The sequence below is a fragment of the Indicator indicator genome, chromosome 29 (assembly GCF_027791375.1).
Source record: "Indicator indicator isolate 239-I01 chromosome 29, UM_Iind_1.1, whole genome shotgun sequence".
NCBI lineage: Eukaryota > Metazoa > Chordata > Aves > Piciformes > Indicatoridae > Indicator > Indicator indicator.
The window spans coordinates 7,261,017-7,329,468 of record NC_072038.1 but is presented as its reverse complement, the minus strand read 5'-3'; the positions used below and the strand labels follow the sequence as shown (position 1 = coordinate 7,329,468).

Sequence of the window (68,452 nt, the reverse complement as noted above, 5' to 3'; positions counted from 1 at the left end):
TCCCCCGCCCGCAGCCGCGGCGGCTCCCCGTGCCCGCCCGCGGGGCATAAGCGGGCACGCGTGGGTGCACGACCGGTGCTGGCTCTCGCGCTCCCCGCCGATTCGCTTCTCGCTGGTGTCCACGGGGTGAAGGGACGCCTCCAAAACGTGGGAGCCCGGCTAGGGTGATCTTCCCCCCATGGGAGAGCGGCCGCGGAGTAAATCCGCACCGTGGCATCTGGGAACGGGAAGGCGCTTTGCCACTCCAGGGGTGTGGGTAGCAAGCGTGATCTGAGCGGAAACTGCCATCCCCGCCGCCCACGGTACGAAGGACACCGGTGCCTCTCGTCAAGGTCCTGCCCGACCTGCTTCCGCCGACCTCCGCGGGAGGAGGACGTGGCCTGGCACCACCGAGGTGCGGCATCGCACCGCGGTGCTCCCCCCGGTCTGTGTGCCTCGTATCGAGGTCACCCGTGTCCATTCATCGCCGTGGCTCCCCCCGCCCTCTGCCCACGCGTGTTTCTACGTCAGCAGAGAGGAGCGGGGTGGGGGGGGAAGGTTCACGCCGTTCCTGCAGTCCCGATGGCACATATCAGCCCCTTTCCTGCCGCGGGTGGGACGGACCCTCTCTGCTGCCTCGTGACCCACATTGCGGGGACAGGGCAAGAACTGGCGATCTCGCCTCGTTTTGGGAGCTCCGCAGGCTCCCGCGGTGCCGTCGGTGCCCACAGAAAACAGCGCTGCGTCCCTTCCTTCCCGCTGCATGCAACGGGGTGCCCCCCCCTCCGAGAATCCTTTGCTGCGGGAACGGTCACGGTGGGGGCTGACAGGGCCGGGGGAAGGAGGGCCCTGGTGTTGGGGGATGCACCTTCTGTGTGTGTAAGTCCGTTCGGATGTCACCCGTGAGGGTGGTGGTGGGGTGCCAGCCCCGAGGAGGGGGTCGGAGGGAGGGCGGGGCCGTTCCGCTGGTGAGAGCCGGTTGCTGAGATACCGAAGGGCCAATCAGCGTTCACCAGCTCACCCCCGGCTCTGGCGTCGCTTCCTTATATGGTGAGCGCCGTCTGCGCGGTGCCGCGCGCATCGCCATATACGGGCATGAACCTAAATACAGCGGTTACCGTGTGCGGGCGGGGCCCGGGCCGGGGCGGGGCCGGGTGGGGCGGGAGGGGAACGGGACGGGAACGGGGGAGATGGGAGTCGGGGGGAAAGGGTCCCTCAGATATTGCCCCCATCCTGCCCGGGTGAAGCCGCCGCCGGTCGTGAGATGGAATGTCAATGGACAGCGCTTCATCTCTAATTGCTTTTGTTAAAAGCGCAGTCGCGGGGCCGTGCGACGGTGGGTGGGGCCGGGTGGGGTTGGGCACGGCCGGTAACAGGTTAAGGCTGGATGGCTCCAAGTGCACCCAATGTCATCTGTCGCATAACAGATGACATCACCCCCACCCTGCTCCGGACAGGGTATCATGGTCCATTCATCCCCGGCAGGGCAGTCGGGTGGTCTCTGCCCACTCGTGACGCTTCCGTGGACGTTGAAACCGGAGAAGCGAGGGAGTAGATTCGTCCTTCTGCCGTCCTTGCGGGCCTAGCAGCGTGGCACCGGTTGGGCAGCAGCAAGGGCCGGTTAGACGCCGGGCAGGGGGGAGAGGAATATCCTGGAATATTCAGGTTTTCTTGTCCGACGCAGCGTTTGGGTCTGTTCCTCCTTCTGCTCCCTCTGCAAACAACTCGTATTTATGTTCCTACAAATAATCAGCAAATTCAGAAAGCCCGGAAACAAAAGGTCTTTTGTGCAGAGTGCTCGCAGCCTGGAGCGGGGCGATAAAGCGGTTACCCCCCCACACACCCTCTCCCCCGCCTCGTCCCAGGGAGAGGCACTTTCCTCACACGGGGGTTTCGGTGCTACCCGCGGAGCTGCGCGGCTGCTGGACGTCGGCCCCGGGGCCAGAAGCTACGAACGGTTCTTTGTGCATATCGACACAACTGGAAACGAGAGTGGGGGGGTGCAGGGCTCCACATGGGGACTCGTCAGGGTGGAAATTCCGCCGCTCAGCCTCGTCAGAGTAGGGCGGGTGCTCGGGTCACATCACCCCTTTCGGGGCCTTGATGGGGAAGGTGCACTAGTGGCTGCGGGGACACTCATGGGGCGGCTCCCACGCGCAAAGCCGACGCGGGAGACTCTCCGACGGTTCGGGGGTGTATGATCTGGGAGAGGACGGAGGCTGTTTTCCCTCGTGGGAACCACAGACAGTCCCGCATTACCCCGGGGCCCCCAAAGGGCTGCTGAAGTCTGCGGTGTTGAGGTGACTCCCCGGGGCGGGAGGCGGCGGCGCCCCCCGGGGGTGGCGGGAGCCTCGCTGACTCCGTTGCGGCAGCCGCCGCCATTTCCAGTAGGACGGTGCCACCTATGGAAAGCACCTGGAATTCATCGGGCAGCGGGGCCGCGCCAGGGAGCGGTCGCCTTTCCATGCAGCACCCTGGGGACGAACCCGGGTCGTGGCCGCCGCTGCTCCCACTCCTCCCCACGCTCGCCCCCGGGGTTCGGGCCGGGCCGGGATGGAGAGTGGCAGATAGGACTTGGCCGCCGTGGTCAGCAGGGCTGCTGCTGTCCTTCAGCACCGCCTCCCCGGGCCCAAGCTGCCCCGGGGAAGATGCTTGGCTCGGTCCCGGTGCTGCACCGCGCTGCGGCGGTTCACTTGCCAGCTGGGACAGAGACTTAGTAACTAAGGAATAAGGACCAACGGGCAGGAGAGAAACGGTTCTGCCCGTGAGCCGCTGCCCTGGCCCGAGCTGGGTCTGGCCAGCGCAACCCGGGGCGGCGGGGGATCCCCCCGCTGCGGAGGCTCTGCAGAGCGTGTCCCGCAGGGGAGAGATCGCTGCCATGGCATATCCATCCTGAGGCCCGGAAAAGTGAAAGCAGCGCCGGGCACCTGGACGGGGGGATCTCGAAAGAAGGAAGACGAGGGGAAGGCTCCGGTATAGACGGAGGATCCGCACCGCTGCCGGGGGGAAGCGCGGGTCGCCCCGCACCTGCGCAGACCTGTGTGCAGCGGCGGTCCCAAGAGGAGCTGCCTGCCCCGCTGAAGCCCTCCCGGTCCTGCCTGTCCCAGCTGCCAGCCTGGCACACCCTGCCCGCACCTTGCCAGCACCCTCCTTCTCGGTCTGTCCCCTCCCCGCTCCTCCGGGATATGGTCGCCCGGTAAGCCCTGCCCGGGGCTGAATTCTATGTCAAACACGTTGACATAAAAACTTCCTCACAGGGGAATCCCTGGAAGTGGGAAGAAGCGGCCCTGCTGTGACACCATTTCTCGGGCACCTCCGAGATCTTCCGTCAGCGGACCGGCCACCCTCGCGTCCCGGACAGCTGCCCCCCTGGCGGCAGCGCGGGATGTCGGAGGTCAGGGCTAATGGCACTGTGGTGCCCCAAGGGAAAGAAATAGGGAGAGCAGGCGCCCCGGTCTTGCCGGAAACAAGTCCACGTGTGACTGCAGAACTGGGTATGGCCCCGTCTCTGGGACTGCCCTTGGTTCCGGAGACTCTGGTCCTCCCTGTCCCGCGTGGTGTGCAGATGCTTCAGTCCTGGGCCAGCCGCTGCCTCCTCGCTTTGTCCCCAGCTGCTCGAAAACGAAAAGGCGGAGTTGTCGGGGGGCGGGCTGCTCCCCGCCCTAAAAAGGGCAAGAGGTCGGGAGCCGCAGGGTCCTCGGACACGTGCCCGCCCCACGGGTACGGCCCGGCATCGGTGCCGGGGGGCGTGAATTTGCCCTGAGGCTCACACCGGCTTCGTTCAGCCACGGGTGGAGGGAATCGTTTTCTACCTCAGTTCATGAATCGGAGTGGGCCGGAAGAAGCCAGGAGCCGAACCAGGCGGGGAGAATAATCGGGAATCCGAAGACAGTCACAAAGGTGCGGGGTGTATGTCCACGCACGCAGGGAGCTCGCGTGGAATGGGGCTGCTGTTTGTGCTGTGCCCTGCCCAGCGGTAGCCACGGCCATCTGGGCTGCGGGATGCCATTCCCGGGACACGAGGTCCATCCCGCCCGTGGGATCAATTCGGGGACCAGCAGGCACTGAGATTCTGTGGAGGGGGCGAGTCTCTCGGCCCCTACTTCCCTCCGCGGTCGCAGCATTGGGGTCACTGTCAGGTCGCCCAGAAGAAGGGGACACGTGGGAACTCGACCGTGGTGTAACTGGGTCTCCCACCGGCACCGGCATCCTCAACAGCCCAGAGAACCGGACAGGACCAAGAGCTGGACCAGATTCTAATGGTCCTGGGTGCTGGTGTCCGTGGGGCGGAGCAGCTTCTGAACCACGGTCAACGGAGCGCAGGGGAAAATCCGGGGAAGAGCCTGGCTGCGGCGCTGGGATCGATCGTAGCGGCGGTTGGGTTGCAGCCATCTATCCCCCCGCCCTGCCGCCGTCCCCGGCTCAACTGCGTTCGGACACGCGTGCTAGCCCCACAGCCTCCACGCGCGGCCCCCGGAGGGGCAGTAGCCCCCCGGTTTCGTTGCAAAGCTCGCAGCCGTGGAAACGCCCCTCAAAGAGAGAAACGAGGGGGGAGGTGGGCAGTCTGCCCCACGGGGGCCCCGACAAGCTCATCGCACGAGTGCGGGCCCGGGGAGAAGAGATCCGGTGGCTGAGGTGGAGGATTCGGTGTCAAACGGAGTAGAAACGGGGTTTGCCACGCCGTCACACGCCCTCGCCGGGCCGGAACCGTTCCCGAGTACTTGCCGAGTCCTGGGACCCCCAGGGCAGGGCTGGGCCCGGACGGGGCCGGCGGAGGCGGAGGGCGCGTGGGGGCGAGCGGCAGCCCCCCAGCCGAGTGTCCGTGGGGAGCCCCAGCGGTTTCTGCCGTTGACCTCGGAACCGTAGAGGGCAGCCTGTGCCCGGGGTTCGCTCCTCCTGCCTGTGGCCCTCCCGGCCGGTCGAGTGGGACCCCCCCGCAGCGTCCTTAGCCCCCGGCCCGGTGGTCCCCGGTCCCCCTCCGGCAGCGGGAGGAACTGCCCTGGGAGAGCATGAGACGGTCCCGCCCGCCGCTGCCTCGTCCCGCGGCGCCGGGTCGACTCTGTCCCTTTTCTCCTTCCGGGCCAAGCCCCCCACGAGTGGCCGTAGCCCCGGTTCTGGTTCGCTCACGGCCCGGGGACTTCGTCTGGACCCCCACGCAGCGGCGGTCGCTTTCCGCTGCTTTCTCCACGCCGTTCTCGTTTGCGTCTCTCTTTCTCCTTGCCCGCCCCCCCCACACCACCCTGACAGACACCCCGGCACTGTGCGGGTCCTGCGTGGGTCCAGGCGGCGGATGGGGCGCTTCCCTCCGGTGATATCCGCGCAGGAGCCAGCAGAGCCGGGGCCTCTCTCCTTTCCTTCCCCACGCGTGGCCGTGGGGTTCCACGGAGCTTCGCGCAGGAGACAAGGTAGAGGCGGTTGCTCAGCCGGGACCTCCGCGGTCTTTCAGGGCTCCCCGGTGTGGGGAGGTTCGGTTCAGAACAGCGCTTCCCGCCTGCACCGGGATACCAGCAGCGAAGGCGCAGGGCAAACGCCCGTTACCGCGGGCTGCAAACGGCCCCATGGCCACAGGCGTGGGGCTCAATCGGGAGTCCCAAGCAGGGGACGAGGCAGCGGTGCCGGTATCGTCGGGCTCGGCAGGAAGATCCGCATCCCCGCCTCCCCATTCCCCGAACACCTCCGGGCCAGTATTTTCATCCGCTGCCTCCGTGTGTGCTACAAGGCATCTTCCCGGGAGCGGGATTCACGACAATTCACGATCGGTGCCCGCGACCCGCTTTAATTAACAATGATTAATTCGTTATTAACGAAAATCTCCCCGGGACTCTGCTGGCCGGGGACCGGGAGGGCGCGGGGGATGCGCTCCCCCCGCTCGGCCCCTCCGCACCTGCCCTGCGCCGTGCAAAACCCACGGAGTGCAGAGTTAGAGTCATGAGGCTGAGAGCCCACGGGAGCCGTGGAAATGTACCACCTCCTCTCATAAGTGCGGTTTCACCTTCGTCAGAGACGGCGGGAGGAGGACTTTGTCCACGGAGACCCGACCCACAGGGAGCCAGGACTTCCACCCGTGTCCCCACCCCACTGCAGGACAATTCGTGATTTGGTGACAGCCGTTGGAGGAGGGTTCCGTGGCGGCAGGCAAGAGCCCACGGGGGACAACGATCCCCAGGACGAGGTCAGTGCTGGTGCCATCCGGTCCCCACTCCAGGTCCCGGGGTCCGTGTCTCACCCCAGGCAGCGTCCTGGGCTGGGAGGAGGAAAGAATCCCCACGGAGGAGACGGTCTTGCAGCCGTCCCTGTCTCGGGTGAACCAGCGCCCCTATGTCAGCAAACCAGAGCCAGACCGGAGTTCCGGGGCAAAGCAGTTACAGTTTCATTTACCAGAGAGGAGCCACATACACATCTTCCGTATTAGATCCACCGTGGGCTCTCCCACGCGTGATCGCGACATCGGCCGAGGCCCTGAACCCCGATTCAAAGCAGCCACATGATCTCCTTTACCGGAGAGCAGCCACAGCTGTATCTTCGGGGTTAGATCCACCGTGGGCTCTCCCACGGGTGATCACGACGGCCATCGAGACATGCTCCTTCATAGCAGCGGAGCGAGTAGGGGGACATGAGGCAGAACCGGGAAAAGGACTGCCCCACTGCCGCCATCGCCTTCCTCAGACACGGGGACGGGGCGAAGGGTGATGCCTCCTGGGAGCTTCTTTGTGCTCCCCCCAAATTGGTACCCCTGGGGAAGGAGGTGTGTGGCTTGGAGGGGCGTGTCTGGGCGTGTCCAAGGGGCGTGTGGCCCCCTCCCACCGTGTCCCGCCCCGTCGCTCATTGAGGACGCGACGCACGTCGGGGCTGGGCGGGCCGGTGGCGTGAGCCAATGCGGCTCGGGCGGAATATTCCAACAACGGGGGGGGGGTGTTAAAAAAAAAGGAGGAGGAACGGAGAGGGGGGGGGTGCCGCGGCGCTGACGTCAGCGGGCGGAGTATTATGGTCTGGGCTGCGCTGGCGGCTGCCTCTGTGCTGCGTAAACATGGAGCTCTCGGCCGTCGGGGAGCGAGTCTTCGCGGCCGAGGCCCTGCTCAAGCGCCGCATCCGCAAAGTAAGTGCCCCCCACCCTTATCACCACCTCCACGAACCTCCATCGCCCCCCGCCAACGCCGCGACTCTTCCTCCCCCCACAACCCTTTACACCGGGCCCCGCCGCTGCCAGCCCCGGCCCGGTTGCGGCTGGGCGGCTCTTTCTCCCCGCCGCATGCCCGGGCGCTCGGGCGTGCTCCGCTGCTGCCCGCTCACCCCTCTACACCCCGGCCTTTTTAATTTTTTTTTTTTTTTGCAGTCGTTATTACAGCATTTTTGATGCATCCCCCTCTCCTCGCCTGTTTGCACCCCCCGTGTTTTCTTGCACGCGTGGAATTGCGGGTCATACCTTTTGTTGCAGGCGTTTATCGCGGTTTTCCCTCCATGCATATTTATATTTTATTTCTTCTCCCCCTCCCACCTCTTTGCATCTGCAGGGGCGGATGGAATATCTGGTCAAATGGAAGGGCTGGTCTCAGAAGTAAGTCGGCCTTTGGGCCATAGTCTGCTGGGGGGGAACTGGAGGGGAGCTGGAGGGAGCTGGCTGTCTGCAAACCTGCACTCCCATTGTAGCAGAAAGGAAACTTAGGGCCCTTCCTTTATGCTCCATATTTTTAAATTTTATTTAATATTTTCCCATTCTGGCTTCTCACACTCTTCCCTCTCTCTGTGCCTCTCCCCCCTTCAGGTACAGCACTTGGGAACCCGAGGAGAACATCCTAGATGCCCGGCTGCTCGCAGCGTTTGAGGAGAGGTACAAGGCCTTTGCTAGCTGTAGCTGTTGCGCTTATAAATATGTGGCTGTCTTGTAGCTATGCTGAATTGAAGCTTTGGTTCTTTTAACACCTCTAGGGAGCGAGAAATGGAGCTATATGGGCCTAAAAAACGAGGTCCCAAGCCCAAAACCTTCCTGCTAAAGGTAAGGTGGCTGGAGCCCTGCACGTGCCAGTGCCATAGTGGGGATTGGGCGTCCCTCTCCATCCTGCAAGGGTGCTCCTTGAAAAGGTGGCCCCTTGTCTTGTGAGTTGTAATTATGCAGCTGGATGGCAGGATAATAAAGTCACTGAGTGATTTATCTTCTTTGCAGGCCCAGGCAAAAGCAAAAGCCAAAACCTATGAATTCCGCAGTGACTCTTCCCGGGGAATCCGGGTGCCGTATCCTGGCAGATCCCCCCAGGAGCTGGGCTCCACGTCCCGGGCTAGGGAAGGACTGAGAAACATAGCTCTGCCTCCCCAGAGCAGCTCCAGCACCAGCACCCCCAAAGCAGATGGCATCCGGGACCGGGTGATTCGTGTGGAGGAGAAACCTGGGGAGACCCCCAAAAAGAGAGGCCCAAAGCCCCGGAAGGAGCTTTACAAGGACCTGGCGGAGACTCTGGATGCCTCCAAGAGGAAACTAGGGGATGCAGGGGACAAGATGGGAGACTACCTGAAGGCCAGGAAGATGGAGGAGGCAGCAGCAGGGGCAGCCAAGTTTGGCTCGGGACACAGTGTCATCCAGCTGGCCCGGCGACAGGACCCTGACCTCCCCAGCACCCTGCCTGGTCCCAACCGAGCCGAGGTGGGTGCCAAACTGGGAGCCGCTGAGACCTACCCTCCACGGCTGGCCAAACACCGCGCAGACTTTCTGGACCCCAAGGGGCAGGGGGGGCTGGACCCTGGTGGGCCCAAGCTCCTGCATAGCGCAGTGAGCCCAGGCAGTGTGGGCAGCCTGTACCGTGATGGTGTCGGGGGTCAGGCAGGACGACCCTCCCTCATCGCCAGGATCCCTGTCTCCAGGATCCTGGGGGACCCCGAGGAGGAATCCTGGAGCCCCTCTCTCAACAACCTGGAGAAGGTGGTGGTAACTGATGTGACCTCTAACTTTTTGACCGTCACCATTAAGGAGAGCAGCACGGACCAAGGATTCTTTAAAGAGAAGCGATGAGTTTGTTGGAGGTGGTGCTGGGGTTTTCTTCACTCAGATCCAGACAAAAGCTTGGTTAGAGCTTGGTGGGCCTTTTATTTTATTTTTTAATTTCTTTTTTTTTTTTTTTCCTGTTTTATATATTTTTATTTTCCTGGTTTTGGAGAGGATTTAGAAACTGTCCTAAATTCATTAATTCATTCATTTTAATTTTAATTTTTTTTTTCATGTCTTTACATTTCGTTGGAAAGATTATCTCTAGAGTTATATTTTCTATTAGATGTAAATATGTTATTTAAGGAAAAAAATGCTTATATATATCTATATATATATATTTCAACTCTGAGTTGTTTTATTTAAATGGAGACAACAGTGACTGCTCAGTTGCTCTTAGAAAGGACAATAAAACTGAGAACTAACAGAGTTCATGCATCTGTTGCAGGAGCCGGTGTACATAATGATGTTCATAGCTAATTACATTCTGGGTTTGGGTTTTTTTCTTGTTTGTTTGTTTTTTTTAACTATTATTTTTCGTATGATGCTATGGATGGTGGAGGGGGAAAGTGTTACCCCCCACCCCCGCTCAGAGGGCAAAGCGCCCTGATTTCTTGATTGTGATTATAAGGTGTTGCTTGTACAATCAAGTGTGCTGTATCCAGAACTGTTGCCCTTGACAGCTGAACTAAGCACTTGAATTTACAGTGTTGTTGGGGAGGGGGAGTTTCCAGTCTTAAGAGGAAAAAAAAAAATAATGTTGCTACAGAGTCGAGGAGGGGGAAAAGCAGAAATCCATCAAAAGGCTAACAGTGTTCTAGAGGAGTATTAACTTGAATTAATCTTTTCTTGCAAAGGAAGAGGAGGTTTGTGTGGGTAAGGTTCCTGAAGAGGGGTGATACTGAAATGCACTTTAATAGAGTTGTCGTAGCAGTTGTGGGAGATGGGACTGAGCTGAGAATATGTTTTCATTTTGTCTGGTCTCTTGATTCTGTTCCCCCACCCACTAAAAAAAAAAAAATTAACAAACCCCCCTCTGTTTACATTCCTGAAATGCCAGAGAGGTTTGGGAGGGTAGCATGTCACTGCCCATATTTAGATGCTTTATACTGCTATAGAAAATGGATTATCATTATTTTAATTTCCCCCCTCCACCCCCCCCCCCCAAATACAGTTTGTTTCATGCTGTTGGAAGACTCCAGATAAAGTGTTTTGTAATACCTACATCTCTGACAAATCCCAGACCCACCTTTATGCATTCAGGGACAATAAATATTTCCCTTTTCTTATGCTAGTTAAACAATAGCCAAAAGGCGAAATATTCCTGTGTACGAGCAGCCCTGCTGACTCGGGTGGCTTTTTTGGTTGATGTCATGGTGTTCTTTCTCCTGGCTCTGGAGGACCCTGATGGTTTTCTCCCTGGGCTTGGGCAGGGCATGGTTGTGGGGTTTTGTGGCTCTGGACAAAGTGCAGCAGGAGCGAGCTGTGGAGTGCACATGGTGGGCTGCGGCCCCCTGCTCTGCTCACTCCTCCTCCCCCAACTTGGTTGAAGCCAGAGCTGGGTAGGGAGCAGGACCTTCCCCTATGTTGTGATTTTGGTTGAGGTAGAGCAGGTGTCCCCATCCTGATATGTTGGACTGAGCATCTCTCTGGGTTGGAAAGCACAAATCTGGCTAGGGCTGGGCCAGGTCATCCTCATGTTTCTGAGCTGAGCTCCCAAAGTCTCTTGGGTTTGGGGGGGCGGGGGGAGGTTATAGCGGGTGACAGCACTGGGGGCTTTGCTGGGCTGGAAAAAGGGATGGGGCAAAGAGCAGCCCTCCATCTGCAGCTGCACCTTGCTTGGTCCCATTCCCTGTGCTTGTTTTGGGACCTCTGTCAGATGGCCTGGCAGGATGGTGCTCTGTTGACTGTACAAAGGGAGCCATGTCTGTGAGGTCTGTTGTTACTTTTGTTGGGTTTGTTTTATTTTTTTTTTAAGGCATATTTTGTAAAATTGAGATTTTTAACTTGGTTTGTACAAAGAACCAATGTGCTGGTTTCAGTGCTGGTGCCAGGGGCAGCCAATAAGGTACATGTCTGTTGTCAGAGGAATGATGATGATGATGGGATGGAGCTGCCCATCTTCCTGAGGCTGGTGGACGCCTCCCTTTTGCAGAAGACTCCCTTTGGAGTCGTGCTCCTGCCAGGACACAGTTGGGATTTGGTGTGCTCTTCTCTGGCCCTGTGTATCTGTGTGTGTCCTGCCACATACCTATATGGAGCAAGACATACATGTGGGTGTATATGTGTGTATGTATATAGCAACGTATATACTGAGTGTGTGTGCGTGGGGGGTGTGTGTGTGAATTAATTTAAATCTAAGACTTGTACAAAACCAAGATTTGGCTAAATCTCAGTCTCAGAAGTGAAGCTTAACTACGTGTCTTCTGCCAGCCGTGAATGTCCATGAGACCTGCTTTTTATGTGAGTTTAAATATATACTTTGTAAATAGAAATGTCTCTGTCTTCCATTTGTGACCTTGGGGCAAGGGGGAAGGGGGAGCTGGAGCATCGTGGGGTGAGTGGTGGGGCCCCGCAAGGGTGGGCGGCCCCGCATCCCTCCCTTCACATTCCCATCGCCTCCGGGAGCCGCGGCTGTGCGGGACCAGTACCTGACGGGGCGGGACGAGTCTGGGCTGCCCACGGGGAGAGTCGGGACTCTACCCTGCGGGAGTCCTGCTGCGCCCAGACTGGCCGACGTGTGCAGTTCCGCTGCCGGAGCAGCCCCGGAGCTGACGCTTTGCCTCCTGAGTACCGGTCTCGGCTCTGGGGCCGCCGTTCCCTGTTTCCGACGGGGCGGGCAGCGCGGTGTGGGGGGGGGCGGGCCGGGGCGCGGCGGCTTTTGGATTAAAATCTCCCCCCGGGGCGTGCAGGCGGAGGACAGCGGGGGTTGGGGGGTGGTGGTGGTGTTTTTGGTGTGGTTTTGTTTTTTTTTTTTAAAGCCATGTCCTCATTAACCTCCTTTTTCTGCTCGGCCGGGTGAAAGGCGCGGACCCCGCATTATGGGAGCTGTCAGCGCCTGGGCGCGGAAAATGAGTGTCAAGGAGAAGCGGGAGAAAGGGCCGCACAATGGCGGCTTTCACCCCTGGCTCCGCGGGGAGGGGGAAACCTTTCACACGGGCCACGGCGGGGCCCCGCCGGGACGGGTGGGGTGGAGGGGGGTGGAGGGAGAGGGGGACACGGGAGGGCGAGCGACTGGCAGACATATACACATCACACGCAACCCCCCCGCCGCCAACTCCACTCCAAGTGCCGGGGCAGAGAGCTCAGCTACTTCCCGACGGCGAAGCCCCGCGCAGGGCGGCCGGGTGGGCTTCTGGGCTGGGAGCGTTTGAACCCCTCTCCCGCCGCGGAGCCCGATTGTACCTCGGTACGTGTCGGGGCCCAGGGTTCAGAGAGGGCTGCGTTTTGCCTGCACCCTCGGGGGCAGGTAGTTACCTGGCTCCGGTTCCCCTCAGCCTTCTCCATACCCATCGCGGGGGTCCTGCTGTAACCTCCGGGTAGGGACAGAATATCCTTTCGGGGTATGGTGGTTGGGGACGCGATTCACAAAGTATCGGCAGCCCCGAGGAGCGGGGGAACTAGGCAGTGCCCAGGAAGGCGTGTATGGGAGGAGGGGTCCCTCCTCCATTAGTGACCACACCAGGCTGAAAAGTTTAAAAAAAATATTTATTGATATGCTAAAAAAGAGCAGTGGAAAAGTCACACACAAAAAAAAAAAAAAAACCAAACCAAACCCACCCGACGTGACTGCTTCCTACTGTTTTCCTGCAAATAAATTAAAAGCAGCCCCGCGGCGGTTGGTCCACACTAGAACCCACCACACAAAACGTGAGTGAGGTGCCTGGAGGGTGGCTGGGGCCCCGCGGGGGTGGGGAGTGTAGCCCCCCAGCCCCATTGCTTGGCAGGCTGGCTGCCCATCCAGCTCCACAAAGCCCTTAACGCTTTCCCAGGGTAATAACATCTCCCAACTTTTGTTCTCTGAAAATAAAAGCAAACAAACAGCTGTAGTTTAAAGCAATTATAAGTGTCATACAGGAACGATTTGGCTCTCTCTTTAATTAAAACATACAAATCAGACCAGTGACAGGCACAAGTTACATGAACAATTGTTTGTTTTCAGCCACCCCAAGAACACAAAACCTTACCAGCTCTGAAGCCCTTCATACCCTGCTTGGAAACTCAACCCAAACCAAGCCCCCCTAAACTATCCCCATCACTTTGGGAATTCCAGTTGGTGATTTGCCTTTTTTTTTTCCCTTTCTTTTTTGGTACAAAATATATATATAAAAATAGACTAAGTTTCTAGGGAAGATGGCTGAATGGCCCAACCTCTTCCAGTCCAATGGAAAACAACAAGTATGCTTAACCAGATTATGCCTGGAGAAAATATCCATTCAATATACAAATACTGCAGGACTTTCCACATCGGAAACCCCTTAGAAAATGACAAGTGACAAACCTTTAATTGGCTGTTGGGCACATGGCTGAAAACTCCAACCTATAGCAGCAAACTCAAACTCAAAAAACAAAAAAAAAAAGAAAAAAAGGTAGCCCATGAATGCTAATGGTTCTGACTGGTAAACAGGGTCTGCACCGGCTTTCAACCCCTGTCCACAAAAAATTACAGTAAATCACTCACATAATGTGCCTTTGAGAGGCAAACTCCAACAGGAACCACTCACAGACACCTCAGTGCTGCTGGGAGAGCCCAGATCCTGAACCATGAAGTCAGGAAGGGGTTGGGGAAAGATACAAGGAGGAGGCAGAGGTCAAAAAAAAAAAAATCTAGATTATCATTTTCACCATCCTTAGACCTTTGGAATTGAACCAACTGGTGAGCAAAAGGCACGATAGCAAGTGGTGACAGCAGAGTCCTGCTGCTAGCATGAGGGGACATGCCTGAGAAGGGTGGGTGATGCAGGATAGTGCTCACCATTGAGTTCCCCTGGGTGCAAGCCCACATCAGGAGGCAGAAGCAAGCCCCTGCCTGGAGAAACAAGTGTGAAATTTGACAGGGGCTCTGGAAGGAGCAGCTGCCCTGGAGTTGGCGTGCAGCCAGCACAGCACCCATTAACACAACTAGTCTCCTGCATCCTCTGTGGACACTTGGTGCCCAGCCCCTTCTTGCAGCATCCTCAGATGCTTTTTTTCCTCTTGGAGACATGTCCAGTTGAGGTAAGACCATCCCTGCCCGGTTGGCATCCCCTCTGTGGGCATCCCTCACCTGCAGCAGGGTTCTGCATGACAGCTGAGTGTCCTGCCAGGGACCAGGGCACCTCAACCCCATCAGTGTGACAGCTGTCCTCAGGACCCTGTGACCATCCTGCTTTGCATAGGCACAAACCTGTGGTGGGACCGGTGTCACAGACAAGGCTGAGATAAGGACGGTCCGAAAGGCACATTGTCTTTCAGTTTGGATTTGCAAAGGCCAAGTAGCAAACATTTGGTGCGTGTGTGAGGAAGAGCATTACCCTGGTGCTCCCAAACTCCTTGATTCTTCCCCCAAGATGCTTGCATCCCCAGCACAAAAGCACATCCAGCAGAGACCATGCCTGGAGCATCTGTTTCTGCTAACAGGCCAATGTTTCCTTGGACTGTTCAAAGCAACAGTAGCTCATTTGGCAAAGCTAAAGACTAGAAGGTAAACAGCACAGACCGTGATATTTTGGCACAGTGGAGCTTAACAGAAACTCCTTTCTTGGGAACCTCCTCCATGGGTATTCCCTCCTCTCCTCTTGGCTCTTTGCCTGGCAGAACAATGCACAGTGCGTTGCTGAGGCAGGTGACCAGCGGCAGATTGGGGCTGCCCCAGCTCTCTGCAAAGCCTCTGCCCCAGGCTGCCTGACACCATGACAAGGTGACATTCAAGGCTGCCTGGCCACACTGGGGCAGAACTGGAGCTGGCTGAGAAGCCTGCACAGGTCCTGCTGCAAGGCAAGCTATACATCTTCACCTGCCCCAGCTCACGGGCACGTTGTTGGCTCATGCAGGATGCCACACTCAGCTCTGCAACATACCAAAGTCATGGCTGGGCATTAAATACAAAGCTAAGGGAGAGCATCTCTGGAGCACAGGCACCTGCTGCAGCTGAAGCTCAGGGAGCGACCATGCATTCTTTGAATAACCAGGAGCACACGCAGCCAGTATGAGCTCTTCATCCTCCCTGAGAAGTTTCCCAGCCAGCAACAGCAAACATGACTGCAGCAGACTGATAACTGGAGGGGGCAGAAGTACCTGCATGCCCAGTTTGGTCCATTTATCTCCACACCCCCGTGTGTGATGACACTATGAGTGCCCCTGCCTGTGGCAGTGAGATGCTTCTCTAGGTGCCAGGTCTGTCACCTGGCAGGGAGCTACTCCAGAAGCAGAGCCTGTTCACACACACGGAGCAGCCATGCTGATGGGACAGCCCAAACCATGCACTGAGGCTGGGCAGACTGCAGGCTTCATAGCTCCCCCGAGGAGTTCAGCATTAACAGAGCTAAAATGACCTCAAATGCTACTAAACTCTGCCTGAACTACTGCTGCTAATTTTGGCTTGTAAGAGAAATCTACAGCAGGGAAAGGGACCTCTGTAAAAAAGCCATTATGGGTTGCAATTACAAGCCAAAATGAACCCCCTGGCGAATGGCACAGGCTGGCAGGTTGAAAGCAAAGGGGCTCCCACACGCCCTCCAGCTCCTCCCAAGGTACTGCTGCCACTATCTAGCTGTGTCCCATCTCCCTCTCCTCTCCTGCCCCTTCCTGCTTCTTCAGACCACCCATGCAGGCGTTCTCAAGCAGCTTGAGCCCTTCAGCTGGAGAGAAACACGGATGGTCAGGAGAAGTCAAACCCAGTGAGCATTCAGGTCACTCTAGGTCTGGCTCTAGCTGGGTTCCCAGCAGGGAGGGCTCGATCAGCCTGCCTTGGTGCTGTGGTATAGCTGAACACAGCACTGACCCTACAAACACTGGGCAGCCCAAGTACCAACCTACCTGCTGCTGGAAGGGTTCATGTGCTCTGCAAGACTTAAAACAACATTGCCCAGCTTGGTCCCTGCAAGTGCCTGCAAACTGCTGAGCGGGTTGGGGAGATGCTGGTGATGCTGGGACAAGGCAGAGGAGCAGCGTTTGGGCTCCTGGGCTGCACAGCAATTTGGGCTTCAACTTTCCTCTCATAGTCATATCTTCTGCAAAGAAGCCAGTGGCTCCCAGAGCAGGACCCTCCCAGGGAAACAAGGAGGTACCCATTGCCAGCAGCCCCTTGCTCTGAAAGAGGCACCTTTGATGGCCATCTCATCAGTGGCATCCAGGATTGAGTCTTCCCTAGACTGGGTTTATTCCCCTCCCTCAAAAAAAAAAAAAAAAAAAGGATTTTCCATAATAAAAAATGTAAACAATATTTTGCTATCAGCTGGAAAGCACAAAGAAATGAGGGCTTCACCATCATTGGAAGTGACCTTGCCCAGGGGGGTGGCTGGGCTGGACATACCCTGAAAAACCCCCAATCAGCAACCATTCCCCAGCAGCCCCCCACCCAGGGCTGGGAGCACTGGCTGCCTCATTTGGATTGACTTGCAGCTCCCCACATCTCACAAACAGATTCTGGGGACCCCAAGGAAAGGATTGACTTTTCCTCTCCCAAATAGGAGCTTGGCCCTCCACTGCCTCTGCCTGCTGCCAGAGGGTCACAGAACTTGTCACCTGCTCTTTCAAGGTGTAAAGCAAAGAAATCTGCATACAGTGAAGCCTGGCTCAAAACTTGCCAGCCTGTCACCCCCAGCAGCACTGGTGTCCCTGCCTCTGGAGGGGGCAGTACCAGTTTTGGGGCACTGGACTCGGAGAGGACAGGGAGAAGCTGGGAGGGATCCATCGGCCCGCTGGAAGTTCTGAGCGGGTTTCACCGTGCCTTTCCCAAGCTGCTCTGGACACAAGTCCCAGCAGGTCTCACATGTTCACTTGAAGAAAGAAAAACCTGGTGGAGGAGCTGGGCAAAGCTGAGGGTGGGGCTGAAGGACCCTCTCCCTCCCCTTTATGCTCCTGGGCTCAGTATTGCCGTAGGTTGAAAAACCCAACGCTGGTGGGAGACTCCTTGACCGTCACTGTGATCAGGTTGGCAGTGACATCGGTGACAAAGACGTGCTCGATCAGGCTGCGGGTGGGTTTCCAGTCCTGGCTGGTCTGGATAGAGACAGACATGTTCTGACCCACGCCTGGGAACGACGCCGAATCCCGGTCCGAATCGGAGCTGGTCTCGTCACCTGTGCTCACTTCCGAGAGCGCAGACCGCTTGCGGTTCTCGGTGGCTGTGTGCCCCTCCTGTGTGCTGGCTGTGCCACTTTTGGCCAAGTCCCTGTCACCTGCTTGGTGTGCCTGCTTCTCGTTCTTGGCACCGTCCCCCCCTGAGCGCACACCGGCGCTGGCAGCATTCAACCTGGCAGCCGCTGTGCTGCCCTTTGTGCCCCCAGCCCCTGTGCTTGCTGCTGTGCCACTGCCAGAGCCTTTGGATAGGGCGCTGCAAAGGTGCCGAGGGAGGCTGCTCCCGCCAGCTGTGCTCACCCCGTTTTTGACACTCTGCAGGTTTAGAGCTTGGAGGTTCAGCTCCTGGCTGGAGGCCTGCTGGTTGCCAGACCCAGATGAGCTTGCTGGTGTCTTGTTGCCATTGTGCAGCATTTGGCCTCCTGCAGCAAATCCTGATTTTTGGTCCCCTCCAGCACCACTGTTAGGAGCCTTTGTGGTCTTGGGTCCCTGTGTGCTCAGCCCAAGCTCCCCAGATCCTTTCTGGTTCCTCATTTTTAAGTCCAGGCCTAAGCTGCTCTTGCTGGATGCCTGTGACTTAAGCGCCAGCCTGCCCAGGGGAGAGGTCTCTGCTGAGTTCTGGCTTTGGGACATCCTGTTCATGTAGTGCACAATAGAGCTCTGCCAGCTGATCTGGGCCCGGTTTGGGCTCGTGGAGCCACTCTTCATCATGTTGGACAGGTTTTCTGCAGGTGAACCCCCTGAGCTGAGCCCAGCCAAGGCGCCTGGTGAGTCCTTCAGCATGGCCATGCCTGAGCCCTGCGAGCTGTGCTGGGGCTGCATCTTCCCCATCAGCTTGGCACTGCCACCCACCTCCTTCCGGGATGTTTTCATCACCTTTGTCAGGTTCACCGTCCTTCGAGCTGCTTTCTGCTCCGGGGGAAGAGGTTTCCTCCCACGCTTCTTCCTGGAAGTGTCTTTCATTTCAGGCTTTGCCACCAGGATCTGAGCTTTCTTCTGCGGTACCGGGTGAGTCTCTCTGCTGCGAGGACCTCTCTTTGCTTCCAGGTCACTTTCATCCTCTTCATCCGAGGAGGAGGAAGAGGAAGATGTGGAGGAAGAGGAGCTACTTGACTTAGCTGTTTTTGTAGGCATCTCTGGTTCCTGGGAAGCAATGGAGAGGGACAGGGAAAAGAGTTAATACAAATTACCAAAGATCCACCATGGGCATTGCAAATCCTGCAGCGCTGCCTGGCAAGGTGCCTTAGACTTGGGCTCCTTCTCCACATTATCTGATCTCCTCATCCTTTGTCATGAAATGAGTTAGGGAGCGTGCAGCACAAAACTGAGCAGGCTTCAATATCCTATGCCATTGCCAGAGCAGCAATGAAGAGGTGTCCTCACAAGCATCCTCATCCACCCATCCATCACTGCAATCTTCAAAGCCCCTGATGCAGGGTCTGCAGACATTGTTGTGTCCTCACCACCCTCCCAAGGTCAAGCATTCACAACACCCTGTGCTGTGGACAGACATGCTGATGCCTTCCAAGGCCACAGTCCCTCCAGTGCCATCGTAACCTTGGAGTTCCACCACCACTGGGACTCACCACATGTTTCCTGGGCCTGCCCCTGGGCCTCTTGCCCCTCTTCCGATTCTGTACTTCTTTTTCGTGTTCCCTGAAAAAGCAATGATTAAAGACACTGTTTGCAGGGAAGAAAAAAACATCCAAAATTACTCTGATTCTCCCTCTCTTCTGTCATTAAAAACCCTCTTGCTTGGGATGCTGAAGGCTCAGCTCATCTGAGCAGCAGCTAGGAGGTGTCCTCAACCCTTACCACCACGTGAACTTACAGGCTCCAAGCACATCACTTGAACCCATGCTGCTACAAGTATATCACCCTCCAGTGCAGTTAAAAAGCCCCAGGAACTGTATGGAAACCTGTGCAGCACAACCTCCCCCATGTGGTACCTGGACCACTTACTCCATGAGACCAGCACAGGTCACTGGAACACTCAGGTTGTAAATGTGATGCAATGCGAGGAAAAGAACTCCAAAGTGGGGAAAGAGTTATAAAAATTGTGGCTGCAGATCAAGGACAGGAAAGAGTTATAAAAATTGTGGTTGTAGATCAAGGACAGGTATCTGGACATCAGGGTGCCCAGGTGGCTCAGCAGCAGGTACCTGCCCTCAATTACTGAAGGAGAGGTGAAAGGAAAGAGAAACTCTCTTGCACACAGCATGGGACTGACCTGCATGCATGGATGGAACCTATTTACCAAACTACTCACAGAACTAAAATCCTCTGCTGTGCAGGACCTTCCCAGTCCCTTTGTTCCAGTGGTGCCTGTCACAGGCTTTTCAGACAGGCACAGAGTTTGGTAATGTCCCTGCTGAGAGTGACTCCTTGCTTGTCTTGCACTGAGTAAACTGAGACTGGGTTCCCAACCCTGCTCTCCTTTCCCTGCCAGCATTACTGCTTGCTACAAAAGCATCCCCACCACAAGAAGCTTCCAGCAGTTGGACGTGCATGGCATTACCCATCCTGGACCAGTGACTCTTCCCATTCATGGAAAGATTTGCAGTTTTTCTGGTACAAAAGCAAGCAGAAGCATCCACCCCAACTCTGCCCTAGCTTAGACACTCACAACTGAGCTTCCCCTCTGCTCACAGCACCCAGCTGCTGTGTGGGGCAAAAGCCAACACACTCCTTGGAAACTCCACAGGTTTCTCCTTTGCTAGGTTTGTTTCACTTCTGCTGCACTTCTTGGTCTGGACATGGTGGCCCAGGCTGGCAGCCACGCGTAGCCCAAGGTGGAGATACTGGAAGTATTTCAGGTCACAACACTATTTTGCAGCTCTCTGATTGAAAAGGACAGTGTGGGGCTGTGGTACATAGGGTGGATGAAATGCCTTGCTGCTGTCTGCACTAAGCACAAGGCTCCATTGAGAAAATGGATCCAGAAGCAAGTTATAATTAAATCCTATCATAAACTTTAATGATTTGTATTAATATGGAGACAAAATACTTGGCAGTGCTGTGCTTACTGTAGCCAGCTGACTACTTTTTTTAACCTCCATAGAATCACAGAATAATCAAGGTTGGAAAAGATCTTTAAGATCATCAAGTCCAACTGTCAACCCAACACCAGTGTTGCCCATTAAACCATGTCCTGAAATGGTGTTTTTTTGAACACCTCCAGGGATGGTGGCTCCACAGGGCAGTCTCTTCCATGTGTGATTCCTGGTGTGCTGCAGAAAAGCTGGTCCCAGCTCAGCTCTGGGCAGTAGCCCTGCCCCTGACCAAGGACACCATTTTCTCCCACCCATTACTTCCTCACTCTCTCATAGCTAGGCTCTCCAGAAGCACATTTTGGTGCCCTCTAAGCTCACTGTTTTGGCAGTACCCAGGTGCCATCTGCCTTCCCAGGGCCTGCAGTTGCCCCACAAGTACAGCAAGGCTGTGACCGGGGAGTCTCAGGCCTTTGCTGGTCCCATTGTACAACCAGCACAAAACCAGATTGTGAGCGGGGCCATAAATTCTTTGTGTTTCCCCAGCCCAGGAGAGCCGTCCGAGGTGGACCTGAACGGCGATTCCAGGAGATGAACAAAAGGGCTGTGCCACAAAAGGCACCGCGAGCCTCAGCCTGTTGTTGCCACAACTCCCACCGCACGCGCAGCCAATTAGAACTTAATTGACTTTATCGTTCGCTTAGAAATATTTATCGTTTGCTCACTTCTTTTGGAAAGCCAGGAGGAGTCTTGGATCAAGGATGTTCTCCTCGGGCTCCCAGCTGTTGTGCCTGCAACAGAAGATATGGGCTGGGCGAGAGTGGGGGGCTGGTGCTCCCCGCCGCTCCCCTTAACGGCCAAGCACCGGGGGGAGTTCATCCGAGGACAAATGGGCCCTTCGCGCTGCCCGGGACCGAGACCAGAGGGCACCGCGGCATCCCTGCAACGGGGAACTGGGGGCTAGCTTCGCAACGGGGAACCTGAGGCCCCTGCGCAACAGGGATCGGTGGACTCCGGTCCCCGCAGGGTGGGCAGGAAAGGAGCCCGGGGAAGTAGATCGAGGAGGGAGCGACCACGCCGCCGCCGGGCGAACCGAGCTGAGCGCCGCGCATCCCGGGAGAGCTCCGGTTTCAACGGGCAGTCGCACAGGAGGCGGGTGCCTGGCCGTCTGGTAGGGGGTGTTCGAGAGGCTCCGGAGTAGGGCTACCCGGCCCGGTAGCAGGAGGGGACAAGGGGGTGGCGGTGTGGGGGGGAACGGAGCCCCACGCGGTGGCGGTGGAGGGCCGGGCCGCGGCCGCGCTTATTTGTAAACAAAAGGAGCAGCGCGACCCGAACAAAAGGGGCCGGCCGGGCGGCACCCCCACACCGGGCACCCCCGCACCGCTCCGCTCCTCAACGCGCAGCCCCACTCACTTGGAGGACCAGCCTCGCCACTTGACCAGGTACTCCAGCTTGCCCTACGGAGAGACGGAAAGAGACGGGTTAACGGTGGCCGGGGAGTTGCCGGGGGGTCTGTGGGGGCTGCCGGGGAAAAAGGGGTGTGTGGGGTCCCACCTTGCGCAGCCGCTTGCTGAGGATGCACTCTGCGGCGAAGACCTGCTCTCCCACGCTGCTCAGCTCCTCCATGGCCCCGGCCCCGCGCACACGCACACACAAGCGGAGCCCCCCGGGCGCGCTCCCGATGCCGGCCGCGCACCCGCCCCCCCCCCATCCTCCGCGCGCGTCCCCCTCCCCCCCGGCACAATACAGCGTGCGCGCTCCTGGTGGGGAGGGGGGTGGGTGAGGGTGGAGGGGGTGTGGGGGGGGGCTCCCCAAATTCCTCGCTGGCCAATGGGGAGCGGAGGGCGGGGAGTGGGGGGAGGCATTGTCTGTGCACGACCCCTCCTCTTCCTGCCCGCAGGGGGGGGGAGTGGCCGATACCCGGCCGGAGCGAGGACAATGGGGGACAATGGGGACGGGCCTGGCCCGGGGCTTTGTCCCCCTTGGTGTGTGTGTGTGAGCGCGGAGGTGTGGGCAGTGCGGCAGGGTTTTGGTAGGGAAGAGGGGGCTCGGTGGCATGAGGAGGGGCTCCCTAGCTCGGGGAGGGTGTTACTGGGTAATGATGCTGGGTAGTGTGGGGAAGGATGCTGGGCAGGGGGAGTTTGGGGGGAGCGGGGAGTGTGGGGGGGAGCGGGGAGCGGAAGGGGATCGACAGCACCGGGGTGGGGGAGCTCAGCGGCACAGGGAAGGGTCCCCTGCCTGGTCCTGCGTGCACTGACCTGGGCCTCGTGGTCCTCTGCCTGGACAGCCCAGGTCTCCCTTGGGGACAAAGCATGGAACTGGGGTGGGGAGGTCATCCATGCACCCCTGCCAGTCCCCCCTGGGCTGGGAGCAGATGCTGGCGGCACGTTATTTTTGCGTGTGAAAGAGTTGGCTGTAATGGAATAAATTGGAAAATGTCCTCAAGAGGGTGGCAGTTGCGTCAATAACCACCTCGCTGTGTCACAGCCAGGTATGGCCTGGCCCAGAATCCTCTCCCTGCTCTAATGAACGTGTGCGAGGGTAAGGGGCCACACCGCAGCACCGCACGCCGGTGGGGCGTGCAAGGCGGCGTGCGGAGCTGCTGCACGGCGCGGTGGGCGTGGAGCACTGAAATATGGTGCTCTACAGGCATGGAAGAAGATGAGTCAGCACCTCAGGGAGTTCACAACCGCCGGCCCGCAGCCTGCGATTAACCGTGCAGGAGCCAGCGGGGAATGAATTTCGGTAGCCACGGCACTCGGGTGTCTGCAACGTGCAGGGGCTGAGTGGGACCTGGACGGGCAATGGGGTGTCCTGGGCGTCGGGGCCTCACGCAGACCCCCGGCAGTGCCATCTCCGGTAAGCGATGCTGGGTTTAGAAAAAAGTCATTTTTTTTTGAGCTGCAGGCTGGTGCGTTGGGCTGGCCCTGCTGCAGGGGATAATGGTGGTGCTGGGGAGACCCGGCATGATGAAGGGAGAAAATAGTGGCTTCATTAACGGAGCGGGGCTGGCTCGGGGGCTGTAGGACGGTGGATGTGCCTGGGGTGCTGGGTCAATACCGAGTAATTGTCCTGGGTCGAGCGCTGTCACGTTTTATTGTTTCCTTTTTACAATCGCTGTGATTGTTCGTTGAGCAGAACTGCTGGAAGCATTTTCTAACTGAAGGTGACACAGAAACGCAGCCCAGCGTGGCACTTCTGCTTTCTTTAGAGTTCATTTACCTTTCCTTGGCTCTGCCCTTTGTGTGCAGCACGTCTTAAATTTTAGTGGGGGAAAAAAAAAGTGTGTGACTTTCTGTCCTGGCGCGCATGAGCTGTGTGTGCCCACAGCCGGCATTCCCAGCCTGAGTGACCGGCGTGCTGGGGCAAAGCAGCCTGTGGGGCTCACCCAGCCACCAGGATCTGCAAAACACCAACCATCCCCACTGGGAAATGGGTCCTGAGTCAGGTGATGCTGGGTGAGCTTGAGAGACGCTGGGAAATGGGCCCTTAGGTGATGCCAGGTGGGCTCTTCCCAGCTGCCCTTTGGTGCTGGTGTCTGGAGCTCCCTGTGAGGTCACAGGGATGGAAAGAGCTGTTCTGGTGCTTCTTGGTGTGGAAAAGAGGCGGCTGGTGTGGTGGAGGAGCTCTGCTTGCTGAACCTGAGAGAGGCTGGAGGTCAGACATGGGAGCAGCCCTTGGTGTTGGGGTATCTTTGGGGACTGTGGGCAGTATTTGGGAGGCTGGTGCCTGGTGTGGGGCTGTGCCAGCAGCATTGTCCCCAACCCTCCATGGTCAGCCTTAACCAGTTCGTTTCCAGCTGTGCAACCCCAGCCTGTGTCCCTTTGTGATTTCTGCCAGTTCTCCCCAGCTTGGAGCTGCAGGTTAGTTTGGGTAGTTTAGAAGCTATGTGCAATGGTGGGGGCACAGCACGTGTCTCCTTGGAGCTCAAAGCACACCAAGCCCTGGCTGTCATCTAGTTCCAGGCTGGTGCCTTGCTCAGGCAGGTCACAGTTTCACATTCGATGTCTTTAATGGAGCTGTGTGGTTAAATGAAAAATAGCACTTTTTCTCAGTAAAGAAAAAGGAAGAGAACAAATCACTCTAAGCATTAAAAAAGCCCGAACTTGTGGCTTTGAAGATTTGCAAAAACAGGAAGCAAATAAAAAAAACCCTGCATCTGTTTATATGTTTTTGTGAGCTTTTACGTTGCAGTTCTTGGGCTTGGCAATAGCAATATGATCTTGCTGAAATTGTAGCTACCTGCCTCTTCCTAGTGCCAGGGGTGCCAGCCCAGCATTGGCCAGCTTTCTCTTTGGCATTTCAGGATGTTTTAGTGATAAAAAAATAAAATAACTGTCTGTGGGAGCCTTACTCCACTGCCTTCTGCTGCTGACTCCAGCTCCCCTGGACCAGCGGCCTCATAGTGGGACCAAAGGCAAGGAGGGAGGAGGCTGCAAGGGGAAACATGGTGGGGGATTACAGATCCTGGGATGTCCCCTTTCTGCTGAGTTGGCCAGATGGGCACTTCCCTGAGCTTGGCTGGCCAGAGGTGCTGCAGAGGCTGCTGGCTCTGGTTAGAGGTCCCCAGGAGGTGCAGGAGGAGATACCAGCCCACTGCTGTCGAAATTGCATCTCCCCCTGAGAATGCCTTTAGGCTGAATTCAGTGTTCTTCATCCCTGACAGAGACTTCACCTTCCCAGAGAAACTTGGGAACAGGCAGCAAATAGCTTGGCTGCCACATTCCCCAGCTCCAGCCGAGCCAAGTGATAGTGGAGCCAATAAACTCAGAAGTTGCTGAGAAAACCTTTGGCATCTTAAAAATGAGACTCAGATTCCTGAACTAATGTGCTGGAACATAATTTCATAGCTCTTCCCAAGTATGCCAGACATCCCAGGAATGCTGTGTATCCCTAGTCATGTCAGTTGGGACTGTCATGCTGGGTGGAAGTTTGCTGTCAGAAGGTGTTCACTGAAGGATCAGACTTTCCTGATGAAATCCATGGTGCTTCTGGTGGGTCAGAGGGCTTGGAGCAGACATGGCAAGGGCTACAGGAACAAGCATGGCAAGGCCGGGCATCACCAATAGCCTGTTGGGTCAAGCTTTGTCCCAGCAGTGAGGGACATGACCACTCCCTGGGGGCTGACAGAGAAAAGACCCCTGACTGGGGAGCCACAGGCTGGGGGGCAGGACCATGACTGTTCCCACAGGATGTTTGGTCCCTGTCTTTGTGTCTGGATCCACCAGATGAAGGAGTGCTGGCAGGGATGCCTCCTCCACGCTGCCCTCCCTGGGCTCTCCCAGGTCAGAGTTAATAGTCACAGGGTTTTCTGAGGGGGTGCCAAGTGTAGTAACATTCAAAGAATGAAGCTGGGGAAAGCCCAGGAAGCAGCTGGGCCATGGTGGCCGTGTTCATTGTGGGCAAATGGTGATTGTTTTCCCAAGGTATCAGCCAACTGAAGCACAGAGATCTGCATATCGTTTGTGCAGCTGGGTGTGGAACTCCGCAGCTTGCAGGGATGGGGTGACCAGAGCAGGACGGGGTGACCACAGAGCATGTCGTATCTGGATGCCATGGCCATGTGCAGGAATTGTAGAGGCACGTGCCACCCCTGGACTGGGCATGTCAAGAAGCAGCAATTTTCCTGCAGGCTGTGTGTCTGCCATAAATAAATAGGTGTGTGGAGATGTTTGTTGTTATGTTACTGTCTGGGAGCAGTTGGGACCCCTGGGCAGCAGGCATCTTTCTAGGGCAGGAAAAAGAAAGGGAAGCAAATGGTGTGGAAATGCATAGCAAATTGGGATGCAATACAGAGCGGGGCTCTCCCTGCTGTGTGACCCCCAGCCCTGGGGAGGGGGGTGGTGGGGAATGAATTACTCAGGGACAGGAGGCTAGGAGGAGGGAGATGCAGTGCTTGGCGGAGCCCAGCGACTGCATCCACCAGCACAAAGCAGTGCTGGATTTGCCAGCAAGGCCAGAGAGGGCTTTATCTCTTGGGTAAATGGTGGCAGTGTTGCATGGTGGAAGCGTATGAAGCATGAGGTGCAGTGAGAAGGGCTGGGAAAGACTCAAAGGACATGCAAAGTTGGACAGTGTCTTCTGGATTCCAGCCTGAGACGAGTCTGGGCTGGAGACTAGTGCTGGGCTGGGGAGTAGGGGGTCAGAGCTGCTTTAGACTGTCACAGCTCTGTGTGTCTGTGGTGTTAAACCTCCTCACAGCCATAACCTGGGACTGGGAAGCACTCTGCATTCCAGGGCTGTGCTGTCCAAGGGGAGGAAAGGACTGGAAAACTGAAGTGTGTGATGTGAATCACCAGGGCATTACCTGGGGAAACCTGCATGTTCATGGAATCATAGAGTAGAACCATGGACTGGTTTGGGTTGGAAGGAACCTTTAAAGGTCATCTAGTCCAATCCCCCTGCACTGAGCTGGGACATCTTCAACTACATCAGGTTGCTCAAAACCCCAGATAACCTGACTTGGAATGTTTGCAGGGATGGGGCATCTCCCACTCCTCTGGGCAAACTGGGACAGTCTCACCACCCTCAGTGTGAAAAATTTCCTCTGTGTATCCAGCCTGGTGGAGCCAGAGCTGCAGGGGATGCTGCGTGTGGGGTGCACCCCGGGCTCGGCTGCTGCCAGAGGAAGGTCCCGATGGAGCTTCAACTGCGTGGTTACCGGGCAGCACCGACAAGGGAATACCACCCCGTGGGAGCCTCCGAGACCTTTCACACCGGGACCGGGCGGCAGTTCATTGCCCCGGGACCGGGCGAACGGCCGCTAACTGCGGGCAGCGAAATTTGCCCGGGCGGGGTTTTATCATCAGCTGTGCCCCGCTCCGCCGGTACCGGTCTCTCCCGGTCGTGCACCGGGCAGTGAGTGCGGCTCGGGAGCCACCGCCCGCCACCTGCCGGTACTGCACCGGGGCACCGGACCACCCGGCCGGACCACCCGCCGGTACTGCAGCGGGACCGGCGGGGCGGAGCCAGACGAAGAAAGCTGGAGCAGGAGCCAGGGCCGGTCCCAGCAGATTTTCGTAGAATCTTAGAATGATTTGGGTTGGGAGAGACCTTAAAAATCATCTAGTTCCAGTCCCCCGCCATGGGCAGGGACACCTCCTATTAGACCAGGATGCTCAAGGACCCATCCAGCCTGGGTTTGAATACTTCCACGCTTAGAGCCTGCCCAGCTTCTCTGGGCAACCTGTTCCCGGGCCTCAACGTTCTGGTGGTGGTAACGAATTTCTTCCTAATGTCTAATCTAAGTCAAGCTTCTTCCACAACCCTGTCACGACCTGCCTTTGTCAAAAGCTCCTCTCCAGCTCTCCTGTAGCCCTCTTCAAATCCTGAATTTTGGTGGAGGTGGGTGAGTGCCCAGGGGAGCAGCACCTGGGCTGAGGAGAGGGGAGGAGGGAGGGGTCCCAGGGAGAGGTTCTGTGGGGAGGATGGAGAGGCAGGGCTGAGTCTCTGGCCAAGAAGTGGGATCCTCCTGTTCTCAGAGACACCACATTCAGACGATGCTCTGTGCCTTAGATACAGTTGGACTAAAAAAGTTACTTTTCAATATTTTCTTTTTTCTTTCCCCTGCTCTGAGTGAAAGCAGCTGCTCCAGGGTACACAGAAAAGTGACCTGCAGTTTCAAGGGGCAGAAATTTTCCTTGCAGGGATGTGGCAGAATTCAGTCTCCAGCCAGAGCAGTACCTACCTCAGAGGAGAGTTTTCTGACAGGGCTTTGTCTTGCTGAAATGCTGCCTGATGAATCAGGAACTAAATCCCTGTTGACAGCTGAGGCAAGGAACCACTGCTGGGTGAGGATTCCCACCAGGAGGTTGGTCACCATAAACTCCACGATGCCTCCGTGAGTCTGCAAACTAGACCAGGACCAGCCCTGCCATCATCCTGCTTTGCTCCAGCTGCAGCCGATTGCTGGGCACCCCGAGGGCACTGGCATAGGCGTGCAGATCCTGGCACTCTTGGGTGATGAGCTCTGCAGGCCCTGGCTGCTGGGATCTCTGCGGCACCACCTTCACAGCCCAGCGGGCTGCTGCTGTCTATAAAAATGGGCAGGGTTGTGCTGACCTGTGCAGAAAGTCCCAAGGTCACCAACAGAATCTCTGGGAAAGTTCCTGTGCGCTCTTGCTGTGATTATTATTTTAAAGCCTGTTTGTATGTGGCTCCCCTTTTGGAGCCTCCCTGTTGCTCGCTGCCGGGCGGCGTTCACTGCATGCTGCCGGCCTGACCCCCACCCCCAGCACGGTTTCCAGCCAAACATTTTCTTCCTGTTTTCCCGGGCGGAGCGTGCGTCTCCTATTTCATCTCGTTGGGTGAAGCCGACGCGGGGAAGGCAGCGAGCGAGTCTCTATGGCAACAGATGTTTATCGAGCCCCTGAGAGGAGGCACAGGGTTGAGGAGAGCATCTGGAATGGGGTCTGGGGCAGCTGCCATGCTAATGTCGTGCTGGGAGGACTTGGAGCAGGGGTGTGCAATGGTGAGGGATGTCCTGCTCCCCATCCTTGAGTGGTAGCCTGGCTGAGGGGTCCTAAATTGCTTTCTGCAGAGAGAAGTTTGACTTCATATGAGGCCCTTTGCATCAGCCCCACTGCTGAGGGGGCACCAGACGGGTGACACAGGTTGGTACAGGCTCTGCATGACCCTGGGCCTGGGAACTGTGGGGCTGGGGGTTTTCTTTGAGCTGAGGATCCTGGCTGTGCTGCCACCACATCCTCTGTCTCCAAAAATATGTCATGGGTAAATACTCCCTCCCAGAGCTTCCAGGAGCTGAATCAGGGCTGCAGATGGGTTGAGGCTCATGAGTAGTGCAGCCATGGCCAGTCCTTGTTTTCATGTTTTGAGCTCAGGGGTATAGGTGTAATTTCTCATTTTTGTCCACAGCCACAAGGGACAGGAAGGCCAGCAGAGTGGTGCTGAGGACACCCAGGGAAGTGGCTGGAAGCACTGACTGACTTTGGGATCAGTCCTGGATTCTGACCCAGGATTCTAGGCTGGTGGTCAGAATAGAGCTGGTTGTCCCAACACTGTTGGTAGAACCAGTCTGGTCTTGAGGCCAACAGAATCAAACTGGGCCTCAGCATCTGTCTCAGTGTGTCAGGGCTGTCTACTTAGTCCCAGAGCCCATCACCATTCACTGGAGGCTCCTGGTGTACTCAGAGTAAATACCTTTATTTGCTTTAGATCCTCAACTTGCATTAACTGTCCCTGGTCCAAACTAAGTGGCTCTGCCTTGAGCAGATGGGGAAGTTGGGGTAATGTAGACATAAGGTGACCTTGTCAAGGTCAGACTGTACATCAGTGCCAGACTCCACAGTGGTGCATCCTGGAGCTTGGAAGAAGCATCTCCCCACTGGGACTCAGGATTGTGGATTAGGGGAGGTTTGGACAACTCTGCACAGTTCTCTGAAACAGGGACTGGTTGTCTTTATGAGTTAAGTCCTTCCTCATCTCACCACACATTTCTGGTAGATCTGCCTGGATCTTCAAGGCTGCCCAGTCAGGAGGGCACAGCACTGCTGTTGCTTCATGTATGTGGAGCCTATGGGTATGGGCTCAAAGGTGTGCTGTGCTGGGAGCGCCAGGAAACTCCATTGAAAATGACTTGTTCTGATGACTCTCTGGGCACTTACATATGGTGAAGGCAAGCAGCAACCTCACATCTTTTTATTTCTCTTGCAGCCACACACAGAGCCACAAGAAATGAAGGATTCACCTCTCCTTTGTGTTGCTCACACAGCTTCTCTCCTGCCCTGCCCTGGCGGCACGTAGTGGCTGGCGAGCAGAGAGATGGTTAGGAATGGCAGGAGGGAGGCTGGACAGATGGCCAGCCCTTCCTTGTAGCCCAGCACGTACCCTGCCTGGGTGGTGGCAGCACTGACCCAGGCAGTAAAAGTCCAGAATCCCTCTGCTCAAAGTGCAAAAGGTCTGCTGTGTCCTGTGGAGAGCATGGAGAGAACCCACAGAGACCTAAAACAAGCTCAGGAACTTAGAAGAGTCCAAGAATTTGGGACATGTTCTTGCCTGGAGAAGAGCATTTTCAGTTTTGCTGAGATATTGGAGTGTGTCTAGAGAAGGACAATGAAGCTGGTGAAGGGTCTAGAGCCCAAGTCTTGTGAGGAGCAGCTGAGGGAATTGTTCAGCCTGGAGAAAAGGAGGCTCAGGGGAGACCTCACTTTCTACAACTCCCTGAAAGGAGGGTATGGTGAGATAGGGGTCAGGCTTTTCCCCCACGGAACAAGCAATAGGATGAGAGGTTTAGGTGTCAGGAGAAGTTTAGGTTGGGCAGTAGAAACCATTTCTTCCCCCAAAGCGTTGTCAAGCCCTGGAACAGGCTGCCCAGGGCAGTGGAGGAGTCCCCATCCCTGGACTGAAAGCCATGTGGATATGGTGCTGAGAGACACGGCTTAGTGGTGGCCTGGCATTGCTGGGTTAATGGACTTGATCTTAAGGGTCTTTTCCAACCAAAATGACTCCATGATTCTATGGCTTACAGTGGTTTTTCTGGATATCCTGAGACCAGTTACCTCTGATAGGGGGAATTTAGTAAATTCCACCCCAGTATCCAAGAATGAGAGCAATTCCCAGCATCATTGACAGCTTTGTTGCAGCAGGGTCAGGAGCAGCAGAATCTCCAGGGCCAGGAGCACTGGTACCTGGAATGCCAGGATCGCCAGCACCTGGAATGCCGAGAGCAGGAATTCAGTGTCCACTCAGTCCTTGTCCCCACGAGCAGCCACACCACGGAGTCTCATTTAGGGGCTTTGTCACCCTCAGACACTCCCTCTGCCCGCCCCGGGATGGCACTTCATGACCCTGAGCACCTTCTGCTGCCCGCCCGGGGGTGTCAGGAGCTGGGCTTTGGTGGCAGGGACATTTCTGATGCCTTTAAGGTTACCGGAGCCCGGGGCGGGGTGGGTGATTCTGTATGCTGCAGGGCGGGCGGCACAGCAGCTTCGATGTGGCGATGGGGCCGCGGACGACGCCCGCTGGTGCCCCCGAAGCCACCAGGAGGTGGCAGGAGCGGGAGGAGAGGCGGGTGTCGGCCGCCAGGTGTCGCTGTTCCCGCGGGAATCCCGGTGCCGGTACCCGGCGTGATAGAGCACCGCCAGTGCCCGGTGCCGGTACCCGGTGTGACAGACCACCGCCCACTGTGGCAGAGCACGACCAGTGCCTGGTGGGGCGGAGCGTGCCCGGTGCCTGATATTGGCGCTCAGTGTGGCAGAGCATGGCCAGTACCTGGTGCCCATGGCCAGTGCTCAGTGCCAGGTGCTGGTGCCTGGTGTCAGTGCTCGGTACAGTGGACCATGCCCAGCGCCCACAGACTCACTCAGCATGGGCTCCATGATCGCCAGGGAGCCGTTGTGGGGCTCAGGGGTGATGCCCAGCAGATGGCAGAGGAGGGGGTAGACATTAATGCTTTCAAAGGGCTCAACCACCAGCCCCTGCTTGAAGGCTGGCCCCACAGCACGGAAGATGGCTTTCATGTTCATGGCCTCGTTGTCAAAGCCGTGTTCACCTTTGTTGAACTGGACTTTGAATCTCTGAAAGGGAGAGAGAGAGAAGATATGGGTGCCCAAATCTTCCAGCCCCAACCCCTAGCAGCAGCACCACTGCCTCCAACTCTCCTGCCTGTGGTTCTTGTGCTGTGCTCTGCAGTCTGTTTAATTTCTCTGAGTTTTTTGAGGTTGATCTAGTAATGGTGAACTTCACAGAAGCTGGAAGGTGCTGCCTCGACACAACTCTCAAGCGAGGACACCTTGTAAGTTTCCTTCCTAAATGTCAGCAGGTCCAAATTCTGTTGTACTGAGGAGCTTTGCAGTGGGAAGCTGCCTATTTGCCTTGACTTTGGGCCTTGCCCTAATGCCAGGCCAGGAGCTGAACCTGCAGCTAGTACTCGGTGTTTATGTAAGCCCTGCTCCAAGACTTCTGGAGCCTTTTTTTTCAATCTGAACAGCAGAGAATATCTTTACCCAAAGAGCTGGAATTTCCATCTGTTTGTAGGGAGAGCAACCAACATGAAGGCATAAAGGCAGGTAGGTACTGGGATGCCACAAGGACAGGAGGAGAGAGGCAGATATGCCTGTGCCTACATCTTACCCCGTGGATCACGTATCCTGGGTCACTGTACAACACGAGTGGGGCTATCCGGGGGTGATTGGCGTAGTGGAATCTCTCTGGGAAGTCTTCTTTCTTGTACACATGTAAGTTTGGGTGAGCATTCTTCAGGACTGAGTACACATGCTCTAGTTTTCCTTCCTTTGGCAGCAGTAGTCCATTGGGTCCATAATCTAAGAGTTCAAACTGGATGTCTTTGAATGAGAAGTTTGCTACTTTCCCGATATGAATCTCATTGGTCTTTACGATGGTCTCCATGCCATGGTCAGACGTGATGATGAGGTTGAGTTTTGATTCCAGGCCACTTTCCCTGATACGCTGTCTCAAGTAGCCAATGGTTCTGTCCACCTTCTCGATCACTTTTTTCCTCTGGGTGGACTCAGGGCCAAACTTGTGTCCTGTTGAGTCTGGCTCACCAAAGTAGAGGGCGATGAAGTCGAGGTCATGCTCTGTGAACCACGTCATGGTGATGTTAATGTTCTCTTGCCAGTTGGTTTCATTGTTGTAGTTGAAGATGATGGGCTCCACCAACCTCATGTTCACTTGTTCCCCTTGATATTTTGCTTTTCCTCCAGGGAAATAGATTGAGCCTGTCTTTAAACCCTGTTAGTGGAGACATTGCATAAACTCACCTGAACTTGCTCTGCAGCATCTCTCCATCTGTCAATGCAGCCACCTACTAATGTGGTTAGTTCATTCAGTCCCCTAATGGCTACCTCTGCCTCTAATGAGGTTTTTCTTGCTCGTTGCCAATTAAAAGTGATTAATTGAAATCACTGCCCTTCTCAGAACTCCTGCACGCTGGCTTTCTCACTGTGCTACTAACACTAGTTAGAACTTTGTGAACAGTGACTCATTTGTCCCTTGCATGGGCCCTCCAGCTTTTGACCATCAAGACATTGAGGTGAGTTTGACTCCAGTCATAGAAACCCTCACCCTGAAGTCAATGGGGCCAGCCTGGCAAGTAAAGACAGGCAAAGATACACGTCTTGGGCCTGGTCTTAGGTCTTGTCTCAGTAAATTCAAAGTCTGCTGCCTGTTGGGATCCAGGAAAGCCTTGCTGCAGTTCCTAGTGCAGAGGGGACCAGCCCCTGCCTCTGCCACCCAAAAGGTCCTGGGTGAGGCTGTGGAAATGAGAGTTGTGCCTTGGAGTGTTTAAACCCCCCAAGCTCATGGCACTCCCAAAGGAACCAGCTGAAGTTTCTTTAAACAGGAAAAGGATAACCTGTTTTATTAATGACTTAATAAAGCTGAAATGCATCTCTCTCTCTTTTTTTTTTTCTTCCCTTCCCCCCCCCCCCTCTATTTTTAATAGAATGATCATAATTATTCCTGCCAGTGTCTGGGGATTTTTTTTTTTTTTCCTGCTGGTCTAATTAGCCTGTCGTTTGCAGCGAGGATGTTAGCTCATGGCCACTAGAGATCGTGGCTTGCCTGTAGCTTTTCCTACACTGCAGGCAGGATCTGTCTGTGCAGGGTCTGTGCAGGGTCTTTGCATGTGAGGAGGTGCCACTTGCCTGTCTCTGGGCAGTGATCCAGATGGGCAGGCTCCCGTTGTCCCACCAGCTGTCCACGCCTTGTGTGCTGTGGTAGGGCAGCTTCTGGCCTGTGCTGGTGTTGAACCACATGTTGTGAATCACTCCGTGGCTCTCCAGGTATCTCCCTGTCAGGAAAGATGCAGGAAGTGGGGGTGAGCCAGGCTGTGGATGAAGCAAGGTGGGCCTCACCCCCGTGGTGGGCAGTGGGCCAGCTTTGGGTCAGCAGGGAGCTTCTGTCTGCTGCCCCCTTCTTGTGTCCCATCCCAACCCCTTTCACAGAATCACAGAATTTTCTAGGTTAGAAAAGACCTTTAAGATCATTGAGTCCAATCCTTAGCTCAGCACTGACAAGTCCTTGACTAAACCATATCCCTAAGCACCTCTTAAATACCTCTGGGGATGGGGACTCCACCACCTCCCTGGGCAGCCTGTTCCAATACCTGATAACCCTTTCAGTGAAGACATCTGTCCTAATATTCAACCTGATCTTCCCTTGGCACAACTTGAGATCCATTTCCTCTTGTTCTATCACTTGTTACTTGGTGGAACAGATCGACCCCCACCTCTCTGCAGCCTCCTTTCAGGGAGTTGCAGAGAGCAATAAGGTGTCCCCTGAGTCTCCATTTCTTCAGGCTAAACAACCCCAGCTCTCTCAGCCACTCCTCACAAAAGTTGTGCTCCAGACCCTTCACCAGCTTTATTGCCCTTCTCTGGACATGCTCCAACACTTCCTGCCCTTCTTGGAGTGAGGAGCCCAAAACTGAACCCAGTGTTTGAGACACTGCCTCACCAGTGCTCATGCTTTGACTCCTTCTTTCCTTGCCTCACAGAGTGGGGGGTCCCAGGTCTAGGGATGCTGGGGGACACACCTGCTCCTCTCATGGGAGGATTTATGCCCAGCAGGTCTCAGCCAGCCCTCAAGCAGAGGCACCCTCATTCCAGTGCTGGTGCTGCCTGTGGGTGTCTCCGCTCACACAAGGTTCTCTGTTGGCTTGCAGTTATCTAATTGCTTTGGTGTTTCACTTTCCCTGTTTCTCACACCCCATGAGGGGAGTGTGCAGCAGAAATTCCTGTTAGAAATGAAAGGCTTGCACCTTGCACTGTTACCTCTTGTGCTATTTTGATTATTCTGGTCCTGAAGAAGGCTCAGTTACTTCTGTGCAATATCCCCATCCTCCCTCTATTGACGATGCCTCCCTGCCTTTTCCCATCAGCAGATTTCATTAGCATGTTCCACTCCTTTATGCCAAGGTTATTAATTAAAATCTTAAATAAGATTGGCTCCAAAATCGATTCTTCAGGAATTCCCTTGTTCCCTTCCCTCCAGCCTGACAATATCCTCTCACATCACCTGCTGTCCTCTTCCCCACGTCAGAGGTTTGGTACTAATCTTCATCTTCTCCATCTTAACTAATGATTTCCCGTGTGGCACTGTATCAAATACATTACTGAGGTCCAGAAAGATTAAATTTAGTGCATCTCCCTTGTCTAAAAAAAAAAAAAAATCATTTATCTTATCAAAGGAGCCCATCGGGTTGGTTTGGTGCTAGTTACCTTTGATAAATACAGCTTCAGTTCTGTCCCTTTCTGCAGCTCTTGCCTGATCTCTGCTTTACTGGGGAATCTGGATTATGTATGGAATAATATATTGGCTTTGTGCCTTTGTAGGTAGATTTGTGTGGTGTTGTATAGCATGCACTGCAATACAGACACATATTAGAGGCTATTGATATTTGGCACCTAGGTAATATAAATAGTGCAGATTTGCTGATAAAAACAAAGGGAGAACACCATAGGGAGAGACTAATTTGTGCCAGAGATTAGCACAAGTGAAGAAAGTAAACAAAGCCTTAGGCTGCATGAACTGTGCTTTAACATTTGTTTTGTGACCCCAGTAGCTAGGGGAGTATGAGTGAACTTGAACTACAGGCTGCCCTGTAACAATGGAGAAGGAAATGCCTCAAGACACAGACAAAAAGGGTGCCTGGACACTGTGAGAGTGAACCAGGAGAAGAGAAGGCTCCAGGCTCCCAGACAGGACAGGGATGAGCAGAAATGCAATTGGGAAATCTACAGACCTACAGAGATTGTACATCCAGGAACAAGGGACAGGCCCCAGCTGGAGCTGCAGCCCACCTGTAGTAGGAATAAAGGTACATAAAAGAGATGATCTGGTCTGTACTAAAGTGGAATTTAGGGATGGACCCTGTTGGGGTGGCCTCCACATAATTCCTACCATAGTCTAGGTGGTGGCTGTGTAATTCCTGTTGCTATTTACCTTTGATAAATGTGGGTTCAGTTCTGTCTCTTTCTGAAAATATTACCTTCTCTCTAGCCTAGGGCTGCTGAGGCTGGATGGCTGCTTGACTAAGTGTCCTTCCCTGATCGTGGTAGTTTTAGGCTGTGCCTAGAAAATTTTCCACAGATCTTGAACAGAATGTAGTGGAATGTAAATAAATTACTACTGGATGTAAAAAGGAAAATAATGATCAGGTCTAAATAATCCCAGTGGACAGACACCTAACATAAAAGTTAGTTTTGTACACTAACTCGCTCTCTTTTTGACTCCTTCATAGCTCTGGCTTCTGCTGGCTTTGCTGACTTTGGCTGCCTTGCTTTGTTGTGGCTAAGTATTACCAAACAGCTCTCTCTCTGCTTTTCTCCTTTCCTCTCTTGTCCCATGTGCAGGGGGGAGGGAAGGGAGAAGGGAGAGGGGAAGCTGTTGGCAGCCCCCTGGTTTGCCCAGGGTGGGGGGTGTCTTGTGTTGTTTATAAATTGTAAATATATGTAAATATTTAATATTTTGCTACATATTCATTGCATTTCCTATTTAGATTGTAGTTTTGCTTGTAAATACAGCTTCCATTTGCTTTCTAACTGAGCTAGTCTGGCAATTTCGTGGTTGGGGCAGGGGGGTGGAATTTTCAACCCACCACACTGATGCAAAAGGCTCAAACCTGCCCAGCCCTGAGCCGCTGGCATGGGGCTGGTGGGGACTCACCGGTCAGCAGCGTGAAGTGGCATGGGCTGGTGATGGTGATAAAGGCAGGAGTCATGTACTCTGCCTTCACCCCCTCTGCTGCCATGGTGTCCAGGTTGGGGGTGTCCACGTCCTGGTCGTAATTCCACCGAAAGCCATCAAAGGAGACCAGGAGGACTTTGCTGCGGCTGGGCGTCTGCTGCTGCAGGGGGACACAGCTTGCTAAAGAGAGGGCAGCCAAGAGGAGCCCCAGCAAAGTGAACATCTTCATGCCCTTGAGGGGGAACATCCCAGACATCCAGAGAGCTCACATTAATAGATGTGGGATGGGACTAAGTTCAGTTCTTATCTAATCATGCAGTTGCTGATCAGGTGCATGGCTTCAGCCAGCACTTTGGATCAGAATGAGCTCTTCTTTTTTTTTTTTTTTTTGTCTAGCTGAAGTAGATTATCTTAGATTTCCTTCGGGGTGAAAACACCAAATCTGACTCCTCTATCAGTGGCAGCAGGTGTTATTTCAGCACTCAGAAATGGGAGGAATTGCTCACAAGGCAGGAGGCTTCTCTAGGGAATCTGTATGAAACCAGCCTCCCCAGCAGCTGGCATCCCCCAGCCTGGGCTGGTTCCTTGCACCCGTGGCTGTGTGTCCTTCCCAGACTCTTTGCTTTTGGTGCCAGCAGTTCAGCTTCAAGAGACAACTTGCCCTGCTTCCAGAACCACTCTTCTACCTCCAGAGGGGTGCTCAGAAGCTCAGGAGGGAGCTTGGGTTTACCCGAGGTCCTTGAGTGTGACTTTGTGGAGCTATGTGCTTGGGAAGCAGACTCCTTGCTGGATCCAGTCTGTGCCAGCAACCCCCAGAGCTGCTCCAGAGGCTGAGCCTAACTCTGAAGCTCCCATGTCCCATCAGCACAGCTTCCACTGCTTGGTCTCTGCTGCTCATTGTGGGTGACCCTCACCTGCTAGTGCACTGCTGAGCTTCACCATCTCAGCATCCCTTTTTATCAATATCTGCAGTTTTTTATGACTTCTCTGAGGTTTAATCATTGCTGGTGACTCATTTCTCAGCAAAACTGAGTTTAAGGTTTTTGTAGACTTATGTAACAGAGGTTGACTTGCTTCCCCAGGGTCTGAACTCTCAACCTTTGTGTCTTTGCTGTTCTCCCTCTGCTCAGGTTCCAGATTTATTCCTTCGTGCTTTGCTTCCTAATTGCTCAGCCATCCCCTCCTTTGCTGAGCAGAACCTTCTCTGCTGGTTTCCCTGGCCCTGCCTGGGGCTATTTCTTGACATTTCTCCCCCAGGTGTGAGCTGGGCAGATGAGTCTCATGCACATGCCAGGTTTCATCCTTCCTGGCCTGTGACAGTCTCTTTGTAGACCTGAGCATCTGTAAGTATTCCTGTCTGAGTCAAGTCCTCAGGGTGCATCAATGTCTCAATTACCTCTTTTCCTGTGCTTGTGTTTCCCAGGTTGGAAGTGGCATAATCATGCAAGGACACTGAGAGGTTGGAATGATCTCACCAGAGAACTCATGGCTGACACAAGCCAGGAGAGTGGCTTTGAGCACTTTGCAAACAGAGAAAAGGAGCCCAGGTCGTGGTGGGATGGAGCCTGCTCTGAGCCCTCCTCTGACTAATGGAGGGTCTGACAGCAGCCCAAGGGGAAATCCTTTCATTTTGACTTGGAGCTGCTGGGCTGTGCTGGGCTCTGTGGGGCTGTGCAGGTCGCTGGGCTGTGCTGGGTGCTGGGAAGCTGGAGGTTGCTGGTGTGCCTGGTGTGTCTGGGTTTGGCTAAGCTGCAGCAGAGTGGTCACAATGCTGGGGTCATGTCTACCCATTCCAGTCACTGCCATGTGTCTGGAGAGCCCCAGGAGAGGAGCTGCTGGCTGGGAACCCTTTCTGCCAGCTGCAGCACTGCAGTTCACTCAAGGAACTCTTTTGTTATCAGCATTTGCTGCCCTGGGTCTGATATTGTCCTTTCAGCAAGGACAGAGGGTTCTTCCAGATATTGAGAGTTTAAAGTACTCGTATGATAAAGGTTTTATTGATTACCAAGCTCATGGAAAACCCTAAATGTTCAGCAAGTTGTTGTGAGGTGTGTCAGTGAGTCCCCTGGCCATGGCTTACAGTGCAGGGGAAGGTCCTGATAAGTTATTGTGTTCATCAGCTCTGCTGGGGGTGAAGAGGCTGGAGAGCAGGGAGCACTGCTCCAATCTCAGGGGAGTATTTTATGGCAGGAGTGTCTTCTCTTGATAGTTGGCACAGATAAAGAACATCACCTTTGGCCACCCTGCCTGGGGCCACTGGCCATCTCCCCATAAAAGGGTTGAGCCAGTTGATACTGCACTAACAGCACCCCTGGCACCTTTCCTGCCAGCAGATATGCCTGAGGGGCTAGGGCTGCTCCAGGGCCACTGTGTCCCTGTTCAGCACCCTCCAGATCACAGGCCTCTTGCTGACAGCACTTATTCTGCATCCTTGGAAGCAATCATGTGCAGTGAGCTACACCCTGAGGGCACACATCGTCAGCCCAGCACCTAATTGGAGAAGATGGGCCCTGCAAAGGCATGTCGTGGCTGAGGCTGTCCTCATGCTTGTGTACCAAAGACAGAGGAAGGGGCTAGAAAATAGAAATCCTGAACACAGAAATGTCATCTGCCACTGGAGCAGCCCTGTCTGAAATGTGCTGTGCAGGGACTCAGCCTGTTTCCAGCCTTTGGAAGAAGCAAGGTGCCAGCATCCCTTGGGCAGAACTGCAGCTCCCCTGCAGTGTGTGAACGTCTGTAGGTAGCTGCCAGGGTCCGTGCTGGGGGGAAACCAGTTTCGTCAGGCAGGTGGGGGCCAGGAGGTTTCTCTGTTTTATTTCTTATTTTTAAAGGGAAAAATCAAATCTCACATTTCTAAGGGGTGCCACACATTTCAGTCAGGGCTGGCACACTTTGTCCCACCTGTCCACCAGGGCTGGTTATTGATGTGGTCTCTTCGGGGTGGGAGGGTGGCTGCATCCCCCAGAGAAGGGCTGAGCTGCAGAAGGCTGCCCAGGCAGAGCCCCCTCCCAGGTTTTGGAGAGTGGGGTTGCTGCAGGCTGGGAATGGTGCACTTGAACCTAACAGAGAGGATGAGTTGACAGAAAGCAGGGAGATGGTTTTCCTTCTGCTCACCCTGCTGGCCTGCCTGGGGCAGCTCTGCTCTCTAGATAGTTGCATTGTCCCAGTGGTTAAGATGGTGCATATGCAGCCTGTTGGAAAGAGGGTGAAGGAGGAAAAAAGGGGAGAGAGGAGGCAGGCAGGAGAGGGAGCAGAGCACTGAATAAAGCAGCTGGAGATATCCTGGTTTGCTCTTTACACTAAACATCAGCTTGGTGCAGCTCAGACACAGGGTAAATGTCTGCAGGGCTCCTCTTGGCTCCCAGCACATGATTGCCCAGGACTCAGATAAGGTTCTTGTCATCAGTGGAGGACCTAGTGCCAGGACCTTGTGGTTGAAGATATGATTCTGCTCCAGTGAGCAGAGCCAGGAGGAGCTCTGCAGCTGAGGGTGCCTGGAGTGACTACCAGGAAAACCATGGGGAGCTATGGGGTGTTGAATGGAGCTGTGGAGTCTGGCGGGGCTGATGGAGCCTGGGCACACCTGGGACAGTCTGGGAGGGCGGATGGAGACTGGGTGCACCTGGGACAGGCTGTGGGGGCTGATGGAGACTGGGCACACCTGGGACAGTTAAGTGGAGTTGATGAGGGTGGAGCAGATTCTGTTCTGCTCTCTGCAGAGTATAGCTGAGGGCAGCTCATGGACAGGAGGTTGTTCTAAGGCAGAGCAGCTACCTGACTGTTCACACTCACTGCTGTCTGGGGTGAGTCGATGCTCTCTGTGGGTGTTCAAGCTGCTTTATGCCAGGCATGGCCAAGGAACTGGAATGAAGGTGAAGAAAGTATTGATAACGGCCTCAAAGCCAGGAGAAGAGCAGGAGTGACAGTGTGCTGCAGGAAATCAAAAGCCTGGACTTGGCCTGAGCCCTGAGGAAGATGCTCCAGCCAAGCAGCTTGTAAAGGCTGGAAAAGAGGTGAGGAGGCTGGAAAAGCGACTTTGGTTGTTGCTGGGGAGATTCTGGGCCTGGTTGCCTATACTGGGAGGCAGGAGTTTGGGTCTTACCTCTGTTCCTGAGAGTCCTGGAGCTGTGGGAATCTGATGTGGGTGTTGTGGTTTGTGGGAGCTGTTACTGGGACTCCTGTGCTCCCTGCCTGCTACTGAAGCTGCTGGTGGGGGCCACAAGAGTCCCCCACTGGGTTGTCTGTGAAGGGCAGGTGGTGGGAGAGAAGGTGGGGTCCCTCTTCATAATGTTGTTGTGATCCCTCCTGGGTGTTTGCCTGGCTTGCTGTTACCGGCTGGGATGGACAATGTGCTATCTGCCACCTTCTAGGAGATGGCTCACCCATGATGGGTCCAGAGGAATGTGTGGGAGGGAGATGTGAGGAGGGGCCTGAGCTGGTCAGATCTACCCATGGTCAGTACGGAGTCTGAGAAGAAGCAGGTGACACAACACTGGGAACACCCCAGCCCATGTCTGGGTCACGGGGCAGCTGTTGCTGTTGGGCTGCAGGATCTGGGAATGTGTGTTGTACATGAGTGTGTATTGTACAGCCCATGGTGACAGGATCTGGTGATGGCTAGGGATGGAGCACATGTCCTGTGCTCCATGAGAACCCTTGGGGGATCAGGGCTATGATTTCATCCCACCTGAGAACAGAGGGACCTCAGGGGACAGCTGCTTTACTCCACAGGCACAGTCAGAAACTCTGCCTTGAGCACAACCCCAGGCTGTGATGCTCTTGGGAAGTCACTGTCCATGTGCTTGGTCCCCAAAGACTCCCTGCATGGAGATCAATGCTGCTTTTCTCCACTGGCTTAGGTCAGATGATCAGGCTCTGGCCATCAAGTTCCATCAAGGGTGGGAAGGGGAATAGCAGAGGTCAGGATTGAGGGTGATGGCCTCGGAAAGGTGAAGGGAGCATGGAGCTGGGGTCAGGCTGGTTCAAGGACTCTGGGGGACAGGGGCATGGCAGGGTCTTGGTGCCAGGGCTGAGTCAGCCTGGAGGCTGTGCCCACTCACTCTCTGGGGCTGTCTGCCTTCCCAAGTGCTGAATGTGCTCCTGGGTTGAAAATCAAGACTCTCCTACTAGAGCCCCTTGTGCAGTGACTCAGCCAAGTGCCGGCACCGCCCGGACGGGCTCCAGGAGTACTGGGTTGGGGGAGGGGGGGGCTGGGGCATCTCTCAAGGTTGGGGCCTGTGCAAGCCCTGACTCAGCAGCAGCTCTGTTTACCTGGCCTGGTGCAACACCTTCTGGGGAGAGTGGCTTCCTTGCCATCTAGTTTGTGCTCCTTCCATGTCCTGAGCCTTGGGGGGTGCCCCAGGCCAGTGCTCAAGGAGAGCTTTGTATACTGAGTGTGGTACTCTGTGGTCTGGACTATCCCTTTGGTTAATTGGGGTCACCTGTTCCAGCTGTGTCCCCTCCAAACTTGCTGTGCATGCCCAGCCTGCTCACTGGTGGGCTCTGTCAGCCCAGCAGCATGGGTGGGAGTAAGGCTTTGCATGGCTTTTCTGCTCCAGCTGGTGTCCCCACCATGCCCATAGTCCCCTGCACCCTCCTGGGTTGAGTCCCACAGCAAGGACCAACATGTGGAGTCCACAACAGCCTTTGGTCCATAGGAAAAATGCTTATGGCTACACTTTAGTTCTTGATCCCCAAGAGGTGCCCCTGGGTGATGAGAAGGGACTCAAGTTCCTTCTCTGTCAGCAGCTGTTCCATTCCCTCTCACATTGTTGCTGTATCTGGTTCAGGGTGCTCCTCAGGGTTCATCACAAGGCTTTTCATCAGGCCATGATTTGGGCTTCTCTTCCTGCTCCCCAGTGTGGGTCTGTGCCCTGAGGATTGGGGTCAGCCCTGTCTCACAGCTCAGCCTGGCTCTGCTCTCCACTTGGAGACCCTGCTTGGTTAAACCCAGCATCGACCACTCCATCAGAACCTGGGGCTCTTTCTCAGCTTTCTCAGCTAATGGCTGTGTCTGCCTCCCATTGATCCCCAGCTGCAGAGCTCATTGATTAACTACATTTCTTATTACACTTAATGGTATTTTACTCCTTTCTGTGCTTACCTTGTGCCAGATGCTCACCCTGTGCTCCTGCCTGCCAGGAGGAGAATTCCTCTGCTCAGAGAAACATCCCTCCTCTGTGCTCTCCTCCTTTCAGTCACCATCTCTGCCTGTCTGGCCTTCCTTCTGCTTTCCCTGCCCACCTCATCCTCATGGGCCAGGGAAATCCCTCTGCCTTACAGTTCTTTGCCTCTTGGTCCCAGCTCCCATGCCCTCCTTGCAGGGGCCGATTCTTTCCCAAGCAAAGCAACAAGGCAGCCACAGTTCTCAATGCTTCAGGAGGGCTGGGACAGTCTCCTGGGACAACCTGTCCTGTCCCCTGCCTTTGCAGGGCTCTTGCTGCATCTTACTAACACCTCCCTGAGCTGCCAAGGACCTCACACCAAACTTCTTTCCAGTCTTTTTGTGTCTCCTTCCCTCCTGCTCACTGCAGCATTATAGAATTGTTAGGGTTGGAAGGGACCTCAAGGATCATCTAGTTCTACCCCCCCACCACAGGCAGGGACACCTCACACTGGATCAGGTTGCTCAGAGCCACATCCAGCCTGGCTGCAAAAACCTCCAGGGATGAGGCTTCTACCACCTCCCTGGGCAGCCTGTTCCAGTGTCTCACCATCCTCATGGTGAAAAACTTCTTCCTAACATCCAATCATTGCTCCAGCATGCCAGAGCCCACCACAGTCAGGGCTGCCCTGCCTTGCTGGAGCTTCTTGGTGTCTAGGAGTGTTCTGGATATGCCTCACTGACTGCATAGAGCCTCTTGAGAACAAGAGTTCTGGTGCAGGCTTGATCAGAGGGATGCAAATTCCTCTTGTGAGTGCTCCCTGGGGCTGGTCCAAGGGAATGGTCAGCACCTTGGCCAGTATCACCTACTTAGGGCAGAACCATCTCCCTTTGAGGTTCATTGTGGCTTTTCTGCAGTGAAACAGCGTAGTGAATCCAGCAAGCTGTGCTGTCCCTGCCCACAGCCACCCTGGCAGCGTGAGAGGCTCTGGCCAGAGCACTCTGTTCGCCTTTGCCTCCCTTCACAAACACCTTCGCAGCCTGCACGCAGGGTGTGTTGCTGTGCCTCACCTCCTTTCAACTCTCCTGCATGCATCATTCAAAAGCCATAACATTATTGGGCATAAAATATTTACTTAACTGAGCTTTTTGCAAATATTCCCCTCCATTATTTTTCCTCCTTTTGGGAGCAGACACTGCTTCTCCTGTGCTCTCAAATGGCTTCTCTTAAATAATACAACAAGCACATATGAACACTCAGTAGCCTTTTTCTTTCTGTTTTGAAATGCTCCTAAATATATGGGTGTCACCTGTTCATTATAGTTACACCTGACCCATGGCTTGGGAACACCCAGCAGCACCAGCCCAGCTCAGTCACCTTGCTGCTGGAGAAGGGACAGCTGGGGAAGGTGCTTCAAGGGGGAGCAGAAACACGAGGAGATCTGATATGAAGCAGAACATTAAGAAATGTTCCTCTCAGAAGGGACATCTGAAGCTTAGCAGAGAGAGTGCAGTCCTAGTCTGGTCCCAGCTAGGATGCTGGGACAGCTGCTCAGAATCAGGTTGCCTACAGCAGGTGAATGGCAGGTCCCAGGAGACCAGCTGGAGGCACAGGGCTGTGAGGGGTGATCCCACTGCTGGCAGCTGGGCAGGGCCTCAACAGCTCCAAAAGAGCAGGATAAAAAATTTAGGAGCTTGAGAATGCCAGAAAAGATGGATGCTTTTCAGAAGCAGATTTGGTGGATGGTGGGCACGTTCTCCTCGTGTGTGAAGGCATCTGGCTGCACATCCACAGTTTTCTCTGCATGGATTGGTGCTTGGCTGCTGGGGGATCTCCCACCAGAGGGTGCCATGGGGGGGTCTGTGCTCTGCCCTGCTTGGGGTCCAGCTCCCAGAAGTGGAATGTGTCATGCCCAGTGTGGGGCTTCTTGGGTGCAGGGTGCACTGTGCCTAGGCGTGGGGGGGTCTGGCTCCCGGTTGTGGGGTGCTGTGCCCAGATGGGGGGGTTTGGGTCCCAGTTGTGGGGTGCTGTGCCCAGATAGGCGGGGGTTGGGTCCCGGTTGTGGGGTGCTGTGCCCAGATGGGGGGGTTTGGGTCCCGGTTGTGGGGTGCTGTGCCCAGATAGGCGGGGGTTGGGTCCCGGTTGTGGGGTGCTGTGCCCAGATGGGGGGGTTTGGGTCCCGGTTGTGGGGTGCTGTGCCCAGATAGGGGGGTTTGGGTCCAGGTCGTGGGGTGCTGTGCCCGGATGGGGGGGTCTGGCTCCCGGTTGTGGGGTGGGAGCGGCGAACGCTGTCCGCGGTGCTGACAGCAGCGGGGCCGTTGCCGCCGGCGCACTCTGCCGTTACTCTCTGCCAGTTTGTCCGGAGGCTCATCCTGCCCTCGTTCCCCTCTCAAAGGGTAGGAGGGGGCAGTTGGGGTAGGCTCCCCCGGCCACCACAGCCATCTCAGCCAGCAAAGCTTGACAGATCCCAGCAGCTCTGTCCAAGTGTTTGTGGGATTCCTGGGATTTAACATCTCTCTGTTGAGATGTGAGGTCATCTTGGAGGAAGGAAATACTGCAAATGGCAGGGAAAAGCCACAGAGAGACTCCCACAGCAGTAAGAAAAAAAAAAAAAATCGAAGAACCCTGTTTCCTTATTGGTGTGTCATTGCTGTCCTTGTGTGTGCTAAGCCTCCAGGATCATGGAAGCACAGAATGTTTTGGGCTTGGAAGGGACCTTAAAGAACATCTAGTTCCAGCCCCATGCCATGGGCAGGGGAAGATTTCATTAGACCAGGCTGCTCAAAAGGGCTTGTCCAGCTTGGCCTTGAACACTTGCAGGGAGGGGGCATCCACAGCTTCCCCAGGCAGCTGTTCCAGTGTCTCGCCACCCACACTGTAAAGAATTTCTTCCTAACACTCACTCTAAATTTACACTCATCCAGCTTCAAGCCATTCCCCCTCATCCTATCACTACAAGCCCTTGTAAAAAGTAAGAGGATCTTGCTGCCCTGTGGAGATACAAGCAGCTAAATCAAATGTGTTGAGAGGAGGACATAGGGAGGTACCTGGAGTTGTCTCCTACCCCAGAGAGCTGGGCCAGGGAGCTGTGAATTTAACACCCTCCCTGCCTGCACCCATCTCATCTGCTGGCCCTTATCAGCTAGTGGTTGGCACAGTTTAAAGTTGATGGGGCAGGGCTGTGGAAGAAGCTGACAGTGTGAGTGTCTAGGTGGAAAAATGGCAGATGAATGTTGCTGAGCCCAAGTACTAAAGATGAGAAGAGATCCTTAACTCCAAACTCCCAAAGCTGGCCTTTAATTTAATATTTCCTACTCGGGAAAGGAGCCCTTGCAGTCACTGAGGGTAGTTCTATGAAAATGTCATCTCTGAGCCCAGTGTCAGTCAAATAAGGCAAATTGCTCATTAGTAGTTATCAGGGTAGAGGCTGCAAACAAAGCAGGCAGCAGCATCACACCCAGGTCTATCGTGCCGTGTCACAGTGCCAGTGCTGGGTGCAGTTTGGGTTGCCCAATCACTACAATAGAGGCAGATGAACTAGAAAAGGTAAAGAAAAGGATGACAAGGCTGATCAAAGCTACTGTGTGAGAAGAGACTAATAAATTGGGACTCTCTTGGTTAGAGGAGAGGCAATGGAAGCAATGCAGGATGGAGTTGTATGGATTCAGGAGTGGTGTAAGGGTGAGCAAGAGGCAGTGGACAGTCCCTGTTTCTCACAAATGGGTGGTGTCAAGTGAAACAATTGAGTTTAAAACATAAACGAAGGAAAGGATTTTCTTTTTTCTTTTTTTTTTTCCATACAGTGCTTAATTATGCTGTGGAACTCAGCTCCACAGGGTGGCTGAGGGACCTGCAGCCCCGGGTTCAGAAAGCAATTAGAGAAGTGCAGGGAAGATGGATGCATTAGGAGTGATTAAGTGTGGTGATGCAGAGGCGAGGCCCAGCACTAGGGGTGGTGAGAGGAGGCTGCTGTCAGGGGCTGAGCTTGGGGTGTGGAGGAGCCTATGGGCAGGTCCTGTGAGCCTGGGGGTCAGCTCTGCTTTGCTCCCCACCCACCTGGGATCCCCATCAGTGCAGCCAGCCTGGCCTCCCTTTCCTTTCCTGGCTTGGAAGGGTTTGGAGATGTGCACTTGATCCAGCCCTATGGGCAGTGGGGAGGTGCTGGGATCAGAGATGGAGCCTGAAGCAGCTCCAATCTGCAGTGTGAGGCTAGGGCCAGGCTGTGGGCAGCTCAGCACCTGATGCCATTGCTGTTCTGTCACTCAGAGTCACAGAATGCCAGGATGAAAGGGACCTCATCTGGTGCACCTTTTCTAGGTAATAGTCTAGCTGAAATGAGCTGGCCCAGCACCCTGTCAGCCTGAGTCTTGAAACTGTCCAATACAGGGGAATCCACAGCTTCTCTTTGGAGATGATTGCAATCTCTAACTGTTCTCATGGTGAAAAGGTTTCTTCTGGATTCCAATCAGAACCTCCCCAGCAATAACTTGTACCTACCACCCCTTGTCTTTTCAATGTGACTCCTTGTAAAAAGGGAGTCCCCATCATCCTGGTAGCCACCATCTCTGTACTGGTATGTGGTAATAAGGTCTCCCCTAAGCCTTCTCTTGTCAAGGCTGAACAAACCAAATTCTCTCAGCCTTTCCTCATACTGCAGGGCTTCCAGTCCTCTGATCATTCTCATGGCCCTTCTCTGGACGCCTTCCAAGGTGCCTCATCCTCAGTGGTGTCTGTTGCTGGAGCTTCTGTGACCATCCCTGGCCCTGCCTGGTGCTCATCTGGCTATGGCATCAGCAAGCCCTGCTTGGGCTGTGCCTTTGTGTCACTGAGGGCTGCTTCAGTGTTTCCATCCCAGCGAGTGAGCAGCCCTTGCCCTGTTAAGGCTGGCAAATCCCTGCTCCTGAGGAGCCGTTAATTGATTTCCCTTTCCATGGGCCCCTGCCCGCGGCCGGGCTGACACCCTCCTGCCTGCGCTCTCCTGCCTGTGCTCCCTGGCAGTACCTGCCACAGCCAGATCCTGAAATTATTGATAAACACTCATTGGGGCTGGAGCCTGGGAAATTGCCAGCAACCCCAGCGGATTTCTCTCTTGCCAGCATCATTTTTCTTGATGACAGCATGTTCCAAAGTTTGTCGGGGAGGGGGCAGGGCCTCCTGGTAACTTTTTTTTTTTTTTTGGCTTGTTTTTCCGCTTCAGTAGGTTTAAAAGATCCCTGCAGAAAGGGAGAGGCTCAGGAGCTGGTGCTTGCAGTTATCTCTGCCCTCCAGCCTGTCCCCAAAGAGTGCTGGGCTGGATTCTGCTCTGAGCTATGCCCAGGCCTGTGTTCCCCTCATCCTGCTTTGCTGTCCCTCTTGGTAGTGTTCCAGGATTTCTCAATCCTGATGTGCTGGACCACTGTTCCTTTATATAACCATAGAATTGGTTTGGTTGGAAGAGACCTTTAAGGTCATCAAATCCAATCTTCAACCTAAGACCACCATGGCCATGAAACCATGTCCCCAAGTGCCATGTCCACACATCTCCTGAACACCTCCAGGGACGGTGACCCCACCACCTCCCAGGGCAGCCTATTCCAATGCCTGACCACTAAAGAAATCTTTCCTAATATCCAACCTAAACCTCCCCTGACACAATAGCAGGCTGTTTCCTCCCATTCTGTCACCTGAAACTAGAGAGAATAGACCAACCCCTATCTCACTACAACCTCCTTTTAGGTAGTTCTACTCCTGGAGGCTGTCACCCCATGTCATGGCATGCTGACAGTCAGGGATGCTGAGCCATGGTCTGAGCAGGGAGAGAAGCCAGCATGGGCACTGCAGCTGGAGCAGGACAATCCCTGTTCCAGGACAGGACAGTCCTCATCCTTGAGGAGCTGGGCTGTTGTAAGGGCTGCTCTGGTTTCCCACAGCTGGTCAGACCAGTTTAATCTGGGCTGTGCAGTGCCCTCTGCCTAGCTTATGAACATGTGTGCCGTGGCTCTGACTGTTGCTCTTTCTGGAGCTTGGAGCATTTTTCCTCTCTGCTAGGTCTGCTAATTAGTGGGAGGTTGTGGATCAGGAACAGAGGGAAATGTCCTTCTGTGGTTCTGGCACTAGAAATAATTGAGCCATTTTTCACCTATGGCCAATCTAATTCTGTCCACATCTTGATTTTTCTCTTAATAGCTTGGGGATGCTGTTGGCAGCCATGAGATTCACAGCCATGGCCAAAGCTTTGCAGTAATCACTAGGATTTTGTGCTCTCTTTCTAAACTGGTTGCTGGTTGTTTCTTAGTTTTTGATTAAGCTTCTCCAGGGATGGAGAAGGAGCTCATTTTGGCCATGCTGCCCTCACCTTTGAACCAGCATTCCCCAGTCTCTCTTCTGGAGCAGTTCCTCTGCAGCCATGTGTCCCCAGAGTTGTTGCTCAGGTCTGGTTCCTATCCTAACCATGGGCAGGGTTCCTGCCTCTCTTTGTCCAGGCAGGAGCTCCTGGACCCCCAGGCTTCCCTGATCACACAGGACATGTGCTGAGGAGCAGCATCTCCTCAGGCTACCACAGTGAGGGCAGCAGGCTTGATCTGCACTCCCTAGGATCGGTCTCACTGTGCCACCCTGTCTGGGCTGCCCCACCTTGGGTTGTGCGGGCAGCAGGGCTCCTGCCTGCTGGCTCAGAGTGTGAGTGGGCAGAGATCTGGGCACGAGGCATCACCACCTTCTCAGGGCAGCTTCCCAGCAGTGGCTGATCCTGCTCGGTGCCTGCTGAGTGCGTTCTTGCACACCCCAGCGATCCCAAAAGAGCAAACATCCCCTTACAGTTGTCATGGAAATTAGGAAGTGTCTGCCTGAGTTTCCTCGGCACAGGGCTCTGTCCCCAGCGGTTCATACACCAGAGAGCTCTGTGCTGATGCAGGAGCAGCTCTCACGAGGTGGCTGAGCTCCGTGGGCAGCCCCTGCTGCTCTCACCACGCTGGTGCTGGGGCTGGAATGTGGGGATGTTCATGATGCCTTTTATCAGTGCTGGTCCCCAGAGGCTCGGGGCATGTCAGGCACCAAAAAATCCCATACATCATGGAGGAGGGGTTGCTGCTGCCTCTTTTTGTTAATTATTTTTAATTATTTTAAATTATTTGTATTATTTTTATTATTATTGTTGTTACTAATTTTAATTATTTTTATTTTTAATTACTATTTTATTTTTATTTTAAAAATAGTTTTAATTATTATTTTTAAATAATTTATTTTTAGTAGTATAATTTGTAGTAGTTGTTGTTATTATTAGTTTAGTTTTTGGTTATTTATTATGGGGGGTTTGTGAGTGATGGAATGCAATGGTCAGGAAAGGAGCAGCATCATGGGAACTGGCTCTGGGCATGACTCTGAGGGGGCTTGAGCTGCTAAGCTGCAGGGATAGATGGATGCAACTCACCTTTCCATGCACTATAGAAATCTCTCCCCTCCCACCTGCAGACTTGGAGGTGGAGCAGCTGCAGGGTGTGTGTCAGGAGCCTTCAGCCAGATGTCAGTCAGACATCTTCCTCCTCAGCTTCACCCTGTCCTCTACATTTGTCCCTCTGTCTATACTCATGTGCATGCATCTGTGTGCAGATTTGATTGTTTTCTTCTTGATAACATTTTCTTTTTCCAATGTTTATGGGCCATGGGATTGGAAGTGAAGCATCTACTTAATTGCTGTCAGGCAAGGAAACGGGTTATAAAGTTGCCAAGGGAAAAAAATAGATCACTCAGGGGTAAATGCAGGGGAGCAGTGCTGCTGGAAAGAGGAGGGAGAGAAAGAATGAAAGGGATGGGCAGGCAGTGAAGGGAGCTGGCTCAGGAAGGGATGTGGGGACTATGCTGGCCTCTGAGCCAAAATGTCACCTTCTGTGCTGGGCACCTTTCCTGGCATCGAGGGGGGAAATGCTTCCCAGAAGGGAAGGGTCTGTGCTGGGAACAGCCTGGGGTTGGCTCAGCTTCCCCCCATTGGCTCTCTTCTGCCTTAAACTCCACAATTCTACTACTGTGGTGTGTCCAGACATGTCCTGACCCTGCTGAATGTGCAAGTGAGGTGGCAGGAGTGAGGCCATGCAGGGAAACGAGCGGTGCCAGGACATGAGTTGATCCATCCTCCCTCCTTTGGGGGCTTTGTCCACATCCCCCACAATGGTGATGTTCACTCTCCTGGTGCCATGAGTAGGGCTGCAAGAGCCCTTTGCAGAGGGAAAACTGGGGAAAGGAAGCCCTTCCTGTCCATGCTTCCCCATCCATCCTTTCCTGTCTATCTTCCCCATCCACCCTCCCCAATCACTGGAGCCTCATGGCTGCCACTGCTCCACTTCCAAGCTGGTAGCTCACAACTCTCTTCATCTGCATCGCTTTCTTGTTTCCTTCATTATCTCCCCTGGTCTAACCCTGCACCATGTCATCTTCATTGCACGGCTCCTCCCTCTCCCCGTTCACCACATTACTGCAGCAAGGACTCGCTTTCCCATCTTTTAGTCTCAGTGCCATACATAAAAGCACTCTGATGGCCATGGCATGATAGCAAAGACAGAACTTAATTTCACAGCGTTTTCATATAATACTCCATAAAACTGAACAAATTTGCTGGAGTCCAAATCCATCTCATTATGCAGAGTCATTGAAAGGGAGGCTTTTACATTCTGGGACTTGGTACTCAACTAGAGGATGGTACAGAAGAAGAGAAAAAATAATTAATTAGGTGCTGCTCTGGATCTTTGATCCTGCATCACAAGGCACATTAAATAAAATGCCTGGCTCATGAATAAATGCTGCATGAAGCTCTGTTTTTTCTGACCCCACTCAGAAAATTTTCAGTGAGGCTGAGGTGTGTTGTGAGAAGATTCCTGGCCTGAGTCTGTGCCCCAGGAGCAGAGCAGGGAGGAGGGAATGGGGCAGGTCAAGATGTATCCCCAGGGCAGGAGCATTAAGCTGCAGTGACAAACCCCACTGGCAGTGTTACAAAAAGTCAAGTGTGGCTGCAGTGCCCTGGCAGGGTGATGATGTGGAGGATGGGATGAAGGAGAACCCAATTGCTCCCAGAGATCCTCCCAAACCCAAGGTCTTTCCCTGGTGTGAGAAGCTGTGCCTGAAGCTGTCTTGAGACAGTGCAATATGTCAGGGTCCCTACAGTGCTCCACATCTTCCTCCTCTTGTACCTCATGTTTAGGTTCTTCCTCTGCCCACTGCTGCAGTCCGTCTGTCAGTGTTTGGAAGTGAGCTTGAGGCTCATGTGGATTTGTGTATGTGCAGTTTGTAAGGACTGAGGACCTCTGGATCCTCATGGACTTGGGGTGCACCAAGCAAAGGGGTGTCAGGGTGAAGGCTATGCTCCAAGCCTTTGGCTGAGTTGTCACCAAGCCCTTCATGGGCTCACCATGCTTTGCCTGGCACCTCTCTCTGCTCTGCCTATTGTTTGGCCAGAGCAGATCATCAGACCTGGCAACTGGAAGCTTCAAGGAAGGCTTAAAGTTTAGCTTTATTCATTGGCATCCCTTAATGGGCTGGTATGGGAATGAGTCCTGGCATCCTGATCAACAGGCAGCACTGCTGCCCTGTGGCAGGGTGGCACAGTGCCCTTGAAGGCAGGCACAGTGCTGGGCAGGTGGATTAAAATCACACCAGCAAAGCAAACCTGCAGAGGAGAGAGCTCACTTCACCTCGTGCTGGTAATTAATCTCTGAGCCAATGAGGATGCTCTCATCTGGTCTTTACTTAATCCATAACCCAGAAATCCTCAAATTATGTCATTTGTTCAATACAGATGAAATTAATTACTCTGGGAAATAGGCAACAAGTTGCATTTCTGATGTCCCTTATCGTATAATCAAATCTACAAAGTGCTTTCCGTGCAGCCGCAGTGGCAGTGCTGGGATTGCCTGCAGCAGGCATGAAATACTGAGCAGCCTCCGCTATAAATCTGCCTCTGTGCTGGCTCTTCCAGGAAGCCCATGGCTGGGGACTCTCTGCGGGAGTGCTGGTGGTGGAGCAGCCTGGGTAGGGTGGCTGCTGCAAGCCCCTCTGCTCATCCTACCAAGCACAGCCACTAAGCAGCCTCCACTGGAGGTTTCACCACCCTGCTGTGCCTGCCACCAGCCTCCCTCTTATTTATTGCCTGTTGTTGGGGTCAGAGGTACACCTTGCAGGGCTTCCTGGGGGATCCAGGGGGACAGGTCTCTCCCACAGCCCCTTCAGAGCCCGCTGCCTTTTCTCAGGGCTCTGCAGGATGTGTTCCTCTGCCTGGTGACTTTGAGGAGGCGAAGGGAAGGACCTCATCAGGATGGATCAGAAGAGCTGGGTACAGAATAATAGCGATTTACTCGTTATTGGAGTTACCGCGGGGAGGGAGAGCTGGGACGTGAGAGCCAAAGGCTACAGCAGCGGCTGCGGCAGTGACAGCGCCGCGGGAGCGCAGCACGGGTGCGAGTGTGGTGCAGCTGCACCACCCAGGGGTCTCTGCTCTGCCTGGGGGGCATGGTACGGGGGGTGGCCAGGTGAGGCATTGTCTATCTGCCAGGAGAGTGGGTGTTACTGCACAGTTAAGTGCTGGCAGTGTCCCCATGCCTAGCCTGGTGCCACTGCCCCTAGTGGGGCTTACTTGGTGTCTTCCTTGCTGGTTCCCCCTGTCTGCTGCTGCTGCTCCTGCCCTTCTCTCTGGGCTCAGATGGTACTTTTTTTCATCATCTGCTTGCCAACCATGAAGTGCTCTGAGGAGCCATGGACTTTTTTGCCCACTGCCCACCTGTGTTCCCACTGTGACACTGGCAGAGAAACCTCCCAATGCAGTGAATGCCCTGATGAGAAGCAGCCCTGGCATGGCAAGAACTTGTGTAATGAAATACCTGTGCTGGTGCCAGTTGTCACCTCCAAATCCCCCTCCTGAGAGTGGGCTGCAGCCTGCAAAATGAGCCTTCCCTTTCCTATTTGTCCTGAGTGTTTCTTTCCCTGGGAACATGTTTTTTTTTCCCCCAGGTTTTCCCCTGGGGAAAATCCTCAGAGATTTTCACTGGAGCTTGTTATGGGGAAGCCTGTGTGCTCCAGCACAGCTAGAGATCTTGTAGAGAGCACTAAAGGCGATTCCCAAAGGCACAAGAGCAATCTTTGCAGCCCAAGCATTCTGCCTCCTCCCACCACTCAGCTGCATCTGCCAGTGGGCTCAGAGCAGAGCACAGCCCCAGCAGTGCTTTACTGGAGCCTCTGCTCAGGATCGAGCTCCTGTGGCATGATGAGCCCCAGGCTGGGCTGCCCACACCAAGAGACACCTCAGACCCTTCTCCTGGCCAGCTGTGGGTCTGTGGGAAATGGGCTGGGGACCCCCAGACTCCTTCCTGGTGGGCCAGATTTCTGGAGGGAAAGCTTTACTGTAAGTGGTTAGGGCAGGTAGCAACTAACATGTTAAGAGCTGTTGTAACAAAAATCTATACAAGTTGTTTGCTCAAATGGCAGTAATGAATTGAAAAATATTACAAGCTGATGAAGGCAGCTATTCCAAGGCCTGTCAGGACCCTTAGCCCAGCTCTTCAGCTCGCCTGGGTCACCAGACACAGTAAAATCTATTTGGAGAAGATAGAAATGTAATTTCTCTCTGCACTATCAATTTAAATAAATTATCTATTAGATTAGCTGCACTTAAAACAAAACAAGAAATCAATCCCACCAGCCCTGGCTGCTATTAAACTGTGTTTTGCACCACTAAACCTAGAATTACCTAAGGTCCCCTTTAAAAGGAGAGCTGGCAGGTGTTGTGGGTGGGCTCAGGCTCTGCTCCCCACAAAGGAAGGTACAAGGGGTAGTGGCTGGCAGGGATGGACCCACTGCTCACCTGCCTGCCCTGAGCTTTCTGCCCCTGCCACAGCACCAGAGCCTGAGATAATTCAGGGCAAGCTTTCTTGAGTGCCAGGGCTGTTATGGGCAGCCTGATCTCAGCCTGGGAGAGGTGCCAAGGTCAGAGTCAACTGCTGCGTGTCCCTGAGGATTGCCCCTTGGAAGCACCCAAAGTCCTGAGGCAGGTGGCTAGTTTAGAATCATAGAATCATTTAGGTTGGAAAAGATCTTCAAGATCATTGAGTCCAACCATTAACCCTACTCTGCCAAGTCCACTACCAGGGACCAAAGCACCACATCTATATGGTTTTTAAACACATCCAGGGAGGATGATTTAACCACCTCCCTTGGCAGCCTGTTCCAATGCCTGACAACCATTTCAGTGGAAAAATAGTTTCTAATGTCCATCCTAAATCTCCCTTGGTACAGCCTGATGTGTGATTCCACTGCATCTTCCAGCCCCAGCTTGCTTCTCTGAGTGGGTGAGAAGAGCCAGACCCCTTCCTGCAGAACATGAACCAGAGGATAGGAAACTCATCAGACAGGGCAGGATGGAGGCAGGCATCCCTGCAGGGAACTGGGGAGGTCAGGAATCCCAGGGTGGGGGGAGAGGAAGGTTTCTGAAGCAGAATTTCAGACATGGCTGTTCCCTTTTTTTTTTTTTTTTTTTTGGTTTTGTTTTCCTGCTGGAACTGCTGCTTTGTGCAAACCTGCTTGAGCTTCTCAGATAAATTAGCATCTAGGGGATTTTTTTTCCTCTACATTTTGTGCAGTTGCATAAGAGGAAAGAACAGAGGAGCCCAAGTGGCAGATTGCTTTGTAGAGCAGCATGAAACAGCCGCAGACAGAGCTGCTGTCTCCCTGCTGCTAACAGATCTCACACGTTCAGCTGGATGAAGCTCAGCCGTGTGATCTGGGTGTACTGGGGATAGTCTGGGAGAGCGTGGGCAGGATGGGGAGACCAGGGGAGCTCTTCCCAGTATAGCTGGTGTGTCCAGGTGTCCCTGTTTGCAGGCTGGGCAGTCCCAGCAGAAACTGTCTCCACAGGCAGCCCATCCCTGTCCCTTCCTCCAGGAGAAGGCAGCTGCCAGGCCCTTGCCTGCTACTGCTGGTCTTTGCCTCTTGCAGGCAATGGAGAAGCCCTTTTGCAGAGCGACCAAAGGAGGCTCAGGACATATGTGTGCAAAAGCTGGGGAAGCTGTGGGGGTTCCCAGTTGGTACCATTCCCAGTGAGAGGAGGAGGAGGGTATCAGTATCCACTTGGCTGCCTCTCTCCCTGACCTAACCCCATTGATCTGTACCGATCCCAGCCTGATGAGATGCGTGAAGCGATCGATGTACCTGCAGCTCTGCCAGTGGATGAAGGGAAGCAGGGGATGAGGGTATGGTGTTTAACCCCTCCTGTTCCCTGCTGCAGGCCCCCCTGTATCCCCAAGGGGCCCTGCTCAGGTCCTGCTGGCCAGCCAAGGCTGTGTGCCCCATGGTCAGATGGGTGGCTCCTGAATCACACTTGTTCCTCTGACTACATATCCCAGGATGTCCCTGCTGAGTCTGTCTCATATCCCTACACCACCAACCTCTACTTTAGAATTCCCTCAGGGATTTCATCGTGCCCAGGCAGCAGGACCCATGTCATCAGGTTTTTCAGGCAGCACCATGGTGCAGTGGCCTCCCCACCCCTCTCCAGCCTTTCCTGAGATGAGTCTGGTCCAGCATGGGCTCTGCTCTGCCCCTTGTGCCATTCACAACCTCCCCCAACACATCTGCAATATTGTTTCACTTCCCTGAGAAACTCCAGAGAGGAGTGCAGGAGGAGGCAGAGGGGAAAAGAAAGATCCAAAAAGGCTCAAACTTGCAGAAGGGTGGAGGCAAATGGAGGGAGAGGAGGGGGCTGTTGAGCACACCTGGGAATGCTTGGCTAGATTATCCAGGAGGTCCTGCGCCCAGGGAGGGGCTGAGTTGGGGCAAGAGCTTGGGAGGGGCTGTGCCGGGGGATGCTCAGCTGTAAGTGCTTTCATAAGCCTCAGGCAGAAGTGATTTTCCTGGCTCATAAGCACTGGAGGTAAATAGGATTATCTCACAAAAGGGAATGGCAAAATAATCAACATCCTCGTAACAGTAACGCCATGGTGGATGAGTGGGGCTGAGGCGGGGCCAGGGCCGGCAGCCCTCCCTGTAGCCAGCACCGTGTCCGTGTGGGAAGGCACCCGGGAAGCTGCTTCTCAGGAGCCGGCCCAACTCTACAGCTCCTTGTAAGTGCAAACCGTGGCCGTGCAGGGCTGGGTATCGCGGGTCTGTTCTTCTGTGATGTGAACCTGATGTCCCACCTGCAGTGCTTGGTGGTGTGGGTGTTCAGCAGGCTTGAAGGTACAGCTGTGACTGGTGCAAAGGTACTGGGGCTGCTGGGAAGGTAATGAGTTCAGGTACTAAACTCGTGGAACTTGGCCACAAAGCAGCACATGTTCAGAACTGCAAGGGTCTTGCACCCAGATGTTTTTCCTGTGCAGGCAGAAGCAGGTCTCCAACCCAGATCTCTCAAGAGGAGGTTGGGAGCCATCCTTGGTGTGCCATGCCCTGCCAGCTGCACTGCCCTTTGCCTGCCAGGGGATTTTGTTCCTCTATCTCAGAGCTCAGGGTCCATCCTGGTCTCCTATCATCTGGGCCTGACAGAGCCCTGCTCGTGGCAGTGCTGGAGCAGGCTTGGCTGTGTTGAGAGCAGGGTGGTTGGAAACCTTTCCACCAGGCAGGAGATAATGAACTGCATCTCTGGCTGGGGGAAACTGAGAGTGAAGCTGTGTCCGAGAAGGGTGAGGCTGTCACAGGCAGGGGAAGCTCTGCCCACGTGCTGCCTGTGCTCTGCAGTGTTCTTGTCAGGATGCTGCAGGACCAAAGGCACAAAAGTCCCCCCTGGCTGACAGAGACTGAGTCTCCTCTAGCAGGTGAAGGTCCTTTAGCTGCATTAACAGGCTGAGATCTGATGGAAAAGATGAAAGAAATTGGTCTCCTCCACATCACTCACCTGAGACTCCATCAGACTTGCTGCAATTAGGAAAATTCACATCCAAGGCTTCGTTTGTAAAGAACCAAAATAGGAGAAAGCGTTTGGCCCACAGGGAAGCAGAGAAGGAATTTAAGCTGCTTCTCATCTTTTCATCATTTGCCTTCTCCCACTCCTATCTTGGCAGCCCCAGTATTTTGCTTTGTCTCCTTCAGGTGACTAATCATTAGTCTAATTAGTTGCTAATCAATGTTTAATTAAAACTTAGCTGTTAATTACTGGAGGTGCTACTGTGGGTTGGATATGAAATGTTATGAAAACATTTTTAGGGCAGTTTCTAGGAATTTGGCCTCTGTCCTTTGTCTCTGGTGTGTGTCTTGGTCAGAGCCACCTCTCCTGGGGAGGAGCTGGGATGGGGGCTGCAGGTGTAATGCACCCATATGGCAGTGCCTGCTGTCATCATAGCCTGGGACCAGACCATGGTGTGGATGGCTCAGGAGTGTCCCTGACTCTTTTGCATGGAGCAGTCAGGGCAGAAATGTTTTGTGCTGAGTGTGGTGAGACACTGGCCCAGGTTGCCCAGAGAGGTGGTAGAAGCCTCAGTCCTGGAACTGTCTCAGGTCAGGTTGTTTGAGGCTCTGACCAACCTGCTCTACTTGAGGATGTCCCTGTTGACTGCAGAAGAGTTGGACTTAGATGACTTTTAAAGGTCTCTTCCTTCTCAAACCATTCTATGATTCGAGATGCTGACGAGCACCCAAGTGCAGTGGTGTAGCTCCTGTTCCTGTACCACCCTGCTCAGCCTCTGTCTGTTTCCTTCTGCCTCTCTGAAATCCATGCTAGGCAGCAGGGCCTGCAGGGACAGGGGCTTTGTTATGCACCTTTCATTGCATGTGAGAGCCTGGAGGTTTTTCATTCAATCCATTGCAAAGAGTCCATTAAATATTCCGTCAGCCATGGCTATGTAGGTCACCCAGGTGTGCTGTTGCCTCCAGGTACCAGCTCATTTCAGCCCTTGGTGGGGAGCCTGAGTCTGCTCGTTAATTCTGTGGCTACTTCTCCCTCTCTGTGCCCTTCTGGAGTGGGGGCTGGCATGCCCAGGGTGCCCAGCCAGGAATGGGGGCTGGCATGCCTGGCCAGGAGCAGGGGCATGGCCCCAGGGCTCTGGGGGCTTTGTGCGAACTTGGAAGGATTGCCAGGGCTGGGGGCACCATGTCTTGTTCAAGGACCCTGAACCCCCTGTGGCTCCATAGGGTGAGCACCTGGGTGAGGGGGACCAGGGGAGCACCTGAGGCAGGTCAGGGGACCTCTGGGATCCCTCTCTCCACATAAAAGAGCTCCTCCTCCTTGGGGGCTGCGCTGACCTGATGGGGAACAGGAGCTTTGTGAGTGCTGGACATATGCTAATGACACCATTTACATTCTCCTTGCTCTTTACATTCCTTATTCCACTTTACTTGTCATTTTATGGCTCATTTTAATTTCTTGTGAGCAGACCCATAGGATAATAAGGTCTGGGGCTGCAGAGGGTCCCGAGGCAGACACTGTGTCTCCATCCAGACAGCGACGCTGGGAGAGCAGCTAATGTGCCTGTGTCTGGGTCAAGTGGTGGCATGTTCTGTCACCTGGGGATGAGCAGGGGGCTGAGAAGTTGGGTGGCTGGACAGGAGTTGATGTGCTGGCGCCTGCCAGGAGAACCAGCTCCTGGCCTCTGTGCTTGGTGTCTGTGCTCTGAAAACAGGCACCGCTTCCAGGGGCTGCTGAACCCAGCTGCATCCCTGGCACCCCAGTGGTGCTTGCTGCAGATGTGGATGCTGTGAGGCAAGGAGTGGCTCCAGAGCTCACCTGACCAAGGCACTGGAGAGTCTCAGCCACTGTTGGATTAGTGTCCCCATCCTTGGGCTGTCCCCAGGTAGTGCCTGTGTCTCCTCCAGCTGTAAGCCTGGACTTGTCACTCCTCACTTTGACTCACTCTGCCCAGGCATGGACTGGGTGCTACAGGGCTGGGGAAGGTGAGGGTCTGGGTGTGCTCTATGTTTGCTCAGTGTCACTGGATGTGGAATTTTATGGGTGGGGGGGACAGTATGTTTTTCCTCTGATAGTTAGAGAAAGATGCTGACAATGGACCCAGGTTTTGGTGGTTTTAATGGTGTCAATGTGAGGCAGCTATGTTTAGAAATAATTGCTTTGTCTTTTGCAGAGGTATTAGTGCTTCCATGCTGGCAGTTACAGGAATTATCTGACATAAATTCAGAAGCAAAATTATTGCTACTTTTAATCACTTTTTTTGTGTGTGAGGGAGAATCAGATGTTATCAGGGCAGAGAGAGGAGAAGGGAACTGGGAATCAGAGGGGCAGGAACGCTGGGATCTCCAGGACAAAGCTGATATGTCCTTGGGCTTTGCTCTGGAGGCCACAAAGCCTGTGGCTATGGTGCTGGGGATTTGGTAGTCCAGCTCCACTGCTGTTGCTCTGAAAATGCCAGCTCTGCTGAGGGTCTGAGCCCACCTCTGGGAAAGAGTGAAGGGGACCCATGGCACCAGGGCTGCTGAATGGTACTTTTTCTAGAGCTGGTTTTGGCTCCAAGGGAAGGTGGATTAGGGGCAGCAGCTTGGCTAGACAGAAGCTGGGGCAGAGGGGGTGCCTCACTCCAAAGTGGGATGTGTGTGTGGGGAGGTTGGAAGGGTCCTCCCCACTGATGGCTGTAGGGAAGGTGAAATGGGCTGTGCCCATCCCAGCAGAGGCCTGGCTGAGGGGACAGGCAGTCAGTGGTGGGGAAGCTGGCCAGGCAGTGAACAAAGGATTTGTTCTGAACAGCAGCAAGTGGAGTCTGACATTTTGCTTCTAGAAAATCGTTAACCAGCTGAGGAAGGAGCTGGGTTGTGGGGACAGGAACAGAGTGGTTCTGGACAAGCAGCTGCAGGCAGTGTGGCTGAAGTGTGGCAGGGAAACTCTGTGCTGAGGACATTGCTCTGTGGTGTTCCAGCTACCACCTTGCATGGGCAGGATAGCATCCTTCATCTCAGCTGGCATTCCACATCCTGCATCCTGGCTGGCACTCTGCTGCTGTAAGGACATGGCCCCGAGAGGCTGTGGAGGTGGCTGCCAGCCCTTGGGGCCAGGAGAAGCTGGAGAGCTGCAAGCTTTGAGTGTGTGCAAAGGAAACAGTGGGATCCTCCTGCCATACAGAAGGGACTTGTTTTGGGGAGGCTGACTCAGAGGGATGTGCAGTCAAGGTGAAGGTTCCCTGTAGCAAAATCCTCCCTTCCCTGGCTCCTGGTGAGCCCAGCACAGGCTCCTCCTTGGATGGAAGAGGGAACTCAGAGGACCAAAGTAGCAGCACCGGTTTGGCTGTTAAAATGGGACTTGATGATGGTATGTAAGGTCAGGAGCTGAAGACCCCACGTGAATGGGTGCTCACCAGAGGAGTGGCAGCGGCTGTGAATGGGAATGGGAGGATCCTCCCATGGCAGAGCCCCTTGGGAAGCTGCTCCACTTCGGATTGCGGAGCTGCTGCTCCATCGGAAGCACCCGGGGATGCGGCCCCGGCTCCAGCAGTGCTCTGCTCTCCTGCTGTTTGTTTCTCCCGGGTTCCGGCAGCGCCGTTCCTCGCAGGCAGCGTCCTCCCCCGTCCCTGCCTGTCCCTCGGCGGCAGGGCTGGCTGCGAAAAGTAAACTCAGATGTTAGGAAGGAACAGAACTCTGATGAAACAAGGCCATTCATGCTTTCAGATATTAAATTCCATGCAGAATATTAAATAATTTCCTCTTCAGTGATCCCAGTAAATTTAATTAGCTCTTGTTCCCCCAATAGAGTTGTCTCTGCAATCCTGAAGTGCTGTGTGTGGAGCCAACGGGAGCTCAGCTCCTTGGCCAAGCACTGCCCAAGGACAGCAGTCCTTGGTCACTGCTGCATCTTCAGCTGGGATCCTGCTCTAGAGAAGCCCCAGTATGGAGAGGGACAGGTGCCCCTGCCTCTGTGGTCCAGTTCCTGGTGCCTTGGCTCTGGAGGGCTGTTTGAGGCAAGTTTTGGAGATGGTTTTGCTCTGAAGATGGTGTGATCCACTCTGCCTGGAGGGTGGAGGTCTGGAGAAGTGGAGGAACCTGCTGGAGAAAATCCACAGGGTTCAGGTGACTTATCCAGGGCTTTTTCTCTGGCCACTTGAGAGACCAGTTCCAAAGGAGTAGGGATGGAAATCACACATGTGCTTGACTTTCATAGAATCATTAAGGTTGGAAAAGACCTCTAACATCATGAAGTCCAACCTTCTACCCAACACCTCTGTGACCACTTTTGGTAGCAGTGTTTGCTGAGGGGGATTTTGGGGGCGGGGTTTTTTTGCTGTTGTTGCTTTGTTGGCTTTTGGTTTAATTTGGAGTTTGATTAAAAAAAAAAAAAAACAAACCAACAAACAGCTTTTAGACTTTCAAAGTAAAGAGGGGAAAAAAAACCCAAAAAACTAAACAACCCACCCAATTCCTTTCTGATGGAAGCAGCTAATAGTGGTTTATAAATGTGTCCTTGGCATGGTTCATTAGCTGCTGTGACATATTGAGAGCTATGAGCAGTATGATACCAGCAAATCAATCCAGAATTTAATCTGAAGAAGAATGTGGGGAGATCAGATCCATGCAACATGTTACCAAACACCACTTCTCAGCTGAGGCAGAGCAGCTCTGCTCTCCCAGCCTTCTTCCTGCCTGGTTGCTGTGTGAAATGCAAAATAAATAAATAAGCAAGTACCTGATTTACCAATGATTAATTTGCATAATTAGTGCTGTGTCAAATCACTTCACTGAGGTGCAAGGCACGCTTTTGAGTAGATGTTTGCATGGACAGCTTTCCAGGGTTACTTGAGCTCACGTTCTTTCATGTTTAACAGTCTTGTAAGGTCATATCTTTGGTGGTGATGGGATTTCATGGAGTTGAAAGGGGAAACAAGAGCCCAAGAGGCTGCAGGGCAAAACCCCTGCCAGTCTATCCTGCCCTCTTCTGTCCTGCTAGAAAAAAGTGCCCCATCCTGAAAGCATGTGGCAGGGGGTGGCTGAGATCATGGAACCAGGAGTGAGCTCAGACCCAGCTCTGTGCTGACCTGCAAGTCCTGGCCAATGGTGACTGCTTGGAGAGGGGCAGTGATGTGATGGCCAGGTCCTGGCCGTTCTGTACTCACTTGCTATCCCCTGACTCTGCTGCAGGGATGCTTTGGGAAGGTGCTCAGGGTGGGCAGGTGGGATTAGAGCTGGGGCAAGAGGCAGTGATGGGGCTTGACACTTGATGCCCAAGAGTGGGGAAAGGAGTGTGCAAGTGGTTTAGCAGCACCTGCTGTGGTGTGTCCCTTGATTTACGGAACTTGCCTTTTTTTGAGTGGTGTTTTCTGGCACTGAGCACTGCTCATGCTGCAGAGCTGATGCCTTGCTTGGGGGAAATCCCAGCAGTGATGCTGATGGCACTTCCCTCTTCAGCCTCCTGCTTCTGGGCAGGGACTTGGGGCTGAGCAGAGAGATGGCTTCAAGCTCTTTTCTCTCCCTTCCCTGGAACAGGAGAGGTGGCTGCAAAACAGCCAAAAAGTGAAGTGTTACAGCAAAGACATAAACACATTTAATGCTTTAAAAGAGGCCAGGCTGCAGGCAGCTCTGGTTGCAGCCCCTCTTTCCTTCCCCTCCTGTAATGGATATCAGATTGTTCCACTGATCTTGGCATTCTTTTAGTAATTGACTGATGCAATGCAATGTTGGCTGATTTAATAAGTTTGTTAGGATAATAGAGGTTCAGGGTTTTGCTGTTAATGTGCAGTGACAATTACATTTTAGATTTGCTCATTATGTTGCATAACTTGGCTATGAAATCCCTCGTAAATTATATTTAAAAAAGCATTATTCCAGAGCACATTAGCATGGCTCTCCCCTCGCCTCTCACCCATGCTGGGGAGTGCTTTGCAGGCTGAGTGTGTTCATGACCAGACGTGCGTTCAGCTCCTCACCGGGCAGTGCGCGTTCCGCTTCGGCTTTTTTGGGTCAAGGCAGCTGACACTTGCCAAAAAAATAAAAGATCTGGGTCCTGCCATGTCATCCCAGCTCGGGGGGGGGGTATAGGTACCTGCTGTTCTGGAGGCTCTCTGGGTAAAGCTCCAGCTGGCACCATTTTCCTGGTGGGCAGAGGGCTTTTTGGCACCCACACAGGTAGGATGGGTGCTGGTGGATGGTGGTGAACTTCCCAGCAGGGCCAGGCATGAGTTGCTGGTGCTGTGTCAGAGCTGAACACCCTGCAAATGTCCAGTTTTCAGGCAGTGTCATGAGGAGGGGCTGGACCTTGTTTGGGCACCTCAGATTTGAGGGTTCCCAGGAGCTGGAGCTGTCAGGGAGGCCTTGGAGGACCTGCTGCCTCCTTGTCTCACATCTCTTCCCAGTACCAAGCAGCATCTGTGGTCTCACAGAGGTGACTTCTGCACATCCAGGACTGGCTGCAGGGCACTGTGCTCAGCCCTGGGGACTGAGGGGATCCCCAGGTGCTGGGGTTTTCCTGTACCTTCTGCTTTTCCCTCAGGAAAAAGTGGAGACAGAGCCCCAGCAGGTCCTGTCAGCTCTTGACCCCAGCCACAGTTATGAAAAGGAAAAACCTTGTCATTGTAAAGGATAAAACCCAAAAAGCAGCAGTAATTTAGCAGCTCTGTCTGCCTCCCAGCGAAGGCCTTGAGTGGCAAACAGACTGTGAAATAAGCTAGAGGGAAAAAAAAAAAAAGAAAAACAAATTTTTTTTGCAGATTAGTACTTGTTTCCCCTGGTTCAGGTAACAGGGGAAAGACAGAGGGGTGCTGACTTGTGCTTTTCCTAACTGCTGCTCTTCCTCCCCTGTCACTCTTGCTCAATCTCTGCCATTATCCTCATCTGCTGCACCTCCTCCTCCCCTCCCACAGCCGGGTTTGGATGCTCACCCTCCTGGGGACCCATGGCCAGATTCCCCCAGTGGGCTCTTCTGGTGTTTCCCGGGAGCCCTGGTGCAGATGGAGCCCGGCTGGATGTGCTGCTCTGCTCAGGCCTTTTCCCACTGGGAAGCATGGGTTGCCTAGCAATGCCCAGCATCCTCTCCTCCAGCTCCTGCACAGCACCTGGCCTGCATGGCTGCCCCTCCAGAGCGGGTACCAGCCTGCATTTCTAGGAACAGATGTCAGCAGGGACCCGGCTCCCAGGCTCGAAATGCAGGGAACGTTTTGCAGAGCGGCGCTCTCCTGCCTTGCCAGTGCCTGGTTCTCCAAATCTGCTGCCGAAAGCATCTTCAGCCTCAATGAACCGTGAGGAAACGGCACAGCAGGGCATAGCAAGGAGCTGTCCTGGCCGGGTGCTGCCTTTGTCTGGCAGGTCGTGAGAACAAGGGCTGCTGCTTGCTGCTGTTGCTGTGCTGGGTCGCACGGCTCGGCTGCGGGGGCTTACGCATCCCGGAGGGCTAAAAATACTCACATTTGTCATGCAAAATGGATGGTGAGATGGATGAGGTGCATTTAGTGCATTTCACAGTCCTCATTCACGTTCTGGCTCTGTATAACCCTTGTGATTTTTCTTCGGAGTGTTCCTCAAAGCTCTTGGGTGGGAGTAAAGCTGTGTTGGGAGGGGGAAGAGGGGAGCAGTGCCTCTTTTCAGGGGGTGTGTGGACCCTGCAGGACATGGATAACACCTCATTGATGGACCCTAGGCCAAGTTCATAGGGAGTAAATGAGTAAATGATGGCTTAGACTGCAGGTATTCCGGGTAGTCCTCAGGAAATGTGATTTCTGGAGGCTGACTACAGGTTTTAACTGTTTGGAACCACAAGTAGATCCTTTGAGCCAGAAAAAGGTGCTGAGCCCCATCCAGTAATTCCGGCAGGCCTGCAAGGACGGTTTGCTGCTGCTGCACCACGGAAGGGGCAGCAGCACCCCCTCTGGGCTGGGAGGTTTCAGGCTGCCTGGCCATACCTGGTACCAGGGACCCTCACCGCCATGCTCAGCTGTCTTCCCTTGGAAGGAGGGAAATAGCAGGAGAGAGGGATAGAGCTTGGAATGCCCCAGGTCTGCTCTTGCACCACTCTTAAGGAAGGTCTCCTGCTCCCAGCTGCTGTGGGAATGCTGTGATCCCTGCCCAGTTGTCCTCAAACTGATGTAAAGAGAAGTGTAAGGGCTGAGGCACGTAAGGTGGGCAGTGAATATAGGCTATACTCCAAACCTACTTCCTCTGGGTTCCCTGTGCTCCCTTGGTTTTCCCAATGTTTGCAATGAGGTATGGAAGCCTTTCTTTGCCTCTGTGCTGCCAGGTGGCTGAGGTGAGCATGGGGATCCAACTGACATCTTGGGTGTTCCACCCATCTCTTGGGCATTGCACCAACCACTCAGGTATTCCACTGAATCTTTGGGTATCCCACCCACCCTTTGGGTATTCCAGTGATCCATCATGTCATCCCACTCAGGAATCCCACCCCGCTCTTGGGCATCCCACCAATCCCTCAAGGCATTCTACTGACTCTTTGAGTGCCCTGCCCAGTGATGGAACCAGTACGGTGCTTGGATGCAGAGCCGCTCAGGGATCTGCTCCTCACCTGCCTGTGGATCTGCATGGGTCAGTGCCGTGGAACACCTGGAAAAGGGGGAGAAGGCTCTTGGAGCAATTTCTGGCTGCTCCCAAGCAGCAGAAGCACAGCTCAGCTGTAGGCACCCTCGCCGGGCACCGCGGCTCTGCCGTGGTTATTTTGGGGAAGAAATGGAGGAAAAGCCTTTTCCTGGCTCAGGGGCGGGAGCATGTGCTGAGCGCCTGCCGAGCACAATGCCCGGGGTGGGGCCGCACCGGGCCCCCCGTGCTGAGGTGGGACTATGGGGGTGGGAGCGGGTCCTGAGCTCCCGGGGGTGCAATCCGGGATTCGATACCCCCCGCCTCCTCGCTCGGGTCTCCCCTCCGGCCCCACGGCGATGTCGGAGGGGTGGGGATGCTGGGCAGGGGGCGGCAGCCGCGGGGCGGGGCGGGGGTGCGGCGGCGGCCGGGGGCGGGAGCGCGCCCGCCCGCTCGCTCTCTCGTTCGTTCGGCGGCTCCGGGGGCGGCGGCGGTGGCGCGGGCGCAGCCGCGTGCGAGGCTGCCCGGTGAGGCGAGCCCCAGCCCGGCGAGCCCGGCCCGCTGCCGCCCCGGTCGCCGCTGCTCGGGAGATGCCGTTCGGCGGGTGGGGACCTGCGGCTGCCCTTCGCCTCCGCCGCGGCGACTTCTGAGAGCGTGAGTTACCGGCAGGAGGGGGGAGCGGCGGTACCGGCATTAACACCACCACCACCCTCCCCTTCACCCCTCCCTGTTCGCCCCACGGCACCGGGAAGGGGAGCGGAGCGGAGAGGCTGCGGGCGGGCGGGCGGGGAAAGCTCCCTCCGATCGTGGAACGGCAAGACGGCGGCTAGGGCGGCCCTGGGGTGGGGGGGTTCTACCAGGATCCACACCGCCAGCCTCGAAGCGCATCCCAGGGGAAGGTTCGGTGCTCCAGGTGAGGCGAAGTGGGGAGGTGGCTTTTGGGACAGCAGTAGTTACCCCGGTGCGCTCCAAGACGAAGTTTGGCTGCAGCAGGCGGTGCCAGCTCCGGGCACCGAGCTGGGTCCGGTAACCGAAGCTGCCTGTTCCCAGCAGCTCTGCCAGCGTTCGGTTTGTCTGTGCGAGGATGCGGGGCCAACTTCTCATTAAGTTTGCACTATAGGTGCTTAGTGGATGTCTTAATTAGGTGCTGTTGTTAACAGGAATATTGTGCTAATTAAAAGCACAGCCTCCAGGTGAAGGGGAATTGTAAGGAAAAGTTGGATGAGGTAGAGTCTGGGTTAATGGGATGAAGGAGGAGGAGAAGAGGGGAGCCGAGCCCTGCTCGGTCTGGGGGAGCAGGTGAAGCCGTGGGGCAGTGCTTGGATCTGCTGTGAATGGACAGAGCACGGCAAGCGAGCAGCTTTCCCTGGGTTTTTCCTCTCCTGAATTCCAGCCTGTCTCCAGGAATTTCATCGCATGCTGTGCTGGTGTGTTGAGTGCTTGCAGTGTGGGGAGGCAGGGAGGGAGGGAGGGATGGATGAAGAAGGCCCTTTCGAGTCCCCTGGTTTGTTGATGGTGTGTGTGGAAGTGCCCAAGCTGTCTAGCTGCCCGTTTGCCACCAGTGCCCCGACCGTGTGCGTGCCAGGAGCACTGTGCCCAGCATCGCACCCAGAGGCTTCCAGCCAAATGATGTCTGAAGTAAACAAATGTGGCGCAGGGGTCCAGGAGCAGCTGTGCTGCCCAGGCACTGGGATGGGCAGTGGCCTGTCAGGAGCTGAGGGCACAGACCCATCCCTCTGGCTGGAGCAGCCTGGGGAGCACTGGGGAGGCTTCATTATCTCCTGTGTGTGCGCAGGCGGAGGGGTGGTGGGGGAGAACAGGGATTTCTCGGCTTCTCACTCCAGTAAGCATGACATTAACAACAGTGACTATTTTTGGCTGCCTTTCATGAAGGTTTGGAACTCGCTGGCTGCCTCTGCAGAAGCTTCCTCAGGCAGGGTGGCTCCTGCCACCTGGTTTGTCTCCTGGGGGGCACAGCCTGGGCTGGCTGCAGGTTGCTGTGTGAGGCTGTGAGGTTCTTTTCTCCCTGCTAATTTTTCCCAGTGTTTTCTGGGATGTCTCAG

The 68,452-nt window shown here is 54.6% G+C and overlaps 3 protein-coding genes across 3 annotated transcripts; 1 reads left to right on the top strand and 2 right to left on the bottom strand.

Moving 5' to 3' along the window:
- Positions 1-7,006: 7,006 nt before the first annotated feature.
- On the top strand, positions 7,007-8,980 carry CBX8 (chromobox 8). The gene is made up of 5 exons (XM_054393875.1): positions 7,007-7,075; positions 7,491-7,534; positions 7,742-7,807; positions 7,906-7,972; positions 8,141-8,980. Exons 1-5 carry the CDS (start codon positions 7,007-7,009, stop codon positions 8,978-8,980), a joined length of 1,086 nt encoding a protein of 361 aa, XP_054249850.1.
- An 8,040-nt stretch (positions 8,981-17,020) lies between these two features.
- CBX2 (chromobox 2) lies at positions 17,021-21,849 on the bottom strand. Its single transcript, XM_054393985.1, has 5 exons — positions 21,778-21,849; positions 21,637-21,680; positions 20,949-21,014; positions 18,820-18,889; positions 17,021-18,376 (listed from the first exon to the last, which is right to left on the bottom strand). Exons 1-5 carry the CDS (start codon positions 21,847-21,849, stop codon positions 17,021-17,023), a joined length of 1,608 nt encoding a protein of 535 aa, XP_054249960.1.
- Positions 21,850-30,756: 8,907 nt separating this feature from the next.
- On the bottom strand, positions 30,757-37,120 carry ENPP7 (ectonucleotide pyrophosphatase/phosphodiesterase 7). The gene is made up of 5 exons (XM_054394069.1): positions 36,871-37,120; positions 33,849-33,994; positions 32,314-32,934; positions 31,544-31,757; positions 30,757-30,845 (listed from the first exon to the last, which is right to left on the bottom strand). Exons 1-5 carry the CDS (start codon positions 37,118-37,120, stop codon positions 30,757-30,759), a joined length of 1,320 nt encoding a protein of 439 aa, XP_054250044.1.
- Positions 37,121-68,452: the final 31,332 nt, after the last annotated feature.

Coding starts and splice junctions, on each gene's coding strand:
- CBX2 (XM_054393985.1), bottom strand. CDS start 21,849: ATGGAGGAGCTGAGCAGCGTGGGAGAGCAGGTCTTCGCCGCAGAGTGC. Junction 21,681..21,777: donor TCAGCAAGCGGCTGCGCAAG/GTGGGACCCCAC, acceptor GTCTCTCCGTAG/GGCAAGCTGGAGTACCTGGT. Junction 21,015..21,636: donor TGGCGAGGCTGGTCCTCCAA/GTGAGTGGGGCT, acceptor CTTCTGTTGCAG/GCACAACAGCTGGGAGCCCG.
- CBX8 (XM_054393875.1), top strand. CDS start 7,007: ATGGAGCTCTCGGCCGTCGGGGAGCGAGTCTTCGCGGCCGAGGCCCTG. Junction 7,535..7,741: donor TGGAAGGGCTGGTCTCAGAA/GTAAGTCGGCCT, acceptor TCCCCCCTTCAG/GTACAGCACTTGGGAACCCG. Junction 7,973..8,140: donor CCAAAACCTTCCTGCTAAAG/GTAAGGTGGCTG, acceptor TCTTCTTTGCAG/GCCCAGGCAAAAGCAAAAGC.
- ENPP7 (XM_054394069.1), bottom strand. CDS start 37,120: ATGAAGATGTTCACTTTGCTGGGGCTCCTCTTGGCTGCCCTCTCTTTA. Junction 32,935..33,848: donor GGATCACTGCCCAGAGACAG/GCAAGTGGCACC, acceptor CTCCACTAACAG/GGTTTAAAGACAGGCTCAAT. Junction 31,758..32,313: donor CAGGATACGTGATCCACGGG/GTAAGATGTAGG, acceptor TCTCCCTTTCAG/AGATTCAAAGTCCAGTTCAA.